The sequence below is a fragment of the Corvus moneduloides genome, chromosome 2 (assembly GCF_009650955.1).
Source record: "Corvus moneduloides isolate bCorMon1 chromosome 2, bCorMon1.pri, whole genome shotgun sequence".
Classification (NCBI taxonomy): domain Eukaryota; kingdom Metazoa; phylum Chordata; class Aves; order Passeriformes; family Corvidae; genus Corvus; species Corvus moneduloides.
Window position 1 is genome coordinate 59,175,882 of NC_045477.1, and position 72,089 is coordinate 59,247,970.

Below are 72,089 nucleotides of genomic sequence, written 5' to 3' on the forward strand. Positions count from 1 at the left end.
TAAGACCAGTCAGTTCATTAAAAATAAAAAAGAAAATAAATAAATAAATAAATAAATAAAATTACCCATTCTGTCTCTGCAATATATCACAAAGGGGAGAAGAGATTATAAAGAGGAAAAATAAAGTGGTTACTTTGATTCATTATAAGCTGTACTTCAAGTCATTCTAAAACAATAAAAGCCACAAATTTCTCATTCACGTAGGTATATTCTGAATATTTCAGTTTTATCTTTTTAGGAAATGTATGGCTTTGCTGTTTAACTTTTTCATTTCCTTGACAATTGCAGAGGATTGAACTGGTAGGGGCGGAGTACTGAAAATAATTAAAGTAGTGATCCTTACTCTGTCACAAATGTCCTTGTGATACCCCTATAGGATACCACCAGTTTCTAAGAGGGAATTTTCATCACTGCTTAATTATGATTTTTTTTTTTTGGTCTTGCCTCTCACCCTACTGTCCCCGCAAACTACTCGCTGTTGTTTGTGCTGCTGCCACTGCAGGCAGGTAGCCGTGAGCTGCGTGTGGCAGGAGTGCAGAGCAAGTGCAGCCTCTGTACCCAAGACCTTTCAGCCAGATGAGGAACACAAGGATAAAATTCCACTTTGCTATTAGCAGCAGGGTTGGCTCGTGTACCTTAATCACTATCAACTCTTTTGTGCCAGGAAAAGGAGAATTTTGAAGAAGGGCTTCCAGTAGTTCACAGTTTTGGTATTTCTTTGTTCCTGTGTAATCTGCAGAACACCTGTATCCTGGGAATGTTGTGCAAAAATGCTCAGTGAGATTAAGTGGTCTTCTACATAGGAAAGATATCTTAACTCAAAGGATGCAAAGCTGCAATAAAGAGGAAAGGAATAATCCAGTGTCCATGTCCAAGACTGCACTTTGCTGGCAACACAGGGTATTTCCACAATAGGAAGGACTCTGTCTTTAAGGGACGAGAAACAATGGAATTGAGTGTCTAGAGCAGATTTGGAGCCCCCAGCTTGGGAATTGCAGAAACCCCAACAAAATATGAAAAATACCTGTGGGAAAAAAGCGATACAGTATAGCAATTGGATCAGAGTGGAAAGATGATCTGTCAGGTTCACTTCAAGTCTATCTTTCATAATTCTGGGATGGCCATTTTATGAGCTTGTGGGGGGCAGAGGGAAGTCAGTTCTTCCAGCTGAATTACAGCTGCTCATCACTGACTGAGCCTCCTGCTGGCTCCTGGATCCATTTGAAAGAATTATGCACTGCAGATGTGTAGTTGCTTCCCAGTGTGGTTTCCTGTTTATACCCCAAGTTTGTACAAGTTTAGGTGTATTAGAGGTTTTCCAAACTGGATACACTCATGGCATGTAACTCTTGTGCCTTTCTTGTGCTCTGCATGTTGTCCTTCTAGCCCTAGGAGACAGTCCCTAGGTTGCCTTTGCTGGTGCAGGCACACTGGTGTGATTGATCTGACAGCCAGAGTGACCTGGGGAGGCCAGACTTTTAGTTCCAGAGAGCCTCAGGAATAACCCATGGCTAAGCATGTGAAACACGTCGAGTTCAATAATCACTGAGCTGCTGCTGAGCTCTGTGAAAACACTGCCTCACGCTGAAAGGCAGATTGCATTTGACTGGCACAGGCTCATGAAAGAGCAGAGCCGTTGCTCCCTCCAGGGACATCCAAATTTCATGTCTCTAAATGGGGCTTTCCCAATACAAAGGGATAAAGGATGTTGAAAAAGGCCACCATGGGGTTATTTGCATTCCTGCTGCAGCCCATTTTCTTAATCTGCTCCTTGCCCCCAAATCTGATAACATAATAGCATTGCCATTTCCTGGACTGTTTCAATGAAGCCAGTGGCTGGAACAGCTAGCCAGGTCTCCTTATCTGTACGGACCTTTAGCAGCAACTTTAGTAATTTGGAATTATATGAATGTCCTGGGACATATGTTAAATATTTTCCTTTGGGATCCTTCAGATCTGTATTATGCCTGTAAATTTTGCTAGGGACAGGGTAGAATAGCTTGTCTTTTGTGTGATACTGCAGTCTGCATGTTGGATATCCATATGGTGTAAATACTGTTGCTCCATTGACTTCACAATCATTTCCTACTGAGACAGCTGCAATTCCTGGCTGTGTACAGCAGAAATTAAGACTTGAATGAGAAATATATGAGGGAAATTCAGCTTCTGTAGGAAACAGTATTAGTGGGCCAGGGAAAAGAACCTGCAAGAAGATAATATGAGGGGATATTTATCCTCCCAAACCAGTTACTTTTGACAGCAAAATTACTACAGTAGACAAGCTCAGTGCTTTGTTGGATCTCAGCCTCTTATTTCTGGAATCAGCCTATTGGGCTGCAAATACTCTGTCAGGAAAGACTAGGGGCTGGGACTTTATTTCCCCCACTTATCTTTGGCTCTGAAGCTGCCATCTATTCCCCATACATGTACTATTCTTCTCTTGTCCCTTCTTCCAGGTAGAGTCTTAGGTGATCTGAGGTGGTCCAAAGCGACCTTATTTTAGGGCTAATAATGAGACTGGTTAGGAAGATGAGCTTTTCCTAATTAAGATTAAGTAGTGAGTACTCCAAACTGTGTAGCATCTTTAAGTTTAGTTGTAGAAGAAGTTCATGGTGCTAGTGTTTCTCCATGACACCTTTAACTATTTAGACTACAAGGATCCTACAGGTCACCTTCTCTACATTTCTTTAGCTTGGCAGTTTGAGAATAAGTTACTTGCTCAAGTTTATAATTCTCACAGCTGTTTTCCTGGGATTGAATCACAAAATGTATGGAAAAATATCCTTTGCTTCTTAGAAGCACTCCTTGTTTCTTTCTAGTGGCCTTGCAGAATCTTGTTGACCTTCAAAACAGAGATGTATCACTGATTTTTTTTGGTTCAGCATTCAAACAACAACAAAAAAAGGCATTTTGGGTCAACCTGAAAAGAAAATTTGTTTGGTTGCTTCTCTCCCAGCTCCTGAGAATCAAAACTAAAAATCATTTTAGATTGAAGGGAATATCTTGGTTGACCCCAGAAAATTTTGGATAATTTTTTTGCCACTACAGTAATGCAGAGGAAATTTTGGAGCAAGTATTGAATTGACAAGGGAAATTAGTTCACAACAGTGAATTTATCATGCTATATTCTTCTGTTTGCCATCTTTTTCTTGTCTCTTCAATCCTAAAGTTTGCAGCAGCTTTTGGGAAGTGCAAGCTGCAGGTTCAACTCCCCCCTCTCTGTGATTTTAAATATAGATTTTCTATCTCTCTAGCACGCCTATTGGTGCATTTCAGTCTTGCTTGCTGAAGCTGCTCCACTTTTTGTAAATAATTGAGTATTCATTTTGACAGACAGGGAAATAAATGTGAAAGCCTGGTTCTTTAGTTTGCGGGTTATGACATTTTAGCTTGGAGGTATGGAAGTCAGTTGAAGTTCTTGCTTCAGCAATGGTTGAACCACTTCTGCTGGCTACAGGGCTTTGGCAAGAGAGCTCATTCCTAGAAATATTGGATTGCCTGATTGTAAGAGTACTTTTTTGGTAATAAGGGAGGCTCATCAGGCTCTGATGCACACAGGGCTGAGGAGAAGTAGAAAAAAACTTCCTGCCTTCCAGCTGCAAGTGCTTCCATGAGGGGCAGTGCCAGTCTGCACTGCGTGGTTCTCATGGGGCTGCTGTAGTGTTTTGGTGAAATTTATGAAATGTTATGCTACTTTGTCCAATCAACAGTGATTGTCTAAGCTGAGCTGAAACCATGGCTGGTTTCAGATGTTCCCAAATCTGTCTTTTGATGTAAAGAGACATCAAAGCAATGTCTAGTGTTAATTCAAAGCTCTTAGTTTTAACTTGATATGATTTTTTAAGGTACTAGTGGAGTGAAGAAGAGGCTATATAAGGAAATTTTAAGCTTGAAGATGTTGTTTTCTGTATGAGTGAAAAACCATGTGTGAACTAAAAAAAATCCAATTTCAGTCTTGTAAGTCCTTGAGACAGTCATATTTCATAAATAGAAATAATAAATGTGATCACAAAATGCTTATAAGAACTTTGAAGATGTAAAGTGCTAAAAACCAAAGAAAAAACAGAAAGAAGTTCTAAGTTCATGTCAAAGGAAAAGTCTCCAAAATTTTCACAGTTTGACAGTCATTTTCCATTCTGGGTGTGATGCCATGAAGATTTTGCCTTTTCTTTTATACCCCTGTTATACCTTTTTACAACTTCTGTATTCCTAGTGCTTTTTGCCTGCATTCTTGGACTTGTTTGTCAAGCTAGGAGACTAAACATTTTAGAAGCTTCATAGTTAGGGATCAGTGTGCCCCAGACCCCAAGGTCCTCTCCAGAGCATATTCTGTAAACCAAGATAGAACCATCCAGGGGAAGGTTCCTTGGGGAGGGGGGGCTCACTTGAGCCTCTCATTGGGGAATCTTTGATAGATATGCTAATTAGTAAAGCCTATAATGTTATACCCAATGTTGGGGGCGGGGGGGACACAGAGACTCAGAGACACAGAGACTCGGCGGGGTGCATCTCGATGCATATGACCTGGACGTGTACACCTAAGGATCCTTAAAATAAATACCAAGGTAAAATCCCTTTTCCCCTTCTAACCGTGTATGACTCTTGATTTTAGGACCAGGAAAAGGCATCAGGTGCTCCTGTAAATGGTATTCCAGACTTCCTTTTAAAGGCAGACCAAGCAAATGCTGAGTATGTATACCAGTGAATTTATTTAAAATAAGAAAAGGTCTTTAAAGTTGACAGATAAGCTTCTGAAAAATTATTTTGCAATGAATAACTCAGTGCAAAATATTTTTAGGAGAGCACATGTTCAACACCCTGAAGACTGAAAAAGACTATATGGGTGACTGAGTCCACTCACTATCAGTCATATCAAATAATGAAATTATACTGTTGAAGCCTGGTCCAGAGAACACGTGCTCACACATCTTTATACCTGTCATCCAAAAATGCCTTCCAACAACCCCATGTTAATTAAAGACCCAGATTATAGGTATAACATTCCACAGTCCTTTTTCAGTGTTTTGCTCTTTAGGGACATCAGGATAGCTACATCTTGGCATTACTGCCCATGCTTCAGAATAAGGGAGAAACAGCAGTGGTTCCTAGAAATTTAACCTGAGAAAAAAGCCCATGGTCAGTTTATGCCTGAGAATATGACTAGAGATCTAGAAAGCACAACACTTACCTACCTGGACCTTGTTTTATGACACCTTATTTTAGAAATCTACTATACAAAATCCTACATTTGAGCGAGTCATAGAGACTACCTTAAAAGTAAATGTACAAAAATGAACATTTCTGGAAGACTTTTGGTGGTTTGATATCTAACTTATGTTGGCATGGGTTGTGCATTGGAAGTGACTCTGAAGGAAACATTTGCTCTTGGCTCAAATGTAGGCATCAGTAGCACAGGTGTACTCCAAACATTTTAATTAAACTTATTTTATGCCAGAATGCCCACCTAAGTTTTCTGCCTGACACAACTGAGACATCATTCTTAAAACTTCTTTGAATTATAAGTGTCCTATCTTCATCAGCTTTATTGTTGCCTGTTCAGAGCACAGAAGGTTACAAGGCAATGGAAGGGTTTGCTTTACGGAGCATTGATTCCGAGAAACTCTAGGGTAATGGAAAAACAAAAAAACTGAGGATAAAGAGAAGAAAATAGAATGGGAAATAAATGTTCAGCTGTGTAAAATGTCCTATTATGTGACTTAAGATTATTGAGAAATAATAATAATAATCTTGAAGCACAAAATGTACCATTTTGCTTTATTGCTCAGGAGCTGCAAATTTATCTGCTTGAGAGTTTAAAAAGTCAATTCTTTAATGAGCAAGAAACCCTGCTGGTGTTATATTCACTCCCTTGTTTCTGTACCGTTATATGCCAAGTTATTTTATTAAACTGAGAATGTAATACAACACTATTTAAAATTTTGGAATCTTATTTTATTAAAGCTAATATTCAGAGGTTATTGGGAGAATGAGAAGGCAATTGTTTCAATTGCATTAAAGCAATGGTAATGTTAATTTCAACTTCTTTTTTAATTCTTGCATTACCAGAACCCTATGCCAATCAAGAAAAACTCATTAATCCAGTTAACAAGCATAACAACAGTTTTTCTTGTGGAATCAAGTAGGCAGAACTCTGCTACACATTGCCCATTAGACCAATATCCTCTGCCTTTTCCTGTGAAGAGCTTATAACTCTGCTTGTTAAAATATTTTCTTGAATTAATGTAATAAAATCCTTTCCTGTTATGCAACAGTGAAGAAAATTTCCTTTGGACAATTTCACATAGTGTCTCTGAATTCTGTGGGCACAGACAATATTTCTGTAATGTGTCTTTCAAGAAAAGAAAAAACAATAAAACACATAAAAGGAGAAAAGATGCAGCGAGGGGAGGAGAAGAAATGTCTCCTCATCTATCAGCCACCCAGCTATTCTGGGCAGCAGGGTGTGGCTGAGGATGGTGCATATGTTGGAAGGGTGATATTTTTCATACCTACAGGTACACAGGAGATGGACCTCCACTACTGTACAGGCAAGGTTCATCAGGTTCATTGTTCAGGTAAGGAGTGTCACCTTAAAACCATAACTGAAAAATAAGGATATTCGAAAGTACCTACAGGGCTTCAAGCCCATTGGCTTTCAGTCAGGAATAGATTGCTTTAAGTAGAATTCACCTCTTAATATTTTTCCTATGTGGTCACTTCGGGTGAAATTTTATTCAGTTTCTCCTATTTAGGCAATAAGTCTTTAGAGATGTACTAGTCATAATTTGCACAATTTCTTTAATTATGACAACCAAGGACTTCTCTGACACACAAAGTGTTCCCTAATATCCACCACAACATGGAAACACTTTACATTTTAACTGGAGGTCAGAAAATATGGCTGCAGAATTTGATACTACTGATTTTCAGTTTCAATAACAGGATAGTTGCTTAAAACTGAGTACAAAATATAAGGAAATTGTTGGAAATGCTGGCTCAGCATTTGATAGATTCACATATTCACATTTCCTTTAGTTAGTCTTTCCCCCAAAGACATTTTAATAATTGAGTTCTACTGGAAGGAAAACAATACTTAAATTCACATACAGATGTACTCATGACCAGAGTGTAATACTCACCAAACTGAGAAAATTAAATAAAGTCACATGCTTCACCAAACCAATTATGATGTACCAATGCAGATCAGGCACCAAGCACTGTGTATCAAAAGCTCAAAGGGAAATGTTCAGGCTCAATCCATGAAAAAAAATATTTACCAAAATGATCAGATGATTTTGATTAACAAATAAACTGGAAAGTAGGTTTGCTACCAGTTATTCAGCAAGCAGAAAATGAGCTCACATTCAGCAGATGAATTATTCATTGTGAATTATTTGCTCAGTTCTAATAATTACAGCAGGGAAAAATTAATTAATACTACAACAAATACTTTAATTTTTATAATAAAAAGATTGATCATTGAAATGAGTTTCATAAAGAGATTTCTAAATGAAAGAAAGAATGAGACATGATCAAGAATAATATGAAGCTTCAACCTGAATAAAATTTACACCTGTGAATAATTTTACACAGCTGTAATCCCATACACACATAGTTCCAGTAGAGAACTTGGACATTTAAATAGTTTCTTACTTTCCTTTGCATGATGTTTATGAGAAACATCTTTTTCTTAACTGTGGCTTATAGACGTATTCAGAAGACGGTATTCTAGTTGTATTAAGTACAGGTTTAGTTTTAATTATTTACTGGTAATTTTATAGTAATGTATTTGTTTCTTGTAGTCACAGTCCTAGAAGCTTTACTGAATAGAGGTATTCCCAGAAATGAAGCAACCACAAAATCAGTGTTAAAGTCACTGAACTGACAGTATGGACGCTATCAAGAGACTGGCGACAGGAAACTTTTGCACTGGCATGGAAGGAACATGCTCATTCAATCTTAAAGGGAAATAATGGAAAACAATGACAGTGAAGGCTGCTTTATCTCACCCACCCTCTTTACTGGTAAATCTTTTAAAACAATATGCAGATTGTACTAGAGGAAGGATCGTCCATGTATGAACAGTTTATAATAGGATTTTATTTATTTTAATTGTTATATCAACAACTTTACAGAAGGGTTATTCAGATATAGAGATTAATTTATCAGCAAACATCTGTTTTGAGGCATTCACAATATTCATTGAACTAAAAGCTGCTTTTCTATCAAAGTGAAAATTTTCACAGAAAAATGTGGCAATGAAATTTTTCATGTTTTCATGAAAATAAAAGTGGCTTGTTTTTGTAAAATTTGGCATCAGAAGTTGTTAAACAACATATGTTTTAGAGAAAGAACTGTAATAATATTAAATCAGTTTAGTTTGGCTTTGATAACTTTTTATCAAGTGCCAAAGCTTTCCCTGACCAAGTCTAATAGAATCTCCTGATAATTTCTGTAGGTTGTTTAAAACTTGAATATAAACTGCTTTCTGCTGCTGTAGGGCTGATTGAGAAGGATACATTTAATTCCTCTCCTGTGTTGTTTAACTAACAGAAGTTCTATGCCATTATATGTTATTAAACTCATAATTTAAACCTGTGCTCCAAAAACACTTTGTGAAAACATGGGTTCCCATCAGCATCCAGCTGCTTTAGAGCTGAGTAACTCTTTTATGGTTATGACTCAACAGGGTGGAAGACAAAAGCAGCACCTGTCAACACGTGTATGCCGAAAGCTGTCCCAAAAATACAAAAATAGAGATAGCAGTGGAATTACAGATCCACTGTGCTGGGGAGCCTAGCAACACATAGCAAAGGTGTCTCTGCTCCAAAGACTTTTCCACTATGATATAATCCAAAACCACAGCATCATCATGAAATGAAGAGGCTCTGCAATGGAAGGCGGAGATAATAAGACCTTACAGGGCTTATTGCACAAAATATTTACACACCTGGTTTCATAGGCTTATGTTTAAGAAGTGAGAAGTACATAAGGAACAAGGGACACTAAATATGTCAGGATCCCTACTGGCTACCTGCCTAAATGCTAGTCAAAGTGCTTGTTAATGCAGCCTGAATTCAAAGAGAGGCAAAAAGCTTCTTGAAATCAGAGTTCAAACAAATGCAAGGCAAAAGGATTTTCTACAGACTCCCTTTCCTTCTTCCTGGGAAAACTCTGGCCCTTGGGTCTGTCCAAATTTAGAATATGAAAAAGCAATAATTTTTTTTTATTTTTTTGGTAATGTGTGTGTATTTTCTAGCTTCTGTCCCTCATGGAGCAATTAGCCTCATCTGTGTGCCCTGATACAGTTTCCCATGGCAGATCTCCACAGCAATCTCTGCAGTAGGTCAGACATCTGCTGAAGTCACTTGCTTCTATGGTTTCATTTAACCCTTTTCTTTGCTACATGAGACACACATACAGCAGAGCACCAAGAGGAATCAGAAGCACTGGCGTTAATTCCATCCAGTGCAATTCTTTGTAGAGCCTTAGATGTGATGTTTTAATCCTCTGATCCTCATTTATTAGATATGCCACATGGTAATTCCTGTTTTCAGTTTGAATGTAGCATTTGGGATCAGCAGCTCTTTTAGCTCTCTGCCTTCCCCCCCTCTGTTAGCCTCCTCTGTCAGCAGCATGATCCCTGCTGGATCCCCTCTATGCTCTTCTGAATCAAGTTGAAAGTATCTCTGACTGTGTGCTACCTTTCTCCTTTTCACATATTTTCTCTCTTTTTTGTTTTTTAATAAATTTTGCCTAGCCAGTGGCAGCTATTGGATCTCTAATTGGCAGTGGAATACCTCTCAAATAACAAGACTGCACCACATATAAAATATCAATGTTTCCATAATATTGTGGCTTGGCAACCAATATATTAGCTTCAGAGGTTTTGTGACATCAGGTGCTACAAATCATCCCTTTAATTTTCCTTAAAAATACAACTCAAGAAAGGAGATTTTTCAATCAAAAACCTAAAAATTTCATTAGTATTCTCATTACAGTTAATACTACTTATTTATGGAGTGCTCAGAAGTGTGATAGATGCTTTATGGCTCTGCAGACCTTAGGAGCAAGCTTTACATACGACAAGGCAAGCGAGACCTGAACAATAGGTGAATCAGTCAATTTCTTTTTGTATTAATTGGATGTGCAAAGAAAACTGAAGAAGGGAAAAAAATCCCTCTGCTATTCAAGTACCTCTAAAACTTCCACCGACTTTAATGGCATTAGAATTGAGGCTTTAAAGACAGCCTCATTCTCTTTGAGAAGCAATGACAATAATTTCTCACTAAGACTCTGTAAAACCTCCTGCTTATTTTTCCTTTCTCCACCTTTTCCCGTAAGATTTCTGTGTCAGCTTCCCAAGCGTGCCTAGTGGGGAAAGCCTGATTTTCACTTCCAGTGGTTTGCTGATGCCTAACTAACAATAATAAAAGCAGTTTGTGTCCCTGAACCCTCTCAGGAGCGTTGCAGCCTGAATTGGGTGTTATGCATTGCAGCTCGGCCTTTTGAAAGCGTCCCCGGAAACAGAGCACAGTGCCTTGTCAGCCGCTGTTCAGTTCTTCAATTAAAATGTGAGCTGTCTCTTTTATGGTTCTGTGCTTTGTCTCCATTCCTTATTGCAGCACTTCTACCTGGCGCAGGATGTTTTAACACTTGCTTTCTGGCAGTCAGTTATATATTGAAGATTTTTTGTCCTCTAGGAATGAGCTCTGTTGTTTTGATTGATTTTTCACTCTTTTTATTACCTGCAAAATACTAGATTCTGAAAGTAATAGCAACCACTGTTAAATAGTATAGGAAATAAAAGATACTTCAGTTGTCTTAAGGCTGTTTCAATCTCCTTTTCCCTTTCTACAGGGGGACATAAGTTTGTCTATGGCTTAGCAAAAAAAAAAAAAAAAAAAAAAAAAAGCAAGCCTTTTTCAATGTAGAGGTTTTTAGGTTTTTTTGTCCTTTAAAGGCAAGCTTGAAAGGCTATATATTGTCTGAAAAGAATAAGAAAAAAAGTTAGGCTCCTAGAGTCTACTTTATTCTGCCCACTACATTTATTCCTGCTGTTAGCAGGATTAAAATTTACTACTAGGGAGAGGCATAAATAAAGACGTGTTGTTGGAAAATATATGCAAATGTGAGCACACCTTTCAAAACCTCATTTGGCAGTTCAAATGCCTAAGTGCCTGAGCTAGAAGCTACTGTAAAATTGACTGCAAGGTGGAGAAAATGCATACAAAGTAAGCCAGAGGCAGAACAAGGCTGCAGTCCAGGTCCACAGAATATCAGTCCAGGACAGCATCCTCTAGGGTACACTGCCATATATTTGCCTTGGTTATGTTTGTGAGAGGGCATTTGTCTTTTTGGGATGGTTAAAATTTGCTGCGTGGGGAGCTGAATCTGGATTTTAGGACATAGTCCCCCTCTTAGGAATTTTTCCCAGTTGTCCTTCCAACATTGGTAAATAACCTTGCAGGATGAGCTATGGAAAAGTCAGATTGCTGCTGGGAGAGGAGGGAGACAAAGGGCTAAACCTGCTTCTGGAAATGGTGGGCAGCAGGTTGACAGCATCATTTTCCATGTCTGATCCCAGGGGAGGAGGCTAACTGAAGGCGGGCTGTAGAATTTGTGTTTGGAGTCCTCCAAAATCAATAACCCAAGTCTGTATTCACCACCAGGATTTTCAAGGCAGGTAATTTAATATGGCTCTGAAATCTTCCTGTATAAGTACCCCAGCTGTGGATGTTTGAAAATTGCTCTGTCAGTCCTTGACACACAGCATAGTTGGGAGCAGATTCTCTGGGGATTACTTTAAATTGTACCCAGATAATTAGCCCCCAGAGGGCCAGGCACACCTTTATCACACAGAGTTGGTCTTGGCATTCCACACCACTCCTGGATCCTGCTGCTGGCCACTGGTAAGCAGAGATATGAGAGAGGAAATGGTGTAGTGGCTGATATGCTCTGTTAAACAGGTGCTTGATCTCTTTTCTGGGCACCTTGTGATGTTAAAGGCCAGGGTAATTTAGAACAGCCTGTGGAGCGCTCAGACACAGGCCAAGGGAATGCCTTTCACAGAGCAACAGACCTTTCTGCACAACAGCCTCAACCTGTGCAATTTGATTGCACCTTAGGAACAAACCCTTTGAATGACAAGGCCAATGACCTGAACCTGGATTAAAATAGACTGAAAGCTGGTTTTGATTCTCCCATTATTTTCTCTCAGAATGATTTCTACAGAGGGGCCAACCTGTGAAAAGTGTAGCTAGTTAGCATATATTTCATTCTTCCTTATGTGTTTATTTGCATTATTTTCCAGGCATGTGAATGAAAGATGTGAATAATGTGGTTTGAATGCTTCAGTGACTGGGTCTTTTAAATAAAACCAAGAGGGGATTGATCAGTGTCACAAAAGAGCCAAAGAATCCCTTAAACAGCAGCTCACATAACTGTGGATTGCATAATTCAAAGCTATCCTGGGGCATCTTTAAATGATGCATAGATTTTGTTTTCTTACTTTACATTTTCGAGAGGAAAAAGTTAGATGGAAGTTTCTCATTGGCCACAGTGGCACTGAGAGATGCAAAATGTTTCCTTGAAAGAGAAGATGCCACCCATGCCTGCTTGCTGTCTTAAAGCAGGGAGGGTGGGGGAATCGGCTCAGCTCCGTTCAATAGGAGACGCTGCCTGAGCGACGCTTTCTCCCGGGTCAATTAAGATACGCGTTGGAAAGGTAATAGAGGGAGACAAGCTGACTTTCAAAGCCTCTATCAGATATTGTTAGTGAGGATGGTGTGAGCATCCCTGGTTTACAAACCCAGTTGCTGTCTGGTGCCGGAGGGCTGCTGGAGCCTCCCAGAACCCTCCAAATGCTGCTCCATGCAGCCAAACCCAGACTGCCAGGCATCAGATGATGCCAGGCAGCAGGTACGGTGAAGAAACCCGAGATAATGATTTTATTTGTTCAGGACATTTAAGTTTTTTAAATTGGCAAATTAAGACAACATAATTAGTTAACAACACACTGCGTTTGCTCAGCCCGTGCGTCTGAAGAGCTGGCATCATTAAAATAACACCTGTGGATTATGTCTAATTACCGAATTTTTGAGACAGAGGTATACATTTTAATTTTCTGCCTTTTAAAACTGAAGTCAGAGTTTAACAAGTTGATATTTATGAGAGAGGAGATTTTAATTTGTAACGCGAGCAGCGGGTTGGTTTTTTTCCCCTAACAGCCACGAGGTGGCAGAGCCCGCCCGCAGATCGCCCCGAGCCGCGCCGGGGCCGGCGGTGGGGCTGGGGATCGGGATGGGGAGTGGAATGGAGACGGGCGTGGGCCGAGACCGGGGCTTGGCTCGGGGTCGCTGCAGCCGGGGCGGAGAGTGGTGTAAAAACAAGCAGGAGAAATGGCCAGCGTGAAAAATGGTGATGGAGGCAAGAAGACCCCTTCAGGTACGGTGCTGGGCGGCGTTCATGGCTCCCACTCACAAACCTAGGAGGAAATTGCTCGATGTAGAGAAATAAAAGGTTCTTGTAAGTGGTGGTGTTAGGAGAAGGGATGAAGGGAGAAGGTGTCTGTATGATCTCTCACCACTGTCCCAGCGTATTACATCTGGCGTGTGTGTGACCGGGAATGCAGTGTTCAGTCACTGCCTGCCTCTCTGCCTGCAGCCCCCTTTGCAGCTTCGTTAGAGATACTGTAGGGTTGATAAGTTTCTGGGTGAGAAATGTGGAGCACAACACCCCCCCCCCCCCCCCACCCCCAATCAGTAGTGCACAGCATACACCTTCTTTGGCATACTGCAGATTGCAGCAAAGTAGTACCAGTCATACAGGGATTGATTCTGGAATGCCCTTTCTGTAACAAATTTGGGGCAGAGATTGGCTTTGTTTGTGTTCAAGGCAGTGGCAAGTGTGCTGGCAGTGCTTAATCAACACGTGGCATTTCATAGTGGAGCCTAATTTTAAGTACACTTCACTGATACGCTGCCAATAGATTAGCTTGGGGTATCCCACCAAATTATACCCTGTAGCTTGTGATAAAATACATTTTCCGAAGCAACAAGCATTTGAAGAGAGGAGGGGATGGCAAATACACTTGTTCGATTACCCATTTAAACAAAAAATATCCTTTCAAAGCATAGAAAGGAACTTGGCAAGTGAACTGATGGGAAAGACCAGATTCCCTGATGTGTAAGGGGACTGCTGCCTGTGAGTGCCAGGTCCTCTGTGAAATGTCCCTTGCAAGGGATGCAAGGAATCTCCTTTCTCCTCAAATACAGGGATTTTCTAGACACCACTGCATCTCTGTGCTGCCTTATCACAATACAGTGGGTAGTTTGGAAGAAAGGAGTGATCAAGGCAAAGCTCTGGTCTCCTGTAGCAATTACAGTGTTCCTGGTTGGAGCTTGCACAGAACCACCATGAAGGAGCTGTCAGACAGCAGCTCTGAGAGAGCTTCTGCATGGCAAATTGGAATAGTGATTGAGGCACTGATAAACTGGTTGTCTTCCCTGGGGGCCTGGGGCTTAGCGCCAGATTGAACAGCCAGTGTGTGTATAGCTGTCTTTCCCAAAAGAAGAAATAGGGTATAACACTCCCACTGCTTCTTGTTCCATCAGTACAGCATTTCATCCTGCATTTTCTGATCCTGTATTGCAGGTGGGTTTGGTCATTCAGGTACAGGTAGCACGACAGAAACCTGAAATCAAGCTCTTTCTTCTTCTTCTTCCTCAGAGACTTGGGAGAAAAGATGAGCTCAGAGCTTGTGTGCATCTACAGTGCAGCTGCTGACACCATTCCAACATCCCCACAGGCATCAAATATGCAGATGATTGCAGCCCAAGGACTGTGACTGGCACATGTGCACCTAGACCCTAAATAAACCTCCCATTTCCAGGGTGTGAGACACCCTGAAGTGAGTTCAATCCACTGCTGATGCTGTGTTACTGGGCTGCTAAAGGTGACAAGATCCAATGGGACAGCAACACAATTAATTTAGTATGGCCCAAGGTTTAACATACATTCTTTAGGGGTTTGGTGACCTTTTTTTTTTTTTAGTCACTGTTTCATATTGAGTATTTATTCAATTTTTCATACTCTATCATGGACATTTGTGACAACACAGCAAGTGTTCAACAGGCATTCCCTGGCAGGAATAGCACAGCAATGTTCAGATGGAGCATGAATGACATCAGAAGCTGAAAACCACACCAAAACTTGCATCAGTGTGGAAGCAAGACTATTGGCCAGAGCTGCTGGCAGAGAAAAGACCCCCTTCATAAAATACCATTTGTAACCTGTTGTGCTTGGTTTGCACTCCCTCCCAAATGCTGAAATGGTAATCAAAATACATGCAGTCATAACCTGAATTTTGAACAACTTTTGGAACTTGCACAGGAAAATCAGTCACATAAAGGTTTTTTAACAGGAAGATTGGGGGTTAAAAAATTACTGAGACTAAGCAGAAATAAAACCAAACATCAGACTATATCACAATCAATCATTTCAATGTATTTGAACTCAGAAAATATACATTTCATTCTCTCACTTGGACACTGGAGTTTTGCTTGTAAGAATACCACTAAAAAGTAGTTTTATTTTACTGTGAATAGCTCCATGATTTCACTGCACAGCTTAGAGCTTTGTAATTAAGGCACCTTTTCTTTTCTTTTCTTTTTCATTTTATTTAGCAGCCACACTAGTATTTTGTTCCTATAACTATAGGATTTCAGCCTGTATTTCTTGATCCTGAAGATAAACCATCCTGGGCAGTGCAAAGAGGTTAGACATAGATCAGTCAGGAATTAACAGGCTAGTTAATTTCAAGTGATTGAGCTTTGAACAGCATTTGGATTATCCTATGCTAAAGCATCTCAAGTTGTAAATCACAGTGGTAAAACACAGCAAATCTTGAGGGTATATCATTTGCAAACCTTCCCTAATGATTTTAAAACCTCCCAAATGAATTGGTATATTGACACAACTCTGTCCACAGTGGGGAATATTTGTAGTTCAACAGCTATAAATCCCAGAATAGTTGAGTAATCTTATACTAAAACCAACTCTGTAAATGTTATACATGCTATTGTGCATTTTTCCAGCTGTATTAGCTTATTTAATAGCTCTAACAGAGAATTGCCATCTATTATTGCTTTGTCCACTGGCAGGCTCACAGCAAGGGAAGCTGCGACTGTCCCACTTTGTTCATGGACCAGGTACTAAATTTTTGTGTAGGGACCCAGCTGTGCACACTGGAGGAAGGAACTGGGACGTTTCTGTTCCAGCTCTGATGGGGAGTATAGGCATCAGTTTTTTATAAACATATTGTTGGTTTTCTGCCTCCTGAGAATTCAACTTTTCTGCCTTATTGCAATCTTTTCTTTTTAACACCGAGTCCTTGCTCTAAGCATAATCTTGGAGGAAAATAAAATACTTCCACCATATATTGACAGCTGGTAATTTATACTATCTACAACTTGAGCACAGATAGGTACATCAGGAATGTTGCCAGTATGAAAGAGACCAGGCGCTGACGGAAAAAGTGCAGATTTATGCTGGAGTTTAAGGTTCTCACAGTGCAGAATTCAGCTATGGTAGTGATATATGTTGATAGATTTAAAAGTGGCATTTTTTGTTGTGTGAATAAATGTAGCATACTGCATATAGCTGCAAAAGAATGTTTCTTCCAATGAAATTACATACATAATTGATGCTATGGACCTCATTATATATGAACCAGTGGAACAGTTCTGAACTACTCGAGACATCTGTCTAAACAAATCAATGAGAAATCTTGGTGATCTTTACCAAAGAAACTTCTTATGATCCAAATATAAGTCTTTCCTGTTAAAAACGATGATCCTGTTGCTGCTTTTAACTTTAACATATATAGAGATTGAATTAATATAGTAATGGCATCATCAAACTTCCCTGTATTGTAATTACAAAGATCTGGTAGGGGTATATCCTTTTTCTAAACATTGTCACATCATTTTATGCTGATCCCTGATCCCACTTTCAATATATCTAGGATTATCGTACTGAACAGTACATAAAGCAAACATTACCTGCAATCAATACTATAAAGGCCTGTCTGAGTCAGCTGCAAGTGCACTTTAGAAACTGCCTCTTCTTAAATCATGGCATGGCAATGGAGATCAAACAAAGCACTAAAGATGTTAGTCCCTGAATTTACATCTCAGGGTTTCACAAAAGGGCATTTACAGTGGAAGACCCGGCCAAAAACTCACATACCCTGCACTTTAGGAGAAATATCAAAGTCTGTTTATTCATCCTTGTGCTCAAATGGCCTGATCACCAAATCTCACTGAAGTTAATGAAGTGACTCAGGTTATAATGGGTTTGGATTAGAAATTTATTAAAATAAGTGTAAATATTTCTATTTCACTAACATAAAATTTCTCTCTAAGCAATTACACCTCTCAAGTCCTTAAGATGTTTAATTTTAAGGGTATAATTGAAGTTTATGAATTGGTTTATGTACTGAGAATGTAGTGTTATTTTTTGTTTTTGCAATCTGTGGTTTTTTACCACCTATCTGTGTAAATAAAAGCCGTGTATAAAGACACTTAGGTATTCTCTACTATTTGCACATTACTGTTAATAAGTACAGAAAATATTGCTCTTTCCTCTTCTTCTCCAGAACCATTCTTGAGCATTTTTCTTTACTATGCAGGTAATAGCAAGAAATAAAATAAAATCTGATGATAGTATTTTTGAGTTAAAAGATACAAATATCAAAAATATTTCTAATCAGAAAGGAAAAACTGGGTAAACTTCTAAAACTACGCGTAAAATCTCAAATGAATTGTAGATACGTTCACTGAGGACGTATGTCCGAATTTGGGAGAAGGTTGCTTACACTGAAACACTGAGGTGTACATAAAGTTCTCATGTTCTTTAGCCCTGGTCAAAACAGGGAAACTTTTTAATTTCAAACTGTGCCTTGCAAGTTGAAAGGGCAACATTATTTTTAGTGATGGAACTACCAGAAAGCATTTGTTAGAGTGCTATAAGCTAGTCTCCCTGGAGTTCCCCCTGAGAAGGGCTAATCTGCATGACTAATAGTCAGAATGTAATTCCCTCCCCTGGGCAAGACTTCCCAATGCACTGACAGGCCTTTCTCTGGCTGTTGCTTTGAGTGGTGTCTTCTCCACTCCCTCTGCTCCTGAGAGAATAAAGCTTAGTGGAGGACAATAAAAGAAACAGGACATCAACACACTAAAAATCTCATGAGGGATAGCAGAAGCCCAGACATATGCAGGTTTGTCTGCATCACTCAGAGAGAAATAGCTCATTTAGGGGTGTTAAGGTGGAATATTTTAGACTTTGTTCTCAAGAAAACATATCTTTTGTGACTGTGCTTATTATCTGTCTACTCATTCCTTTTTTTTTTTTTTTTTTGGCAATGTTGATCTTAACATGGCAAAAAATAAATAGTAAAAATTAAATCCCTTCATATTTCATGAACATAGACAGCTATGTAGAGAAAGGGGGCCCAAGTAACAGAGAGAGAAATGCCTGCAAGTCAGTTATCTGGTCTATTTTACTATGAGGATGCCCATCACCAAACCCATCAGTCAAAACACACCATAAATAGGAGCAGAGCTCTGCAGACAGTTAAAGGTACTGTAAGGAGAAAGTGCTCTGAGTGACATCCTTTAAAGTTCAGAGGAGAAAGATCTCCATTTTGCATAGCAAAGGACTAGTCGTAATCGATTGCTGTCAGCAGAAACAGGTAGGCAGACAGGACAAATGTGGAAAATAGCTGAATAATAGGAACAACATCCAGAATTCCAGGAGAGAAAAAATATCTCATAAAAATTGATGTAAGATATATGAGGAGATGCACCCACCAAGCTCAGACATGAATCTGCACAGACACTGCTTCTGTGTACCTCTTTTACAAGAGCTGCAGCACATTATTGGTTTTGACCTACACCTGAAGAAGAAGAAGCATACCCCATAAATGATAGTTCCACATGAGAAAAACGTAAGTTACCTTGGCATTTCTTTCTACATTTGTTGTTGGACCAGCTCAATTTGTTACCAGTTACAGATCCAGACAGTCTGGATTTTTGTATCAGTCCAGGCACTGCAAAAGCACTGGTCCCTCCCTGAAGCAGCCTTGCAGAAATCCTTTTTCAAGAGTGAATGTGTTTATATAAGACACTACAAAAGCAAAACAGAAGAAGAGCATCATACTAAACTGCAACTTTCTTATGAATCTCTGCTTATGAGTTTTCTTTAAAAGAGAGCACAGAGAGCAAAAGAGCTGTTTGTTTGTAATGTAATGCATACTAATACATAAATTTTCATTAATACCAAGAAAATCTCCAATGACATGCTTGTTTTTCTCTACCTTTTCTTTTTAGCTGAAAGTGACTGAACATTAAGAAAAGTGGGAAATGCAGTAATTGCCGCAACAGTGAAGGTTTTCGTTTTCTTTAAAAGAGAAATTATTTCTGACAGATTTCAAATATTACTGTATTAGGAAAAAAGAAGAAAATGTCCTTTGGATTCCTTGTATTCCTTAAGCAATTACAGTAATTCTATTAATGTGTTATGAGCTGCTTTTCTGATTTGATTCAACATAATTGCACCAATTTACTAGCATTTTCAGATTGCAGTCTCTAGTTCCCGCTTAAATGGCTAAGATTTCAGTGTCTAGCTTTTCATCCTCTTTGGTTTTCTTATGTGGGAGTCACCTCTTGGCTATCCACAGAGAAATATTCCCATGTTCTGTGAGCATAGATTGTGTGGCTAGCATATGCTTTTGTGCATCAGATAAAACAAACCTCCCCATGAGGCTAACTGAAGATGCTAGCCACATTTTCCTTGTCTATCATAATTAATACTATCACCAAAGCCTTTTATTATCACCAAATGCTGGGGAAAGTCTTAATAAATAGTGGACTCTCAATTACTTGCTCTGAATTTATCACTGTGCACAGTTTTCATTCCTGTTTGCAGGATTTAATGCAGGCATAAGCTGTACTCAGTCCAAGAGGACATGGAGAAAAACAGTTCCCACATACCCTTTAGTAGTATTTCCTGACTCCTTAGCCCTGGTTAGCCTTCCTGCTGCTCCCTGCTGTATCACCTCAGAGAGAAGACACTGTACTCCTCGCAGTCTTTACAGTCTTTTCTGTGGAGGACTTCAGCTTTATGCAGATGTTTGATCTACCCTGCCCTCTGACCTTAAACTGCCAGCCAATCTAGACAGGTTAGGGCTGCAGAACCAGAAACATTCTGAAGGTTTACAGCTTTGTGTGGATTTAGAAATTAGGACAGCAGAAGATGCAGAGACTTTGCCATGTCTCACATTCAGAACATATCAACAATTTCCAGCATTACTATGATCTCACTGGTGGTATACAGCTGGAAGACCAGAGTCCAGATCTCCTATCAATCAACAGTCACTTCTGTTGATAATACAGTCCCAGTGCACAAATATCCTGAGTCCAAATATGTGCTGTTCAAGCTGATGCAATTTGGATGAGTCACCATCCCTGGAGGGTGATGTGATGTGTAGATGTGGCACTTAGAGACATGGTTTAATGGTGCACTGGATGGTGTTAGGTTAAAGGTTGGACGTGATGATCTTAAAGGTCTCTTCTAACCTTAATGATTCTCCGATTCTCTGTGAGGTAGCTACCTGCTCTAAATATATATCAGTATTGTAACAACATTCAAGATACCACACTTATTCCCTGTTTTTCTCTGTTCTCTGATTATTACACCAGCTTTGCTGTGTGCCATGTGTTTATCCCCTTCTTCCAGTACCTTTCATAATCACTCTGGAGAGAAAGATAGATTAGTGTTGGACACAGCTCTTCACCCACTTCCTGATTCACAAAATTTATGCCTTGCCAGGGAAATGCTGGAGCAGACCCACTGTGTATTTTAGGTCAGTTGGTCCCCGGAGGAGAACCTGTGGGGAAGAGACTCTGGGCAAAGGAAACAGAAAAACATGGACTGGGAAGTAGTCCTTGTGCTATAACTTCCACCTGGCATACATTTCTCTCAGAACAGGTCTTGACAGCCTGATAATACAGAGTTACTGAGATGCAGTAGACCCTCCTCCCACTCAAAGCCTTATTATACCCTACAGACCCCTTTGCCTAAAGGTTTACTCTTATGCCTGATATTGTGAAGAGTTTTTTTGGGTAATGTTGTCTGGAAAGACTTTAGTAATTAAGTAATTCTTTCATAGTTGTTAGATTGCACATTTAGTATTTCCTTGGCTCCCTGACTACTAATGCTTACTATGCCAAATAGCTCCTTTCTGAAACGTTTGTTGTGGCATTCAGCTGTACTCTCTCTTGTGGTCTGAAAGAATCTGGACCATGTTACTTTTCATCAGAAATGCATCCAGGATTTTCTAGGATTTGGGAGAGTTCGAATTTGAGACTCAGGTTTTGCCTGTTAAGAGTGATCCCTAGGTGCCAAAGGGAAAGTCTGAGTTTAGAGCTGCTGCTGTTCAAAGTTTGACAGTATTTAAAGTGGGTGTTTCAGGCCTAACTCTGCTTGTTATATTTCCCAAAGCTTTCCAGCCATTGTGCATCCTGTGCTATAATAACCAATGCTCTAGCACTCGCCTGCACTACTTATAATGCTCCCAGTGCTACTTGACTCTGCTACTAAAAATGCACCTGATGATAATGCCACTTGCCCACTACTTCCTAATGCACCACCGGTTGGCTCATTACTGGATGCCTGGAGGCAAAGCAAACTGTTCCAGTCTTTCTCTCCACCTTGGCAAAGATAAGGGTAGCATAATAAATACCATTCAGCCATTTGATTTCCCAGTTCCACTGAGTTCACGCATTTAGAATAGGTTGTAAATTCTCTTGAACACAATCACCCCTAGATTATCACTGATGCACAGAACACTGAACTTTGTGCCCTTTATTTCAAAACAAGAACTGTCTTCAGCACAGCAGCTCAGCTCAGCTGCTTTCCCATCTTCATGTGCAATAGATTGTATCTTTAACAAATTATTAATGTTCCTATTACAAACTGATTTGATTTATATTTTTGCTGCTAGCAATGGTCTAATTATTTTTGTATTACTGTGTGGTCATCATGATAATTGTCCTCAATTTACACACTGACTAAGCATTTACTTTCCCAGATTTGGAGATTGTGAGATTACTGATGAGAAAAAGCATAGAATGTAGAAGTTTAATATAATTAGTTGTAAGGGAAGTCTCTAATAAGGAACCATAAAAACTCAATTTTCATTGAAAGGATCATTTTACACTGTATGGCTTCTGTGTTGGTTTGTGGGGTTTTTTGTTTCTTTTTATTTTTTTCCCCTAGGAGCAGAACAAGCTGATCTTACTGTCACAGTAATTTTATTTGATCAGTCTATTTGTATGTGCTTTGTAGACTTTTGGCTTGAGCAATAATTTGTGGAAGCCAGTGAACCATTTTCAGGACTGAGACCTAACTGTTCTGTACATCTTATGATATTTGAGGGAGAATAAGAGATCCTGGCCCTGCCTTTTTCCACAGAGCCAGGATTTGCTTTTGGATTGACAAGATACACACAGGTGTGTAAAACATCCACCAGGGAGAAAAGGGTGGATAAGATAACCACAAAATAAACAAATTATCACAGAAGAAGTCTGAGCTTGCTAACAGCTTGTCCATTGTCTGTAAGCTCTGTAGGTTTCACCAGGGAGTCATGTTGTAAATAGTGATTTGACAGTAATTATGTGGATTTGTGAAGGAATGTTTGCCATGCATATTGAAGGTGGCAAGTTAAAACCTGAGCTCATCACCCAAAGGTCTTTTTATAGTTAATAGAAAGACACAAACATCTGTAAAGAGGAATTCATCTGGTCTTTGCTAGATTTCTGTCTGAGGCTGAGTACTTCCTGGGAGGTGTTTACTGCTCTCCGTAAACTCCAAGGAAAGCAAGAGTTAGACTGTACTTAGACAATAGGAGTTTAGATGCCTAATTTGCAAGAGATAAATCCCACCCATAGATAGTTTATATTACCCACCTTCACTAATAAAATAGGGTAAAATACAATGAAAGGGAGTGGGGTTTTTTAATAGTTTCCAAGCAAAACACAGCTGTACTACTGGAACGCTGAAAGATTCAGCTCACTGTTCTGTCTCCATGAGAAGATGCTTCTTCTCCATAAGAATCACAAAATTTATTAAAAAAAGGCTTTTAGAGAAATCATTATTAATTCCATATAAGAAGAGTGTTATTTCTCCTACATTATGCCAACTAAATAATCTGAAATCGCTCATCTATAAACATTCTGCACAATGATATTCAAAATATTTGTGTATTAGCCCCCTTTTTAACAGATTTTGTATATTTTTAATATATTTGCTTAAGTTAACCTATAAATTCACAATGGTAGATTTTCAAAACTGCAGATTTTCATCATGTGACATCAGAACAACACTATTTAGGAAAACAGTGCAGTCTGTGAAGGAGCAAGTAGTTGTAACACAACTCCATTAATTAGAAACATAGTTTGACAAGTTATAACCCTTCTTCCTAATTTTAATTCTACCTGGTAGATCTGTAGGAATGAGTTATTAATGCTGATACTCTGAAATGCCACTTAGGTCTTGTGTAATCAAAGAACTGTATTCTCTCAGAACACAAAGGAACCCCTAGTGTGAATTTGTAATTAACACGCTGAAGGGAATGTTTCCACCCATGTACTGAACACAGTTGTTGGGGCTAATAAACAAGCACAATGGATTCATCCTTTCAACATGATCAAAGAATACATAAAGATACAGGCACATGTAATTTGGGGAAGCGTGGAGACATTGCTTAGCATAAGCTTATATCACAAGAAGGATATTATATCCGTGTTTTTGGATATGAGCAATTTCCAGAAAAGATACAAAACCATCTTGCCTAGGCTGGCAGAAAGATGCACTGTGTATTAGACAAAAGATAAGGCAGCACGTTTGGTACAAATGAAACCTAGTACCACTTTCTAGCTATTGGAAAGATTGGGAAGACTCATGAACTACCTGGAATCTTTCTAGCTAATGCAAAGGTGTTAGGAAGAGAAAATGTCTTTTATCAGATGAAAAAAACAGGCAGCTTTCCAGGCGCAATAGTCTTCCTAGATCATTTCAGGCTCATGAGCCTATCTCTTGCTTGGGGGTTTGGATTTTTTTAAAAGTGTATCAGTTAATAATAAAATATTTTGGTCCATACAAAAATTGCTTTGTTTGTGTCCTTAGGACACTGTGATTACTATGTATGCTGCCCCAATGGCTGCCTTAAGCAGACTGACCAAAGGCATAGATTGTCCTATCTTAGTTATGTCTCAGTAAAATACAAGTCAAGCACAAAAATCACTGATGTTTTTATCAAAAGGTGAACCATGGCCAGGGGGTGGCCTCATTTAGCTATCTCACATGAGAACAGTGTAAAAATGCAAGAGACTCGTCTTGCGTGATAGATTTGAGAGTAGGGTGGCTACCCTTGTTAGCAGATATCCTGCTGACAGAAATACCCATCATTTTTGAACAAAGATACAGTCCAAAAATGCTGACGTGCAGCAGGACCTATTCATAACAGCCTGTTGCCTGATTTTTGTAGTCTCAACAAGAAGAGGTCTTGTTTTTATAGGATAATTACTATAGATTAGTTATTACTGCTTAATAACCAGTGTTTAAGATCCAGTCTAGAAACAAAATCAAATTTAGATGTATTTAGAGATGTATGAGAAATCATACCATTGAGGTCTCTGGTTATTTTTAATATTTTTCCCATGTACACTTGGTTATTGCCAACATTTGCAGAAAAAAGAATTTCCAGACTTAAAAAAGTCCAGTTTCTTCCCTTGAATAATTTCAAGCCAAAATTATTCCAGAAGTCATATTCAGTTCTCTTAACTCTTGGCTGTTGTACCAGGATCTAGGGATATGACCTGTCTTTAAAATATCTACAAGTTATCAAAATAAGAAATCCATAACATAACATAACACATACTGGAAATAGGGAAAGCTGATAAGTTCTACTTGTAGCTGAGTGGTCAGCAAAGGACTCAAAAGTAAAAATGTATTTGAAACCCTCAATAAACCCATATCTATCTATCTAGCAGAAAGTTAGCTAGACAGTTTCTTAGGTTTTGTTTTGTCGTTTTTTTTTTTTCCAGTGTAGAGCATATAATCACGGAATCTAAACACCTAACACTCTAAACAACATGCAAACTGAAGAAGCTGACAAAATGCTTGCCTGGAACATTGCAAATCTTGCTATTTTGTGCTATGTTTGCAAGCTCATGCATGAATGCTCTTCCCATATTACTGAGCTTTTGTTTGTTAAGATAGTGAGGATAAACGAGGAAATATATAGTTTGTGACTTGAACTGAAAGTGCAGAAATATTTCCAGTGTTGCACAGTGCTATTTATTTTTTATTTTTTAACATAAAGTTTTATGGTAATGAGAGGAGTTCATGGACATTTCTTTCTCTGTTTTCCAAACTTGATTTTATTTATTAATAGTTTTAAAATGTCATGAAGCCTCAGTTTGCTGTATATGACATTACTTCTTCTGAAAAGGAGAGCATGTAGATTGTTAAATTATCAATGCAATTGGTTTATTGTTGAAACTAAAGAGACCTGAAAGCAAAGAGGAGCCTTGGGGAATTTATAGTAAATCTAATCAGGTATAGAAGCATTTGTAAATCTCAGTGCATCTTCATGTTATTCTTCTTTGTGGTAACCATATTTTCAAGAAAAAAAGTTGTGGTACTCTGTTGCAAAACTAAAAACAGTCATTCCTTTTTCTCCAACAAGGTATACTACATATGCATATGTACTCCCTCTCTATCTCTCCTTCCTTCCTGTTCACACTTTCTGAACAATATTGATTGCTTATTTTGTAGGATCCCATAATGGCCTTTCTTAAGCAGAACTCACTCTCAAAGTGGCATTCAGCTCCTGAAATTAAATGCAGAAGATGGACCACCTTGCTATAAAAGCCACTACTCCAACTTTGAACACCTCCAAATTCTGTATATTTTCAGTTTGGGAGCCTACACCTGCTGCATAAACTCTGGCTGGTGGGTTTGCTGTGGGCCACCAGAAGGGCTCAGGCTGCATGGCAAAAATGCACACTACCTCTTTTTTTTTTTTTTTTTTTTTTTTACCTGCTCTCTGGCCCTCTCTCAGGCTTCAGCAGTTATGTACCTCAGAGTCAACTTCACACCAGTGGAGAAGAATCTTCTTCAAACAGTTTTGCCATCTGTGAGATCCATTTATAAGTCATTTACCTCTGCTGTTCTAAATCCATCAGCAGCTATGCACATGGATAATATTATGGACTGGGCTATATCCTTGAATGGGTAGAGACACTGACAGTTAAGCTACATAAATGCCAAGCTGTTTGCAGCAAGAAGGCTTTAGCCTTTAAGACTTTCTGGCAGGGATGATGTATAATGGATGCTTTTTTATGGTTCTCTGCACATGCCCTCCATTTTATTTAACATCCTACTTGCCCCAGTTTATAAATGTTCACCTGGCACAGTGATGGATACACCTCACTCAGGAGCCAAGTGAATGTGGTACCAGAAGTCTTTGGATTACGGACCACCTAATGAGCCCAGGTGCAATTAGAACAAATTCAGAAACTATTGGTGGACAAGGAAAATGAAAGAGTTGGAAAATTCTTGTTTGGCCCTGTTGTTATTATTCATGAGCAGAGAGAAAAGATATGTTTGTTACAATTGCATTGGTGCTTATCAGCAAGGCAAACGTTTTTAAAACAAAGATTAAAAAACGACATTTCCAGTTCATAAAATCACATCAATTCTATCTAGTTTTTATGGTATATGTAAATTATGTTTTGGATTTCATGTAATCTACAAAAATATGATTTAAATGGTTTTTTTCTGTTTTATTTCATTCTATCATCCACGATAAGATGACATCCCTGAACTGAAAAACCATATTCATTAATAAATAGTCACATATTTTCAGTAACTGCTTTGAAAAAGATGGTTTTTATCCAAACAATGAAGTAAAAGCTTCATAGAATTTCCTTTCTGTGCAAATAGGATAGAAGTTTTCAGAGTTTGCAGTCTCCACTCAGTGCACACAATTTCCACAAAGCCGTGTTACCTCCGACAGAGCTTTGCTCTCAGGACATGCCTGAATCAGTTGTTCTCCACTCTGCATGTATCCTTTCTGTCTGTACTGGCAAGAGAGCTAGATCATCCCCTCCAGAGGCAAGCCCGACATCTATAGGATGAATGTCTAGCTGGGGTCACCCTGCACAGTGCTCCCAGCATCTCTTCTGGTGGGGTGGTCCATGCAAGGGTCTATATTTTTTTGTCTGCCTGTTTGTGCCTATTTGTAGGACTGGAGATCCACAGGATTCAGAGGAAAGATAATACAGCTTCAGTTTGCTGTTTCCTAGGAGATTCGGTCTAGAGTAATAAGGGCTGCTGAACCTCTTTGGAAATCCTGGTCCCTGGTTGAACCAGCAAGACCTGCTCATGCACAGCTCCCAGTTAGCAAGCCTGGCACTGCTGGGGCTGCCTTAAGGGGATGCCTTGGTCCTCAGTGTATCCTGCTGAGACAACTGAACTCCTCAGGCATGGACCAGGGACTACTGAGGAGAGAGAACGGCACACAAATTCCAGAAGAAGCTAGAAGCAGTGACTCTAGCTTATGGTACAGATACAGATAGAGAGAAGCCATACTTGGTCTGTCTGAGAAAGGTATTAGAAATGGCCCAATAAAACCTGCTAATCTTACACTAGTTTTATATGAAGCTTAAGCACACCTTTTGTATTATATTTAAATATATGGAGATGAATGAAAAAGAGGATAGAATGGCCTGTGAATTAGCAAGTGGATTGCATCTAACTGAACTTTGATAACTGTGCTTGTCTAAAAAGATCGTTTTAGCACTTAATGTATTTGGATTCAGTGCTGTAGTGGTTTGGTTCAAAATATCCATTACTTACTTATTTTCCTTCTGTGAGATAAGAATTAGGAGAAAGCAAAGCAGGCACAAAACTTAAAAGAATATAAAGAAGTTTATTAACTGACCTAAAAGAAAGAAAAGAAGTCAGACTAAACCTTCAGAACACTTCTACTCACCTTTCTCCCTTCTCCCACTGGCAACGTAAATAGACAACCCGTGAGATTTTCAGTCAGTTTACCACCTCTATAATAATTTCTTTTTCAGTTCACTTAGGGAGAGGAGTCTCTCTTGCTCATGCTGTGGAGACATCTCCACAAGAAACAGTTCCCTCATGGCTTCAACGTCACAGCAAGACAGCCGCCCGGGTTGGTTCTCTGCTCAAATGTGAAAGTCCCTTCCCTTGTCTTACAGCTTTCCCCACAACTGCTTTCTAGGGTCCAGTCTTAAGCTACGGGGGTACCATTTTAAGGTTGAGCTGTTCAGAAACAAAGGTTCTCTTCACCTATCTCTGGGAGCATCTTCATCTCTAGGAACAGAGGTCTTCTTCTTCCCTGGGAGCAAGGGTCTTCATCACTTTCACTTTCATCTCTCTCTCTTCAAGCTTCTCATCAAATCACAACTACTTCAACATTTGCTTATTCCAGCACAGGTACTTTTGCTCACAATTGCAGTTTGAACGCTCCACCCCCCCATGCTTTCATGAAATTACAATGGGTACTCTGATGTATCATAGTCCATCACCATAGCTTTACAACAGAATTTCAGCTTCTAGGTTTGAGGCATCTCCTCTTTCTCCTCTCTCGGGGTTTCAGCTCTTCCTTCTTCACTGACCTTGGTGTCTTTATGGTATTTTCTTCATGTGCCTTCACCTTTCCTCTTCCTCTGACTCGGGAGAGGATTGATGTCTGCAGGCTTCATCTGTGCTGGAGAATCTTACGGCACTAAAAGTGTTAATCTCACCCAGGCCTTGCAGCTGGAATTCGCTTATCGCTGTTGGTCACACGATCTTTGCTGGGCAGTGGCCTCAGATGAATTTTGGCCGCACTGGGTGAGGGCCGGCCTGGCCTGGCCGCGCTGCGGGGCCGCCTGCAGGAGCGGTTCTGTCTCCCGGCCAGCCCGGGCCGCACTGAGGGGGCTGTGCCGGGTGTCCAGCGAGCAGAAGAGGCTGAGATCTTCAGCCAAGCCACGCCACGGCTGACCCGGCCGGGCTGCGCAGAGCAGGGCCTGGCCCCGCTGGGCCATGCCATGGTCCCCCAGTTACCTGTCCGAAAGCTGGAAGCAAGAGAGCTTTTCCCGGGGTTTGTTCGTTCTTAAATGTGGATCACAGAGGCGTGTCAAGCTTCTTAAGTGGCTTAAAAAACTTGCCAATATTCAAACTAGCCAGTTGATTGGTTCTATTGGGTCTGGAGGAAGCTGTAAGCACCTCTTTGTGAAGAATCACTTCTGTGACTGATGGAGCCCTCTTTAACTAAAAACCCAAACTATGCTAAACCATGACAAGTGCGCATGGAAAATCATTGCATACTGGCAATAAAAGGTAGATTAGCACAAGATCATAGTGTGTGAACTACAAAAATTTATGCTAAAGTAAAAATAAATAGTTGGCTGTAATTCCTCAAGAATCAGAATCAGACACAATGCTATGAAAAATATCAGCAATGCCTTGTATACAAGATATAGGAAAGTGTTAATATTTTTTTCAAGAAATACAAATGTAGGAGACATTAACAATATGGAAGATGATCAGAATATCACATGGGAAGAAATGGATAGGCTTTAGAACTGGGACAAGGTATGTCATTTAATTAGTTTGAAATGCGAGCTAATGAACATAGGGAGCAATGAGAATTTCTTCAATCAGAAGGCCCCCTGGTTGAAACAGGAAGACTTAGGGGTATTAGTTAGTCAAAGAATTATTATGCACCACCTAGGTGCATGTAGCAGTAAAAAATGGAAATACAATTCTCAGATGTATCCAGCGAGGCTTTTGCAAAACGAAAGCGTTAAGTATTAATTATAAGTTGCACTGTTGAGACATTATCTGGTATGGAGTTTAGAATTCCAGTCATAAAATCTCAACAAGTTAAACTCCTAATGGAGCAGGTGGAGAGAGGAAAAGAGTTAATAGCACTGCTGTAGGAGCAGGAAGCCTATTTTGTGACCAAAGCTTATGAAAAATTTTTAACGTAACAAGAACAAGAGTACTTTTGGTCTATTTGCATAAAGATATGATAAAAGCAGATAAAAGTAAAAGAAGGCCCATTAAAGCCAAGGGACAACTTTGACCTAAATAGGACATAATAAATATGGTATCAAAATTAGAAAAAAAAGATGTTCTACAAAAATCTTATAATAGAAGTAGTGGTGGCAAAAAAAACCTGAATTAGTTTAAATGCTTAATGTTATCAGTAATGTTAACAGTGAGAAGGATTTGATAATGAGATTGATTATGGTGAAGGAAAGCTGGAGGTGGAGAAGTATCCCAGAGCAAGAGAATTCATGTCGAAGTTGGAAAAATGAAGCCAAAAAAGATCTGGTTTTAATAAGACCTGCCTTGTCCTTATGCATATAGACTGGTCTGTCGAAATCAAAGAAATGTTTAACTGGACAAAGCAGCAAATAATGAGTAATGAGACAAACTTTTCTGGCATGGCTGAGGCAGCACTGCTCTGTGACCATGCCAGGCAGGACACTGTCCTCTGACTGCCCTGCCACCACCCAACCTCCTGGAATCCCTTCACCTGCAAGTGGCCCTGACATTAGCAACCCTGACAGACTTTCATAATCTAGTATTACTTCTTTCACGGGAAAGATATTTTCCTGTCTGGGGACCATCAAAGATTTTTCTGTTGTTCCTTTTTAATCTGTAAATCCAGTTTTGCTCAGTGTTGAGGGGCATCAAAAGGGTAGGTGAGCAAGGAGTCTGGATGTGGGTAGGATGTGCAGAGAAGCCTGGGAGCTGGGAAGCGCTCTGGAACTCTCTTTGGCAGCTGCCTGTCAGGTCAATACTTGATGTCGTCTGTCAATAGCAACCCAGAAAATATCTAAGCACGTGAAATCCAGATGGTTTCTTCTGAGCATGCAACCTGAACCAGTTAGGATCACTGAAGACACAAGCACTTCACAATACAATATGCTAAAGCTCTCCCTGGTACGCAGAAGAGCTGAAAACAATCCGAGTGCTGATAAAGTGCTGGTGGATATATCAGGGTTAGCAGAGAGCACTGCAATTCCTCTACAGTCCCAGGAGCTGTGATGGCATGTGTCCTGTGTGTTTTAAATTTTGCTTTGAATATTCCACATAGCTCTATTTGGTACAGGCTCCCCTGCAGTAGCACTCTTATTTCAGCAAAAGCAGTACAGAAATGATTCACATTCCTGGGTAATTTCCTTCTGTGCTGTTGCACAAAAGAGGGAAGGGGAATTCATTTTCCTTTGCAGCTACCAATGCCTGAGACCAATGAACTTAAAACAAAGATATTTTTTGCTTCTTCTCTTTCTCTCTTTTCCCTCCTGTAGTGTAATAAAAGAAATCGTATTTGTGCAAATAAACAGCATATTGCTATAACATTTTCCCAGTTCAAAGCTTTTTCTCAGAGTGCTTTTTTTTCCCCCTGTGAAGATCTACAGGATTATTCGGGTGTATTAGAGACCCCCTCAGAATTCCTGTATGTGGACTACAGTAATGGGTTCAACATAAACCAAAGAAAATTCTAAGTATGCAGGAAATATTTTAGTGAATTCTCCAAAAACAAAGTCTCTTCTAAATAGAAAGTTACTAAGGTCTCAACAAAATAACTTTTACAAATCAATATATTCATTTTTTCTGAATTCACACTTGTTTAACATCTGAGTGTATTTTTCTGTTTTTACTTGAATGCACAGATCATATGTTAATATTTGATTTATGTTAATAAAGATGGTATTTGGATGATAGTGAAAAAGGAAAAGAGGAACCAACATAAAAAGAAAAACGCTGCAGGGGAAACAAAAGATCAAGAGGGTTGGATCAATTTCTTGTTAAGTTCTTCAGGAGCATTTCCACTGATTTCACTGAGTTTAGCTCTTGTCCTTAGTGGAAAAAAAGATAGTGAGGTTCATTAGCAGCTTTTATTAAATAAGACTTGTTACCATAAAAAGTACAGTCCCACCTTCCAAAGAGCTATGTGGAAAGAGAAGACAGGTATTACTTAAAGGTTGTTGGGGGGTTTTTGTTGTTTGGGATTTTGTTTGTTGGGTGGGTTTTTTGTTTTTGGTTTTTTTGTTTGTTTGTTTTGTTTATTTGTTTCTTTGATTGGTTATTTGCATGTTTGTTTTGTTTTGATTTGTTTTAATGCAAATACTTTGAAACCAAAGCTCTTTTTTGTCAGAATTGCAGGAATGCCTCTGGTGTGGAAGGTTTATTTACCTGGGTCAGAAAAAGAGGCTATGAAGTTCCCATGAGCTGAAGGAAAGGCACAAAATCCTGTTTCAATCTCCTGGACCTGGTTTCATAGTTAATATGTTCCCTGACACATTCCTTCATGATGAACATGGGTGTGGGTATGATCTGGAGCGGCCCTGAGTGCAGAGGACAGATGAGCCGTTCCATTCGCAGGAAGAGAGCTTAGCTGCAGGGATGCCGACTTTGAGTTGTCACTTCCCCTCATGGCCAGAGGAAAGACAGCTTGACTCATTTCATACACTAGTATAGACATGCCCTGTGAGTTCTGAAAACTAAATGTTTTACCACTTAGTTGGCTTTTCTGCATTCTTGCTGCCAAAACTCCTGCCTGTTTTTAAATTGGCATAACATTAATCATTTCAACACAGCAAATGCTTCGCCAGGACTGAAGGTAGTGTCCCCTGACACAGCACTGATTATTTATTTTAAACCTTTTTCAGCATCTCTTCTTCTGTCTTCTGTTATGTCAGCCCTTTACAGTGTCATTTTTCTAATAAATTAATTTATTATTTTGAATTCACAGAAGTAAAATATGAATAAGGTAGAATGAAGCAGACAAACAAACAACCAAGAAAGGATGAAAATTGAAAATTGTTTGGGAATACATTTTGAAGTAAATGGATTTTAAAATACCCTCTTGCTTGTAGTGTTGCTTGGAAAGGAGTGACAACCACAATATCTCAAAAAATACAGAACAATTCATGCTGCAAAATAATAGTGGAGTTTTTACATCTTCTAGATTCATGGGTGAAAGGGGGATCTGCATGATGGGAAGTTTCAGGGTGTGGAGAGAGGGACTCTGACCTGATATTATGACCCAGATTACATGGTGAGATGTCAAAATGTAGAGAGTGTAACTACTTGGCTTTTGGCTTGAGGTTTACAACATGAAGACCTCAGAGACAAGGATTTCTTCTGGCTTTAGAGTAATTTTCCCTTTGTCTTTGGCTACAGCATCCACATATTCCTTTGATTAAGTGAGAAGTGAACATCAAATGCTGGGGAGAAAGAAGCATTGCCATGCAGCTTTTGGAGTTGAGCTGAGATTCCCCATACAAAAACCTCTGCAAGGCTGAACTCCAGCAACTGTCCTGCTTTGAGAGTGTGGGTCCGATGTTGGCTGTTACCTGTAATTTAGACTGCAGATGTCAAGATAATGTGTTTCTAGGTGGAGTAAGAAAAAGAGGCGTGGGTGGGTTACCAGATAGGTGATACCTGATTTAGTTATTAAATTTGGAAATAATTAATATTATTTCTTTTATTTTAAGGTTGTTGAAAAAGAAGTTTAGATTTTTTAGGGTCTCCCAGAGGTAATGAGACTAATTCCAGTGTGTGTTGTACACTCTGTATTTTAGAATTAAGCTATAAGGAATGGGTACCTTAATATCATAGCCAACTAATCAGTAAATTTTATAGGAATTCTGAATGGTGCTCACTAAGTCCACATTTCAGCAGCCTGCTCCCATTCAAAAACATTCTGAGGGTGAAAGGTGCCAAGCACCTACTTTTGTCTTCTTGACTTAACCCTATTCCTCAAAACCTTGGCTTTAGGTAGATAAATACACGCTGCAGTTTTGTAAGGCATTGATCCAGTGCACTGCTGGATGACCTTGGCTCCCATGGGAGTCAGGGGTCCTGTACATACAGCACGGCACTAATGCCCATGAGTAGTCTGATTACAGAGAAATACAAAGACGATGGCATCAGCCCCATAGAGCCCCTTGACTCCACAGGGATAGAGAGCATTGGGTCCCTTGGAGGAATCAGCCCTGAAGACCTGGAATTGTTCATATTGCCACTGACATACTCTGGCTATACTGAGGAAAGGAAGGGAGAAAGGAAGGGAGGAAGGAAGGGAGGGAGGAAGGGAGGGAGGGAGGGAGGAAGGAAGGAAGGAAGGAAAGAAGGAAGGAAGGGAGGGAGGGAGGGAGGGAAGGAAGGAAGGAGAAAGGAAGGGAGGGAAGGAATTCGGAAGGAATTCGGAAGGAATTCGAAAGGAATTCGGAAGGAAGGAAGGAATTCGGAAGGAATTCGGAAGGAATTCGGAAGGAAGGAAGGAAGGAAGGAAGGAAGGAAGGAAGGAAGGCAGGCTCAGGGCTTCAGAACATCCTGGTGATAGAAGAAAGGACTGTCTATTGCCTATTCCCCCCAAAGGGAATAAGGCTGCAGAAAGGTTGTAAAGCTGCCATCCTCTTGCAGCAGCTAAAGCAACAGCTGTGCAATCCAGCTCAGACAAGCGTTCTCAGGTCCCATTTCAAGGGAAACAGACAATGATAAATTGAATGAAGCAGGTGAATTGGTGAGAGAGAGTGATCGTAGAAACAACATGCAGTGGGGCAGAATAGTCCTGCAGCTGTCTCTGCTTTGTCTCCTTTTTCCAGCAGCTGCACTTGAGGAAGGATGGGACTTAGGTCTCAGTAGAGATGGTAAAGGCTGAGCATTATTTTTCATTAATGTTTTTAAACTCCTTTCTCTCTTTTTTTTTATTTTTTTAGTTGACCTGAGCCTCAAATTCTCAATGATCTTTTTAATATCTGAGGAAAATAAGCAAAGCACTTATATCAGTATAAATGAAAGCCATTTCTTTGGATTTTTGTTTCTTTTTTGTAAGTATTATTTTATAATTTAATTTCTCTTTTAATCCTGCTTTGTTTCACTTGGCAGCTGCAGCAATAGTTTCTAGCTTCTGGCAAGGAAAACAGATGAGCAAATATTCTCTGTCTTGAAGTTAAATGCATTGCTGCAGCAACAGGCCTCTCCAGCTTTCCAGCTACCATGAATCCTGAGCCTACTCTTAAACTGGTAAGTCAGCAGCCATGCCAGCACAACACATTGCCAGAATTGTTCAGTCAGGCCAGTCTATATTGATTTATTTTAAAATGTATTCAGCATTAGTTCCTCTGTTTTCTGTCAGTTAGCGATACTGTCACTGCTTTGATTCACCGCCCCTTCTACTGCAAATCGTATGAACACATTATCAAGCGGCCAGTGCACCTTGGATTTGAAGCTGACAATACAGGATCAATGTCCCCGGGGTTCAACCCTGAATTTCAATAATTCAATTAAATTCCCTGAATACTGGATTCAGCTCAGATCGATTCCACATTGCTTGCATGTTCACGTACAAGGCATCCTCCACAGAGAACCTGCATATAGTCCCCTTGTTGGTGTATAACAAAGGGAAAAGGGAAGATATTGAACTGGAGGAAAGATAATCAAGCATTGAACCTGCTAAGCCTAACAGTAAAAAACTGTTCTCCAGAATTCTGCAGCAGCAGAAGCCACTGGAGGATAAAGTATGTAAAATTGGGGTCCTATTAAAAATGTATAAACATATCCAGGATTAGGTTTTAAAGCTATTGCTACAGGTATGAAATGAGCTTAACTTAGAACTCCTGGGTTCCCTCTAGGCTCATTTACAGCTAACCAAGGGAAAAAATAAACTATTTTATTGCTTGAATAATTCTATGCTACCTATAACAGTAGTTAATAGTTAATAAGGATTTATGCCTCTCATAACTGAAAGGTGTATCTAGTTTCTACAAGTGGGTATATGCAGATGCTAGAAATTCATCACCCATACTTTGTTCACAAACAATATAGAAAGAAGGAAGAAGAAAGAAAGAGTCTTTGCAAGCCACATATTTGTGACTAGATAGAAGGACTCTTTAAAGAATGCCCAATCTTCTAGGCCCAGCTCGAGACATCTCTGGAGCTGTTCCTTTGGATACAAAACCCTACAATACAGTACCCTCCATCATGCATGGTGCCCTGTGTGAATAGTTATTCAGGGCAGGTGTAGGTGTAACAACCTCCCTCCCACCTAGCAGCAGCTGCAAAGCTATAACTTCAGGATGTGCTGACTAGTGATAAATGCTCCTCCTTAATCTGCCTCTGGAAGTTTCTTGGGACCCTCATTAGTTCTTGGTGGATGTTTGTACAACACCCAGAATGAGAAATTATGGTTTTATTTTAAGCTGCTGCCCTTGTGTAATGGAAGAAGGTAAAATAGCAGTAATTGATAGCAATAACACCGTGAAATCAACTTTTCAAACAACAGGGTGTCTGCCATGACTAGATGTTCTATATATTTAGGAGAGGACATTTGTCCTTGTGGTCTAATTCACAGGCAATTTTTCATTGACCACTAAGGGACAAGTCAGTCCTCTTTAAAAAATTTTACTGGGAACTCAATTAAGAACAAATTCCAATTGTTTCTTATTGAGCATTATTATTATTGAACATTTAAGCAAAACATCAAATAAGGTTCTGTGATAAATGGTCCATATAGAACATTACATAAAAATAATACCCTGGAAAGTACTCATTTGTATATGTGTTTCAGTATCAATAGCCAGCCCTAGAATAGCCAGCAACAGAAACAAAAGATCACTTTAATTTTAAAGGAGAAATTCCTTTTTCTGTATAAACTACAGCTGTTTCAATTTCATAGGTTAGGTTCCTTCATGACAATTCTATTTCTTATTAATTTATTTGTTACAGTAGCAGTCAGAGACCCATTCTGAGCTATTTCCAAAACACTCAGAAACCCCCCAAAATTATTTTTGTGAAACATGAATGAGGATCAATGAAAGCTGTAAAGGATAGAGGTTGGAGTGCATACCATTCCGAGATGGGTAAAACCATCTACATTAAAAAAAAATTAACAATGTTGGGTAAAAATTAATTGTATAATAATTTCAGCTTAAAATTTTATTAACATGATAAAGGGGAGTAGGATAAAAAGATGGCTTTTTTTTCCTTTTCAAAATAGTAAATACTTATTTTTCAAAAATACAGTCTGATTTCTACCTTGGGAAAGTAGTCACAATTTTTTATAAAGCCTTATTCCTTTTGTTGACATCTTCTCAAACCAGAGTGAAATTTTCATTGACAATATCTCTAGGGACACCATTTTAATATCTTTTGACAGTGAGGACCTTCCCTCTGACTAGCTGGCTTATGTAGGATAAGCATCCCTTCTATACCCTCATTCACCCTACAGGTTTTTTTTTCATTTCAATCACTCGTTCACTCGTGCAGGGACTTTTTAAAATTTGTGTCTCTTCTTATTTGCATCCCACAAACTGAATTGTAATATTAATGCTAGTAATAGTACTTGTTTGAATACAATTTCAGGATCAGTCCCCTACTATACCCGTGCAGTGATGGTTCATTATACAAATATGCTTGTGACACAGAGTGTTGTCCTTTGTGGCTGAAGCAGAGCTAATCCAATTAATTTGTTCATGAAAGACAAGCTGGTTTTAAAACAGGGTCTAGCACAAAGAGGAAAGGACAGTTTTTTATTAACTTTCTCCCTTCTCTCAAGACATATTTATTGCTTTCTGCTCAAGCAGAAATAATAAAAGCCTAAGAGTACAACCACTTGCAAGAAAAATCTTTCAGCTCTTGTGCATGCAAATAGATTGGACTTTTGATTGAAAATAGTCTATGCATTTCTTAAGGCTTAAACTTTAAAATGCCTAATTTGGAAAGATACCAGTATGTGCAAAAGAGTGATTTTCATAATACATGGCAGCAACATTATTAATTAAAGCAGAGGACACTGCAAGGATATGTCAAAGCAAAATAACCTTCAGCTAGCAGAAACAGACTGAACTATAGGTCACTTTTATTGTGTTATAGAGGCAGACACTGTTTTTCACATTGTGTTACCAGAGATACCAGTGAGATACTCAAGGCAGGTTTTTGCTAAAAAGAGAGACCACCTAGAAATCCTCAGTAGTCATATATAGAAATTATGTGATGAATCAAGGATATTTTCTCTTACTCCTTTATAAAAACTCTTACCAGTGATGGCCTTTATGTGTCTCTGAAATAAAAGTTGAACACAGCAAAATGGAGTGAAAGGGTGAGCGTGCATTTACACAGCACAAAGAGAAAACATGTATTAGATATTTTTCTGCTGGGAGATCTGTGAAGTTGAGTTGCAGGCTCACAGTCATGGAAGATACTCCCTTTCTGGGTGCTGAGCATGTACTCTGACTGTGCTGAAAACCTCCAGGAGGGTGCTGTTAATGAAAGCTCTTTTTCTTGGTCCTAAAAATAAAGACATATTTATATGAGTATCTAAAAGAAAGTTCTTTCTCTCTGTGTTATGACACTAATAGTCATTAGCAGGTTTGAAAAGCTTTACACACGCTAGTAAGGTAGCATGTACCAGCTGCCTCAGTATATACTAAGTCAGGAGTTGGAACAGTGCTCTCAAAAGTATTATTGCATTGAGAGATGGGGTCATGCTCAGAGAGTTTTATTGTCTGTCTAAAATACCTGCTTTGAGAAGTATTTGTCCAGTTATGAGCAAACTGGTTTCTCTAAGACTTTTCCTCCTTGACCTTTATATATTGCAGCTATAAACAGGACAGAGCTTCACCTGGCTTTATTTGCCATGGGTACACTGATGCTCAAATACTTAGAAAACTTTCATCAGGCAGAATATGCACTTCTATTGAGAACACATTTCTGTCACACAAACAGGCTGTCCTGAGTTGTTCTGTGGTACTGACTCATAATGCAGTCCAGTCTGGAATGGTGCTAATTAGCAGCTGCTGAAAACATTGTTTGGCTGATACATGCTTTCAGGGAAAGTGCTTGCAAATCCATGGTGCAGCCTGCAGTGTGCAGGGTTCTGCTGTCTGGAGTATGATTTGGAGTCAGGTTGTTTTGTTATTATGAGCTTTTGACCCATATTAGGTACGTTAGTAAATATCATCAAAGATAATCCAATTGAAATATTCTTGTAGACTATTATGCGGATAGTCCAAATCTTCTTGATTTGGAGATAATAACAGAAAAATAAAACTTTAGAGATCATTAGATTGCCTATATCTGGGCATGATACTCTGATTTAGGAAATAAAAGGAAACAAGATAACATTCCCACAATAAAATGATGATTTAATCTCTCTGTGGAATATGAAAGTATTTACATTTTTTCACAAGTTGTAACCAGAAACAGTGCAACAACATGGAAGCTGAGAGATGCATCAGATACACAAGCCTCTGACTTGTCTCTTTGTGATGGTGCCACTTTTACTTGGTGACTGCCTGTTGATTGAGAAGACCCAATCATCAGAAGCTGCTCACCTATTACAGGTGGGCATTGCTACACATCTTGTAGGGGGCCACCTCTTATGGGGATCCCTTCAATACCTATGCATATTTTCTCTCGCTTGGCTGAGCTCAATGTGTTTTGGATGAAGTGCTTGGAAGTGACAATGCTGCACTTCCTGTGCAAAATGTTTATCCAACCCTATATCAACCCTGTGTAGACTCAGTCCTGCACGTGATTCTTTCCCCTTGTGCTCTGACCTGTGTCACTTGCTTTTCACTTGCACTGCTGGCTGAAGGTCCTTGACCACAGGTTGGACATTAATTTTCTCAGTGCCTCAACAACAGCAAAGCTTGTCCAAAACTGTACAGCAATCCATTTTCCAACACATGTGTCCCCTTCCCTCCTTCTGTGGCCAGGTTGTGCTTAAAACTATTTCCTCTGCTACTAGCCTTGTTTAGAACTGCAAAGATGAACACTGAGGTGCAAAAAGTCGAGAAATGTTTAAATGGTTATCCTAGGGTGCATCATCAGCATCAGTGAGATAATCTTATTTTATATTTCAAGGGAAGTACTTTCCTCTTGGTTCATTGCATGCATCTTTCCTCCCTCTTTTTTTATTTTTTTCATCTATAACAGCATCTTCGATCACTGAGGTACAGACTTGTGTGAGCATCTCTTCTGTAAATACTTTTTCCTGCATCTACGAGTTTGGGTGGAGAGAAGAATATATTTTACGAAAGGTACGGCCTTCAAGTAACAGAGGTTCCAACATGCTGCAAAATAAATTACCAATTGATAGCTTTATCTGTTAAAAATCATTTATTACTACTCTAAATTTGTCTAGATAAATTTCTCACCAGTGGAAGATGTTTTATCATTGTTTGCTAGCCAGAAGTTTTTCCCTGACATACACAGTGATCAAACCAACTCATAATGTTTCCCATGTACATTAACAGGACTCAGCACTAGGCTCCTAGAAAAAGTGAGATTTTCCAGGTCTTAGGTAACTCTTTTATATTTTCACTGAACATTTCCAATTTATAAACATCCTCTTTTGCAGACAAGAAAGTTTTTATAAATTTTTTTTGCTATTCTATTATAATTATTATTGTTGTTGGTTATATACAGTGGAATAAATAGTTTGTACCTCCTCTCAGTATTACTTTTTATTTCTGAATATAACTACATCTTGACTTTTTATGTATTCTGTCATACCAGGAGGTCATGCTGGAAACACTGCCTATCTATCACTACGAAAGCAGCACTTTTTCAAAAAAACATTCCTTCCTTCAACTCTGACCTAAATTCCATTTCCAAAGATGCTTGTCCTTAAATGTAATTGTTTTAGAAAGCATGATGCTCAGATGGTCTCATCTTGCTAAGTGAACTTGATTGTTCTGTCGAATTGACCTGTCCTTATCCTAATATACCACTTTACTGGTTTTGTGTAATCTATAGACCTTAACATTAATGATATTTTCTTCCAGATCATTGATAACAATATTGACTGGTGTGGAGGCAAGAAGAGATCATGGTGAAATCTCACTAAAATCATTCCTACTAGGTGATGATTATCAGACAATTTTAATTCATTGAATATATACCACAAAGAATTTTTTTTTAATATACCAAATTTATTATTCAAAATGTGATGAACTTCTGGGTCAGATGATGTACTCATAGATGGCTTTGGCAGCCATATTTGTGATCTCAACACGACACAGCTCCTATCGGTGAGATCTGTTTCCAATTAAGGCCTACTGATTAGCATTGAAGATACTATGATTTCTTTTCCATCCTGCGTGTACAGTATATTCACCCATCTATTAATGTGCCCCAGTATGTCTTTTTGGGGTTATGCCTCAGCTCCAAGAAGCTGATTCTAGGTTGATATCACTTCCCCTTAAGTAAGTTTTCGGGGATCAAGCTGTAACATGGAACAAAATTTCAGGGGAGAAATAGAGTGTGAGGGGAAGTAAGAACTGGGTAGAAGGGTTACATGACAGTGTATCCAGCACTCTGCTTTATTTTAGTTTCACTCCTTGGTGAGTTGTTTTGTTTGTTTGCTTTGTTATGGATTTCTTTGGTTGGTGGGAATTTTTTCCCTTGTTAAATGCTTTGTGGCTCTGGTGCACTAAAACTGGGACATCTGTGGCATTTCAGGATTTTTTTCAATAATTTTTCTAATTTTCAGTATCCCACAAGTGTAGGTACATTAGTATATGTGAATAGTAACCAGCATATAAGGGAGTAATTTTTTTGAGGTACTACTGTGAGCTATATCATAGAGGTTTCGTAGCTTAGTGAAAGCATTTAATGTTTCTGCATAATTTTTACACCTCCCCACCCCCAATTAGCACTAAATATTACAGGCTCCTGTAGGTTTTTTGTAGTAAAGAATCTACAAGAAGACTGAATTAGAGTAATATTTTAGAAATTTATTATAGATGCTTTACTGTTGGCTCAGTACAAACACTCAGTTTTAAAGACTTTTTCTTCCCTTCCCCCTCCCCCCCATCCTCCCAACTCTTGATAATCTGGCCCCAGACAGCACCTCAAAATAATGTTTTTGGCTTAGGAAAGCCAAGAGTCACATATTGCTGGAGTCTGAGAAAGCATCATTGTATGCTTGACCTGTTTTACTCCTTTCTATTGGCATCTGTTGCTGGCCATTGTTGGAGATGGACTGTTGGGTACTTGGCTTAACCCAGTTTATTGTTCTTGTGGTCTCCATTGCTCCAATAATTAATATATATTCTTTACAGATACTAGCATATTAACTTCAAATTTGCTGTATAAGATTTTAAACCTTGACCATTCATGCTAAACACAGCACTACATCACTAAGGTAAATGGCTTCATGTTGCATGTTTTCCCTTTTTCTGTTGCTACAGATGCAGTGTTCATTAAATACAGAAACACCCTGTTTTTATATTGTATGTTTCAGAAATCCATCTAACCTCAAATACACTCAAATTCTCTTCATGTTTCTGGCATGCAGAATGGCTGTCATTTGTTCCATATGTATATTTTCAGAGAACAACAAAGTTGTTTTGGGAAAAAAAGAACAACATAAAAGGTAGAAGGAAATTATAGAAGGTATTAATTTATATTAATGGAATGTATCATTAGCTGTTAAGTTTGTTAGAATGCAACCTGAATAAAACATATGCTATGGAGTTAAAAGCGGTAGTACTTATTATACTGCTTTTACCATCCTTCAAAGTCTATGGTTTTGTTCAGTTTAAGTTACTTGCTGGTGGATGTATATATGAGTGCACTGATACCCTTAGGCCCAAGGCTTGAGAGCACTTCCGTGTGCCACCTAGTGAGACAATTTTCATGAAATTCAAGTCACCAAATAACAGACTTTGATAAGAGTCAGATGAAGAAAGTCTTCAACTTGGCTGGTTGTTTTTTGTTTTTTTCCCAGTAGCAGTAGGCCCATCTGATAGAGGTCACTGTTCTTGTGCTATAGTCATCTGAAAACTGAAGCAAATTTAGTATAATTTAAATAGATTTAAAATGGAATAAAACAAATAATCTATCTTCTGTTTCCTACGTCACTTGGTTGGTGATATCCAAGACATCAAGATACAAACACACTTAGCAGGAAAAAACACCAAATCAATAGAGCACACTTTAAAGGAAATGTAGCACAGTCACTATCTCATGAGTCCTTTGCAGTCCATACTATTGGCTTGCAATAACACCTTTAGTACTCAGACATACTGATGTAAGAGTGTAACATCGCCATGGATCTGTAGCTACCCAGATGTGAGCCCTGACACAAAGAGAAGTCTTAACACAGCAGTAGAAGCCACAGTCATGCAGTGAAATTGCTTTGTCAGTAATTTTGACTGTTCCCTTTAGAGAAAGGAATATGTTATATTCATTCTTTCCACATTTTCTCAAAATATTTTTCAGTATGCTGCTTAGGAGTCAAAACATTTCCAGTTTCTAGACTTTGCCTTCAAAAGCCAGAGTGGAAAATGCAGCTGGACATTCAAACCTGCCTCTCATGCACACCAAAAGTGGCAGCAGAATGATTTCTTCACAATATAAGGATATGATTTATGCCTTTACTCTCCTACTTTGCACCCGCATGCATGCTGTGCTGTCCTTTGCTTTCATGCAAACTGTAATCTATACAAAATTCTCTGTTTTCATATTGCTACCTGATGTACCTGTTTACTTCAAGCTTACATGGAAGTAAAATAAACAACAGAAGTCCATGAATCTGAAAGATTGCACACAGGTTTGTTTTCCTTCCTAGAAGCATCCTACAGAGTTAAAAGTGTGGCAGCCTGGCAGGAGGACAAGAATTTTTAGCTGTGCTTAATGTAATTATAGCAGGTCAGACATAAACATGAGGTGGCTGTCCTGCAGATTATTATGCACATCGATAATTACAGAATTGTATATGAATATATGTCTGTGGTTGTATCGAACATACAAGCTGCTTCACTGAAGCCAGTGTGGATCTATTTGTGTGACTGAGGTTCAGCTCTGCAGGTCCAGGAAGGAAGAATTGTGCTGTATCTTTTATTGATGGGAACTATGAGATGTCTTTGTAATTTTAAAATAGGCTTTGGAAGAAAAGCAGAATCTATCAATAGCAAACACCAAATTTCTTTTCTACTTTCTTTTCTTCTTTTCTTTAAATCTTTCCCTTGTTTCCAAAGCAGCAGGAGAAATCTTAATTTGGTGCACCACAAAAAAGAATATTTAGAATCTGGACATAGAGGTCATTTCCTGCTTCTGTACCCACTGCAGAATGGATCAGGTTGGAAGGGACCACAGGAGGTCATCTGGTCCAACCTCCCTGCTCAAGCAGGACCATCCCAGAGCACATGGCATGGGATTGCATCCAGATGGTTCCTGAATATCTCCAGTGAGGGAGACTCCTCAACCTTTCTGGGAAATTTTTTCATTGCATGGTCACCTGCACAGTGAAGAAGTTCTTCCTCATATTCAGACGGAACTTCCTCTGCTTCAGTTTCTGCCTGTTGCCTCTTGTCCTATTGCTTGGCACCACCAAGAAAAGCCTGCCTTCATCCTCTGGACATCTTCCCTTCAGATACTGATAGATATTGACGAGATCCCCCTCTCAGTCATCTCTTCTCAAGGCTGAACAGGCCCAGCTCCCTCATCCTTTTCTCAAAAGAGAGATGCTCCAGTCCCTCAGTCATCTTTGTAGCCCTCCACTGGACTTGCTCCAGAAGCTCCATATCTTTCTTGTACGAAGGAGCCCAGAACTGGACCTAGCACTCCAGATAGTCTTCACCAGGGCTGAGCAGAGGGGCAGGATCACCTCCCTTATCTGCTGGAAATACCCTTCCTAAAAAAAGAAATTCTTATTCATTGCTAGGAAAAGAAAGAAATACTTTGTCAAAAATTTTACTTCAAAGTCCAATATAAAAAAAGAAAGTCAAGAGATTTTGGTTATACTGCAAAAGGGAACTTGACTCCCTTTTACTGGTAGGGCAGTGTCAGTTGGTCTCAAAAGCATGGCTTCTTTTACACTAAGCAATAATTCTGTAGTCAAAAAACTACAATAAATCAAAAATTTAAGAATTAGCCCTCCTCCAGCTTAAACACTCTAAGATTTGAGTCAGAGTCTTTCTTCACATCTTTTGTTTTTTGCCTTTAGAGCACTGCTTCCTTGCTTGCAGAGTAGCTCAACTTTGTCCACAAAAGAGCTAGAAACTAGTTATATATGTAGAAGTACCCTACATATCATGCAGAGTTTCAACACTTTTTAATAAAAAAGCTTAAATAAACCTGTCTCACTTTTAAGACAAGTCTTGCAGTGAAAAATGCTGCTCTCCTATGTAAGTGCCTGGGCAGTTATACATTCTTTTTGGTTCTCAATATTTGCTTCCTTCTCAAAAATATTGTGATCCTAAATTTGCTTTGTGATCAGCTATAAAAGAATGTTATTATTGAATAGAAAGAACAATTCTGGAAATGAAAATTTTAAACTTTAAGTGATAATATTTTCTTTGAGTTGCAGTAATTCACTTGTGGGGAAAAAAAAGTCTGAGCTCTACGTCAAATTCTGACATTCACATTTAATAAACTAATCATAAACCACTTAAGAGCCATGAGTTAATAATTATAATTTTTGAAGTAATCCAAAGACTGTTTTACTGTTTGCATAATGCGTATCTAGTTACTTAGGGACCTGGTCCCTAACCATGCAATGCTAAAGTGTTATATTTAGTAATTAGAATTATAATGAAATCCAACAATTTATCTTGTGTTTCAAATAAGAACTCAAGTTGCTTAGTGATCAAATGCAAAGTTTTAAATTTTGTCTTTTCAACAGCCTCTTGCTGAAAGAGTTAAACTCATATATGACTACAATAAAGGCTAGACAGATAGTGCTCGTAGGCAAAAGAGAAGAACAGGCAAAAGAAAAAGAAAACAGCAGAAGAAAACAGAGCACCTGTATTGCAAATGCTTAAATGAGAAATCCAAATAAACCTACAAAACATCTGGGCTTAGATCGTTTTCAGAGACAAGTCTAGGACTTCAGTGGTTTTATGGGTTCTCTTTGTTATGCTCTTACTCTTGAAGAGTGGTATCACTAGTGAGCGGGGCCACTTTTTGCATAAAAGAATTCTTGAGGAATCAAGTTTTGTCTTTTCACCAGTACGGATTTGAAAAAAAATAATGATACTAAAATTTACAGTGTTTCTGTAGAGCTTCAGTCACCACTAAGCTTAACTGAAAACAAGGAGACAAAGCACCTCTGAAAACATAGTCTTACAATCCAGAATTGGAAGGAAATCCTAAAGTACCAAATTTCTTGGACATTTCTGACAGGTTCAGCCCATTATTTAAACACTAATAATGCAATATAAAAGGTAGAGGGGGGTTTTGTTGTTGGTTTTGTGGTTTTGCCTTTTTAATTTTTTTTTCTATTAATCTCCATTTATCTGCTATTCTCAAAGTTTTAAAGCAACGGAGCAAACAAGTAGTGCCTGAAGACAGATTCCAAAGTAGTTTCCATTAGCTTAAATGGGATTTGGTGAAATTTAGAACTTAAAGTCAGACTATTTCATTAGTATGATACCATGGTTCTATGAACCTAAATTTAAACTTGCACTTATGAAAGTCTTGTCCCAGATATTGAGTTTGCATTTTAAGATATTTCTGTAAATTGAGAAAACACAAGATTAAGATAATTAGCCAGCATATGTCTTTCTCACCAAGCAGCTAGTTTAAGCAATCTTTCAAGGTTTTGCCTACAGGAGAAATGTTTTGGGTTTTTTTCCTTTAAAAAATTGTCAAACATTAGAATTTGGTTAACTGGAGAGTTACCAACAATTTTAGACCTTTTTGTCTTTACATCTTCTTAGTGTAAAACATTTTACTTAACCTGAAAGGAGAATTAGGAGGCAGTGATATTGCAAGATTGAGATGCAGTCTAATTTCCACCATATGGTGTTTTTGTTTTTATCACCATCTTTGGAACAAAGGGTAGAACTTCTTGTTTGGTTTTTTTTGAGAAGATTTAAATGGCTGACTTAAATCCCATAAGTTTTTTTTATTTTTTCCCTTTACCTTTTTTTTTTTTTAAAGTAGCTTCCACATATTCAACACTGCATAAAAGACCCATTTGTAATTATGTGCAACCTTTGTAAAGCCTCTGGGTAAAACCTACTCATTAATTTTTAACCTGACTAGCCTTGGGGTTGGTGGAATTGGTGCAGCCATGTATTAGAGGCTCAGAGACCACAGACTAGAGGTACAAAAGGGATAATTAGGAGGTAGTATGAAAGGAAAGGGAACAATACTAAAGGGATAGGATGATATTACAGCACATGCCAGGCAGTAATAAGGACAAGTGAAAGCCAATTCCTAGAGACAAAAATAAAAAAAATAAAGGCAGTGCCTTTTTAAAAACAAAACCAATTTAATGTTTTCATTTCTTGGGCAAGATAGCCTTCACTAAATTGGGTCTCGAACATTGTAGTAATCATACAACACAGACACAGGGTTAGTTTTTAAGTGTGCCCCTATTTATCTTTTGTTTGTTTGTTTGTTTTAACAAACAAGCTGCTTCACAGTAACTGTAAAAGGCACAAGTTAGAATATCTTAGTACGTCTCAGCAGAAAACAACACCTGGACAAGTGTCAACCTGTAACTAAGGGAAAAATCCTGCCCCTGGCCACCATGCTGTGAAGAACACCTGGCTGCTGGGCAGCTGCTCTGCGCTGATCCCAGCCCTCTGTGGGGCTCACAGTGTAGGTGATCATCACGGGTCTGAGATGTGAGGCATTTTTAGGAAAGGAGACAGGGCCAGGATTCAAACCACTAGCTCTGATGAGGCTTTACGGCTTTTCCAACACCTTGGTAGGGAATTCTTTGAAATCATGAAAGCTATTCTCTTTGCTGTTCCTAAAGGACAAGGTCCTGCCATCTTTTTGACTGCTTGTTGAGATGGGTGTCTAATTTTAAATTCATTAATTATTTGAGTACAGGTTTCATTGAGTACATTTGATTAGACACTTATATTGTCACCTTTCTCAGTCTGGTCTCCTCTGACCAGTCTCTAAAGTGGTGGTATTAAGTGGTGATTTTCCCCCAGTTCCCTGCAAAAATCTTCATAATTCTGTTGGGATATTTAGACTTGGCTTCAGGGACTGGGTTTCCTTTAAAGAAAATTTCATTTTATGCTTCTGTAATCCTTCAGTGTGTTACTGAATAAAGTAAGATTGTCATGCATTCATAAGCTGATAACATTATAACCAGTAAGTCCTGCACTGGGGAAGGATGGGATATGATAAAAAACCCAAACATTATCAATTTCTGGGTTTTCATATCCACTTTCACAAGTGATGATTACTTTCCAGATAGGTAAAACTGTTTTTATCAAGAGGTTACATGAGAACCTCATTTTTCATCAAAAATAAAAATTAATTTTTAAAAGAGTTATCTCTGCCCTTTCTGTTTTCGTAAAAGTGAGGCAGCAATTCAGAAGATGCTGCACAGTCTTCTGTACCTCTGCCCCTGTCCATGAAAGGAAAAGTCACTATGATGGGCATGTAGTGATAAGACAAGGGGGAATGGCTTTAAACAGATGGAAGGTAGGTTCAGATTGGATGCCAGGAGGAAATTCTTTAATGTGAGGGTGGTGAGGAACTGGAACAGGTTGCCCAAAGAAGTTGTGGATGCCCCATCCCTGGAAGTGTTTAAGGGCGGGCTGGATGGGGCTCTGAACAACCTGGTCTAGTGGAAGTGTCCCTGCCCATTGCAGGGGCATTGGAACTGGATGATCTTTAGGATCCCTTCCAACCCAAACCATTCTATGGTTCTATGATTCCATGATCTGGAGTTGTAGTTTTGACAGTCCTTGCTTTAGGGAGGTCATAAGTTCAGTGAGGTAGAGGCCTGTTAGGAACTAATCCTATATCTGAATATGCATCCAGGTGAATTAAACCTTTCAAAGTTAATGTATTGTAGGAATTTTATTTTAAATTCACAATGAAGATAAAATACTTGCACTCTAAAGAGGAAAAATTGTTAAAGGGAATGTGTTCCTTCTGTACCTCTCTATGTGTTTATGTAGCTAATCATGTCAGTATGGGAAAGCAGAAAAAGGTTTGGAAAAAATTAAAAAAGGAAATAATCATAATGTTGAAAAGAATGCCTTCTAATTTGCCTTTCTCAAGGGCAAATACTGTAATTGCAAATATAATTAAAACTTTTAAAAAATGCAACAGAAACGTGAATGAGCTGGTAGAAGAAGACTTCACCAGTTTGGGAAGGGTGGTGTGACACACAGTGTGGAAATAGTCAACTTTGCACAAAGAGTACATAGAAAATCTAATAAATCAGACACTCCAGTTTGACAATGGTAACAAAAAATAAAGGCTTAACATTTTGAATTAATTTCTTTCTGCTTTACTTCTTGCAAGAGTCCTAGCTAACTATAATAAGCAGACTGGTGACAGAATACTACTTTTTTTGTTAATGGTTGAAATAGTCCCTTTGTTTCTCAAATAAATGTATAAGATTTTTAAAGCCAGCTTCTAATATTTTGAAGATCCAGACCTGAAATGCACATTAGTGAGGCACTCTTATTCTGACAAAATGATGTGAAAAAGAAGAGTTATAGGGAAAAAGTAAGATTTTGTGCAGTAATTTAAAAAATTTTGTTAAGGATGCAAACCTCATATACTGAGAAGTATCCAATTCCCTTGGGTTTGAATGAACTCCAAAGTTTGTTGAAAGTAGTTACCTTGGTTACCTAGCTAAACCAGAATGAAACCAATTTAACAATATAGAGAATCATGCCTTGGCTTTTGAAAAGATCAGTGTAAATATGAATAACCCTTCTTCTTTCTTCTCTTAACCCAGCACTTTTCATTCCTTAATGAGGTAGTGTACATGTATAGGTCCTACTTGTAGGATTTGCTTATCTTTCTCAGTCCTTCAGGGCTCCCAAGAGGAACTAAATAAAAGCTAATCAAACAAATTCTTACTAAATTTAACAAATATCTAGGAAGCCAGAATAATGGATGCAACCAATACGTGAACTTCAGACATAACTGTAAGACAATTATGGGAAAGAAAAGTAGGTCAGAAAAAATAAGGCAGAAAATGCTGTGTTTTTAATGCTGTATTTATTAGCTGTCTGGGTCAGCTACTTTATCTCTTTCTAATCATCTGTGTAAGTAAGACTAGCAATGTCATATTCTTTCATTCCTGTGCTACACTGACAATTTTCATTGCTTAATGAGATCGAATGTTTCTGGGTTCTACATACGTATACTCATTCTCCTCAACCCTTCGGGGCATCTTCTTTCCCATGATGAAAAAAATCGTCAAAGAATAATAAACAGTTTGTAGTGAATTCAGCAAATAAGTAGGATATGCATGCAGTGCTTTAAATTTTCAGTTGTAATAGAATTACACTTGAAACATGCAGCATAAATCTCTGCTTGAGGTACAGAGTGTTACAAATCAGTGCACTGGTTATTTACCCTGGATTCTACAGTGTTACCTATTGTTGGGTACAGAATATTGGATTTAATAAGTGTTTTTTTATTAACACAGTGATTAAATACTGTGTTACCTTAAACAGGAATAGTTTTTTTTATCAATATATACAATTGTTTATATTGATAAATGGTTATATTAATAAATCATTATATTGATAAAAGCTTACAGTGAAGACTTTTTAAATGGACAATATGAAGCAAAATGCGACAGTACTCACCTCTGGGCTTTTCCAACTTCCATGCAAAGCAGTTTACACATAACTTTCTTACAACTTATTTTCTTGCCTTCCTCAAAGTTGTTATCCCACAGATAGAGCAGTTCCTTTGATTCCCAATACAAAGAACCAAAAGAACCATAAAATATCATCCTAAACCAAGAATCTTTTCAAGACTCTGGGGTAACATTCCCAGAACAAGTCAAGGCCAAGACAACGCTTTATTTCCTTGGGGTGGAAGGGAAAGAGAAGGGGAAATATTAAGACTCAGATGCAGACTGAAATGTCACAGAAACCAGTCAAAAATCCAGGAGCAGCATGACTGGGACCACTCTGAGTTGAGTATTTCCACATGGATAGGCATAATCCTTAGGACAAAGAAGGTTTGAGGAAATTTACAAAGAACTCACTGTCCACAAGACATGAATATCAGCATTATGGGGATGCTGATATTATCATGGGAATGTTGATGCTAAGGGTAAAGAGAGGAGCTCTTAATCTAGCAGAGTAAACCTTACAAATCACAGAAAATGTGAAAAATAGATTCATCTTTTCATTTCTAAATATTAATTCCTGGAAAATATCTGTAACTCTCTTAAATACATTTGGGGCACTTTTGCCAGGAACAAATACTTCCTACCTTTGTGTTAACCATTGTAACCTTCATACCGTAACATTTTTAAGTTTCTTGAACACTATCATCAAAGGCTGGCTGGTGAATTTGACATCTGTCTGGAACATGAATGTCTTTTTTCTGTCCTTAGTCTACATTTTAAATTCTTTTCCAGTCATTTTTTATTCACTTGGATTAGTTAAATACATAAAAAGAGAATGATTTGTCTCTGATGATCCTAATTAAGTTAATACATATTTCATTATCACATTTTATATGTACCTTTTAAACTGGTTTTACCCACTCACATGCTTAATGACTGTGACTCCTTGATCTTGACCTAAGTTCTACTCTTGGTTTGCCTCCCTCTGCTTGGTTTAGCAAGGTGATGCAGAATTCTGACATCTTCTTGTTAGATTGTTGCCAATTTCATCTTTACAAGTCCATGTGTGATCTACTGTCCTGCTCTGTGACTGCTTTCACCCCTCCTCTTTTTCTTCTGTCACTGTCACCTTCATCATCACACTCTTGATCACTAAGCTCCATAAATAACCCATTTATTCTCTTTAAGACTTCTTTCTCTGTGGATATGTACAGGTGCACTACTTCCAAAGGTCTCTGTTTTCCTCACTCACAGCATTTTCAGAATATGGATTCTATTATTTCTTCCTGTAGGAATTGAAGAATTGCACATCTAAGGCAGTATCCTAGTCACCCTAAGGACTTTTTATAATCATTGAGACAAAAGGCATATGCAGAAATTGACTCACTTCTATCTTAAATGTCTATTTTAGGTTTAGATTAATTAACCACAAGTCACAAGTAGCATGTATTCCTCTCCATATGCTTTCAGGGAGTATTAGGTGATCTGTTCAGACTTGGAAATCTCAGATTTCTAGATTTATAGCATTCCTACTCCTGTTGGAATTTTGCTCAGTAAATTGCTGGCCGACATTATCCACTGATATACTGCTACACTGCTACAAGTTATGGTAAATATATTTGTTCCGGGTTAGCAATATTGTTGCTGTCCCACCTCAGCACAACAATCCCTTTTCTGTAACCATGGGATGATCTTTTTTGCTGTTAGATTTCTTTCTACAGTGCATCCTCTGATTTTGACTCCTTGACCATAGATGTGCCAGAATTATGTGTTGCCATGGATAGGGTGATGACATGAGTTCAGATAGGTGAAAGACATAACCAGTCAATAATATCTTTCATCCCCTGGGCTTACCCTGGGCCTTTGATATCTGGGCAGCTATGATTTGTCAGAGCAGACTCTGTGTGGTTGACAACAGGCAAATTGTTTTGCTATTTTGCAGTGATAAATTAAAGCAAGATATAATGCATACTAATATTAACATAACCTATTAAAATTATAGGCTGTTCTGAGCAGTTGGGTGGCCAGGGATGTGGAGAGAAAACTGGCTGAACTACCTGGTTCAAAGATCCCTGACACAAAGTCCAGCTGGAGGCCACTCACCAGCATTGTATCCCAGGGCTCAGGACCAATTCTGATACTGTTCAACACCTTCATTAATGACCTGGATGATGGGATCAAGAATCCTGCCGGCAATTTTGCAGAGGACACAAAGCTGGGAGGAGTGGCTGATAGACAATTTGCTTGTACTGTTATTCAGAAGGACTTCTATTACAGCTGGTGAAGGGGGGTCAGCAGCTCTGACCCAGGAAGAGATAACCAGTCTGGGGAGATGGTCCCAAAAGGAATCGCCTTCCTGAGGCCCCGTGTCTTCCCTCAGCTGCTGGCAGGAGGGCCCTTGCAGAGGCTGTCAGCTCTTTAGTGATATCAGCTCGTGATTCCAGCTCAGCTCTGCAGGGCAGCCTCCAGGCCAAGCCAGACCAGAGAGAGAGACAAGAAGGCTCGTGTGGCTGGTTCTGCACGAAGGTAGCTTTGTTGTGGGTCCCCTCCGGCAAAGGTGAGAGCCAGGGACGGGAGGTCTCTCTGAGCCACAGGGGCCCATTGATCTTGCTTTTATAGGGATACAGGGGATCAGTAAGGGACCAATGGATTATAGAGGATCTGGGACAGACCAGTGGGTTACAGAATGATCTGCATAGTGTCTCCCAAAGGATTGTGGGTCTGTCTTTTCTCGCCGTGACCAAGAAGTGGTTGCCTTTCCAGGGAGTCCTGCTGGGAGATTGCTTGATCTCCATATCTCAGCAGACGTCCCTCCAGGGCAGTGGCTGGGCATACCCCACAGACTTCCACATGCTGAAGGAATGGGCAGATGGGAATCTTACGCAGTTCAGCAGTCCTGTGGGGGGGGAGGAAAATCTCCATGCATCAATACATGCTGTGGGACCACAGCCTAGAGAGCAGTTTTGCAGAATAGGGCCTGGGGGTCCTGGTGGGCAACAGGCTGCCCATGAGCCAACAGTCAAAGGCAAACAGATGCATTAGGAGTGCTGCCAGCAGACCAAAGGTGTTGAGTCTTCCCCTCCACTCAGCACAGGTGAGACACATGTGGAGTGACTGGTCCAGTTTGGTGCTACCCTGTACAAGAACGATAAGGACATATTGAGGTGACAGGGACTGAAGCCTCTGTCATATGAGGAGAGGCTGAGAGAGCTAAGACTGAGCAGCCTAGAGATAAGAAGGCTCAGGGGATCTTATCAAAATGTATAAACACATAATGTGAGGGGAAGAAGAAGACAGCCAGACTTTAGTCAGGGGTACACAGTGACAGGGCAAGAAGCAATAATCACAAGTCAAAACACATGAAATTCCTTCTGAACACAAGAAAACACTTGTTTTTACTGTGACAATGCTCAAGTCTAGAGAGCTTGTATAGTTTCCATCTTTAAGGATGTTGAAAACCTTTTTAGTTGTGGTCCTGTGCAACCTGGTCTTTGAATATGTTGGGGATTGGATTAGATGATCTGCAGTGAGCTGTGTGAACCTCAACCATTCTGTCATTCTGCAAAATTGGAATAGGATTTATTAAATGTAATACTTGTAATACTTCAGTTGCCATGAAGACCATAAATTATCATACATTAGTGGTATTTGGACATTTAACTTTTGTTTCAGTTCAGATTATTACAAAGTTCCTGAAGTTGTGGTGTCAGAGCAAACATCACAAATGATTTGTGCAGGGTGGTTTGTGCAACACCACTTAGAATACTTGTGTTATTTTAATTTTCTGATACTTGAGATATTATTGAATAACTATTGATGCACATAGTGCTTTGAATTGGGGCTCATGTCTTCTGCTAGAAGAGCAGACATATGATGGACATGATTTACAGCTGTTATTAATGATGTGGAAATAGATCTTTTGAGTTGTGCATGTCTTATTCAGAACATGTTACATATGTCGAGGCGTAAGTGGTAGTCTGGACAAAATTCTGTCAAATTTGTTTCTAGTGAAGCAGAATTGCATATTTTACTGAGTTTACTTTTTATATATAAGATTGGAACACAAAAGTTGGCATTGTGGCATGTACAAATGCATGGCTGCTACTATTAACAAACACAGCCTAGAAAAGAGAAGACAGAGAGGAGACTTACAGATTCCTTACAAGGATGGATGCTTCCTCACAAGGATTGAAGTGAGGAAGGAAGAAGAGGCTCTGATCTCTTCTCTCTGGTGGCCAGTGACAGACCAGAGGGAATGGCCAAGGGAACGGTCTGAAACTGTGTCAGGGGAGGTTTAGGTAGGATATTAGGAAAAGGCTCTTCTCACAGAGGGTGGTTGGGCACTGGAACAGGCTCTCCAGGGAATTGGTGTCAGAGACTGAAAATAGTTCATGCCTCAAACATTGATATAAAGTTTTGCTCATTAAAAAGAAGCTACAACCGAAGAAGCTTCCCTGAAGACTGGGACTTTGAACTGAAAGTCAAACTATTGATTAGATAAAGGGAAACCCATTGTTCAATCATCTCAGGCTGAGGAAAAGGTATGGATCCACAAAAGCCAAAGCCACCAGCTGCAACTATCCCCAGCTGAGTTTGGGGTGGGGGGAGAGCACAGCTCACAGAAGCCAGGTTCGCACAGACTCCCCCCAGCTGAGGGGGGAGGAGGAGGTTTGGGGTGCATGGTGTAACCTCTGGTGAGAGGCAATAAACACCCATCCTCTAATTACACAAACTGGCCCAGCTGTGGAACCCCCAGCCCCACAGGGGACATTCCCATGAGAGGCTTGGCCCCACGGAGCTGCACGTGGTGCAACAGACTGAGAGTCTGCTGCGAGAGACTGCCCCGGACATGCCCACCTAGCCTGAGCATATAAACCCATCGGCCTCTGTGCCTTCTGGGGGGACCTTCACCACCAAGAAGACCAGCTAGGGAGGATCAGTGAACATCGCTGGGATCCATGGAGTGGTGATACTTTCCTTATTCTGTCCCTGTCACTCTTTCTGTCCCCCCCACCTATTTTCTACTTCTTTCTTTCTTTCCCTCTCTCTCTCTCATATTTACCATCAAATAAAACCCTTACTATTGTCACTGGCATATGGTCTTATTTGCACCTTAATTCAGGAAGAGGCGTTTCTAAGAACCTTAAAACTGGATCATAACAAGTGGTCACATTGCCAAGCCTGACAGAGTTCAAGAAACACTTGAACAACACTCTCAGGCACATGGTGTCATTTCTGGGGTTCTTCTGTGCAGGGCCAGGAGCTGGACTAAATGGTCCTTTTGGGTCCCTTCTAACTCGGGACACTCTGTGATTCTATGATTGTCAGCTGTGGCACAGGAGTTTTTTACTGCAACACTGGTTGGTATGTAAATGCCCAAGATCATACCTAAGGACTGGATTTTGCTATAATCTTGAATTTATTATCTCCCACCCCATTTTACTTGTAGCACAGATATAGATACAATAATGACAAAAGTCCCTTCTGGACTAATCCACACAGTCTGATGCAAAATCATTCACATCTCTCATCACAGGCTTGATGTTTATAATTAATCATGACCAAGAGAAAATATATGCTTAAGTGCAAGGTCTCATTGAAATTGGATCTATACATACTACTTGCCTGTGATTTAATGTCTCTGGCCCTACGACCCTCACCTTCCCTCTGTATGATCTCTGACTACTTGCATTGTTTCACAAATTAGATCCTGACTCCTTGACTGACTTTTTTCCTGTCCTTGGACAATGTCAGTGTTTGGTGCTACTGAGTACCATTATTCTGCAAATGGATAGACATGAGACTATCAGATGGATATAGACTATGGTGTGCAGCTGAACAGTTCAGATTCTGTCTGGGAGAAGGTTCATGAGCTTTCTCTTTCTTTATGCTCTTTCGGCCTAATCTATAAATCTTTATTCATGTCCACAGTGGCTTTACCTGTGCAAGAATTTTGTTGGAGCACACAAAGTTATAAGTGATTTAAGAGGATCTGTTGCTAGCCAACAGTTTTATGTTATTTGGATGTGAAATGCAATTAAATAAAGATGTATTTTGAATCTTAATACTTAAATCTGAACTTTGAATCTTCAGTTCTCATTTTTTCTGATGGTGGGTGGTGAGACCAAGTAGGATTTTGCCTTCTCATCCGTCAAATTGACCTGCTTTCTAATTTTGAGAGTGTGAGAACCTACAGAACTTGTGACTCATGGGGATATTTCATTTATTGGTGTATATAAAAGCATTCACAGCACTAAAGCATCATTCCAGATGAACTTAGGTGAATGTTTGGCAGAAAAATTCCTCCTAAATAAGCAGACCAGAACAGTACCATTAAATAACATCCCCTCTTCAACTCTTTTCTACGGCCTCATACCTCATTACATTTTAAAGACTTTGTGTTGCTGGACTTGATTGAGCACAGTACAGAGGCCACATTCATCCTGTGTACTTCACATACATAACCAAGACAAGTAAGTCAGAAGAGTGTTGTCTTTTGCTCTGTCTGTGGGCAACAGAGACAGGCACTTCTAGAAGACAATCCAGACCTTAGCTGTACTAAATCACACTCTGGCATAGCCTGTCCTTTTTATAGAATAGAAATTAAGGTTAGGGTGATGGTGAAATGCCTGCTTCAGCTTTACGTGGCTGCCACAAGAGCTGCATATTTAATAAATTGGTGGAGCTCATCCTTGGATCCTTTTAAAACCCCACATGTTGTGTAGTTGCAGGTGTTGGGAACAGATGTATGTTGTCCATCAGTTACAGATGTTGGGAACAGATGTACATTGTCCATCAGTCAATAATGTTGACTGCCAGGTGGAGCATGCCACACTGCCCTAATGGAGATAATGCATCGTAATGTGACAGTAGCTAGTCATGAATGAACAGCTCCTACAGCTGTTTATACCTTCATACGGTATAATTTTTTTCCAATTCCTAGTGTAAAAGTGCTTCATCTCATGAAGTCAATATATACAAACCCCCCCAAATATGTGGTTCAAATTCTCATTTGCAGCACTTTATCATGATCTTTGGTGGCTTTAGCTCTCAGGTCTTTCCTCTTGTTGATTTGCCTCTCCATATCTTCTACAGCTAGCTCTATCCTACATTAGCTATATTCAACATCTACTTAGAATCTGTGACCTACACAGGCAGAATTCTGGCTATCACAGGGGCTTCCTCCCTGACTAGTCACTGGGTCCTGTTCAGAAAGGTGTGGGGTCTTTTGGTTTTGTTTTGTTTTGTCTTGCTCGTTTGTTTTAAATATCGAGTCAAATATGGAAGTTATATTGGTTGGGATATATTTATTTATTTATTATCTGAGAACAGCCTGTACTCCAGAATGCAAGAGGTCTGAATCTGTATCGAGAAATGCCTTCTTACCTTCATCCTTCAATTCTGCTTTTTTTTCTGCTTTTAAAAATGAGTACAGGGTTTGAGATATGCTTTTAAAAACCATCATCCTGATGGGAGAAAATACTGATGATCTAGTAGGTAGGAGCAGAGAGAGTTACATACTTTTTGCTGCTGCTTACTGCAAAAGTCATCAGAGGTCAACATTCATCATACATGTAGGAACATATTTTGTCATTTAGCATATGTTTACACTCCTGGGTTCAGGTAAGTGCAGGAACCTTTGTTCATGCTCCGAGTTGCAAGTAAAAAAACCTTTGAACTCTGGTCTTCTGGCTGAATCAGTAAATCTTGCCTCTCCAAAGGACTCATTGTAACAAGGTTATATGGCTTCCAAAGTGAGGCTGAGGTTAGAAGAGTGACATGCAGTCATAAGCATCTCTGTGAACAGAGTCCTTAGGTACCACTAGTTACTGTCATATGCTGAATTTTTGACACTACATACAGTAGTCTTGTGTTCTTGATATGATAGCACAATTTATCTAATAGCTATAATGGAAAGAAAGAAAGAAAACGAAAGAAAGAAAGAAAAAGAAAGAAAGGAAAGAAAGGAAAAAAGGAAGGGAGAAAGGAAGAAAGGGAGAAAGGAAGATAGAAAGAGGAATATATAGAGGAATATTAATATAGATTATTAAACAGTTATGCACATGAGGGGCATACATACCCCACATTTCAATCCTATAAAACACTGATATTTTTGTGATATAGAAACAACTCCATGAAATCTGTCCCATAATCTACACAAAACCTTTTGGCACTCACCTCTGAAGCAACTGCTTCTAGAGGCTGGAAAAGATCGACTGGTTTAAATAAAGTGTCATTCTCATGTTTCACAGAAGCTTTTAAGAGCAACTATTTTATTTCAGCTGTTGTAACAAAAGTGACAAATAATAAAACAAGACAGTTGTTCTCAAAAAACCTTTTAACGTTGCTAGCTTTCTCCTCGACAGTCAAACCTAAGTGGGAAAAACCCCCATGAGGTGGCAGGTGCTCACAGAAGGATGTGGGTGCACAAAGCAGTGTGTGGTGCTGATACTCCTTTCAGTTAATTGGAGGGAATGCAACCTGTTAAACTTTCCATAAAATGGTGCTTTGAATTGGCATTTTTCCCTTCTTTCAATCATGATAAATGATCTTTAGTTAGGTGGGGCCCACAGACATGATGAATCTGTCACCACATAATTTCCAAAGTACAGCATATATAATATTTTTTTATTGGAGTTAGACACGAATAATTTATTTCTTGTGCATGGTTAAATGGCAGTTTGTGTTTTAATTTTGGCTATATGCAGTTAGTTGTCTGGCCAGTATATTTGTCAGAAAAATCAAAAGAAGGTTTAGCTTAACCATTTCTATAATTACAGTGTGGACTTCCCTAAAGAAAGAGAAGTAAGTGTTTCAAGGAAGAAAGAGAAATGTTTAAAATGATGGATAACAGCAAATGCTTCCATAAGAAAGTACTGCCAGAGTAGGGCTGGGCATCAAAGGTTTCTTGTCTCATACCTCTTTCTCTGTGGCTCAGTACTATAATCTTCCCTTCAAACTTTTCTACTCTTATTACCTTTAAAGGAATGCAGCAAGTGGATTTAAAAGGTAGCTCATGCTGCCATAGACCTTGACCCACTAAATTTTGAAAACTTAGGGTGTACTTCAGGAGTGGCCCAATGAAGGTCATAGAATCCTAAAATTTTTTCACTTCTGATGCCCTGGCCATAGTGGTGGTTAAATGCATTGTTCAAACTGACTTCAGGTTATACCACCTAGAGGTCATGTACACTGGTTTTAGACTAATAAAGCAGTCCTAAATATGATGCTCAGAATTAATAGTTATTTATAAGTGATTTAGAAGAAGTACCTAATTGAGACCAGTTTTCTTCATTGCATGTAACCAAAGAATAACTGAGGTCTTTGATAGCTGAAAGTCTCCATTCACTCTGCCAGCAACCTGCACACTTATACTAGTTTAAAAGTCTGTTCCAGGGGTCTAAAACTGAGTGATTTGAATGTCCTCCGTTGTCCCTGGAAATATATTTTCATTAAAATTTGCATCCAAATTAGAAATACAGAAAATCTAGGTTGATTCTAACTATCTACATGCTTTATTTTCAGTGCATTCTTAATTGTTGGGACAAAACATTAGTAAAGATTATAACTAAATGCTGTAAATTGAAACTTGGTGGAAAGATAGAGAACTCTAAAAAGACAGGTGAAAACTCATTGCAGTATTTCCTTAAAAATTCTGTATTGCTTGTTAATAAAAGGAATAATTAATCTTTATAATGATTTAAATAATAAAATTCTCCCTCTTAAGTTCATCTAAGTCACTAAGCTGGAAGGTGCTGTTAGAGACTTAATTGCATAACTTATAAAAGCTTACACTAAAAGAAAATGAAAATCACATGTAATTATTCCTAAATATTCCTATTAATTACAGTACACCTGCAAGTTATGTGTTCAGAGTTGTAAGATTATTGTTGTTTTGCATTACTCACAAAGCATTTGAATTTTGGTTTGAATTTTCATCTCAACAAGCTCTTAAAAATAAGGAAGGAATCACTGGAATTCCATCGTGCACAAGATTGAATATGTAAGGCGGTCAAGTACAAGCATCTGCCTCAGAGAACAACCTCCAACAATATTTCGGGGGACTTCTAGTCACATTGTATGCTCCCATTTGGCATGAACAACTGAAAACTAGTGGCAGGTCATGGTTAAATATCTTGTGGACATGCTTGTCAAATACGGTTCGTTTCAGAAAATTAGTGATATAAGATTGATGCTGAGAGAGGAAGTCATTAGATCATGTACTCTCAACTGGGACTTCAGTTTTCAACTGTTGGTGTGTTTTCACTAAGGACATAAATTTTTTGAAACATCCTTGGTGCTGGATGATAAAATAAGTATACAAGGAAGTACCAGCCAAGATTTTTATGTTAGTCCTTAGCCCATATATTTTTCATATCAAAGCAGGTGATTTCGAGATAGCTGTTAATCCACCAACTTGCAACTAATTATCATGTCAAGAAACTCAACAGAAAAATACACTAAGGAAGGCACATTATGAAGAAAGAGTGAAAAATAAGAGAGTGGGTACCATTGGCCAGACACTTTTTACGAGAGGATGCAATATCTATCTGCAAGCAATTGAATTGGGTAAACACCTCGGATGCACAGGCTTTTCTTAGAGAGGTCCAAGGGAACATGACTAGAAACAACTGAATGAAAATGAATCAAGAAAAATGCAGACTTCACATCACTAAAACTTCCTGTGAGGTCTATTTGTCCATGGCAATGTCCCAGAGGAAGTATTGGGAGCCCACCACGTGAATAATTTAATAATGTACTGGATAAAGCACTCGAGAATACACTGTAGGAAACAATCATGTACTGACTTATTACTGCTTCTAGATGGATGAACTACATGCCTACATTGCACAGTTCTCACCGATTTGAGGGCCAGGCTGCTCAGTATGTAACAGGACTATGGTCTAGAAGGCTACATCAACTTTTCACCCTGCAACAAAAGTCTCCCTGGATCTCAACATGCACTCACCTGCTGTTTTCCCCTTCAGCATAGTTCCCAGAAGGAGAAATGTTATCCTCAAAGTTATTGCTTTTTATTTTTTTCTCTTGACGCCTACAATGTTAGATTGGTGAAATGTATTGTAGTGTCAGGTTATTCATATTGTTCATATTTTAAAAATTCTGCATCAACTCGAACAACTGATCCTCCAAAGTTCAGTAAAATTCAGGAAAAAGAGTATTTAAAGGACTTTTTAAAAACTTTGGTTAAATTCCAAGTTATGCCCTGGATTTGCCAAGGCAAAATTACTCCTATTTTTAATATTGCCAGCTCTATGGTTCTATTGTGAAAATTTCCATTTTGCATGTTTCTATCCCATGGGATTTGTCTTTATCATTGTACTAAAAAGATGTAGAATGTGTGGTTTCCACCCATTGTTTTCTATAGGCATTACATATCTATAAAGTTATTTTAATTGCTAATGTCTATTAGCAAAGATATGTTTGGACATGGTCTAATTTAAACTATAAGCACACTTCTAAAATTCAGTCCTAGTCAGTCTTTTAGTAGAACTAAAAGTGCAGTGTATCCCACTTTCAAATAAAGAGTTTCAGTAAAGCGATTTTGCAGTGTTAGGGAGTAGCAAGATTTTTTGACCTGCCAAAGGGTTCTGCGTTTTCTAGATGAACATGACCACTGGGGACCACATCAAGGATGCATTCAGCGTCCTCTGCTCCAGCAGTCCCAGGCTGAAAAGACATGATTTTATGTAGTCTCAGGGAACGGTGACTGCTATGACCAGGAGGTCAGGCCTTCCAAACAAAACAAGCAAACTGAAGCACCACAAAAACATATTTGCAATTCTAGTTTTGGAATACTTTTGGGAAGGAGTTTAATCACAATAAGAAGTATGTCTTCCACCTTGTAAAAGAAATAGCTAAAAATATTGATTGCAGAGGGTACATCCAAAACCCCCAATGCAATTTAGTTCTTTGGTATAGTATTATCTGTGAGGAGATTGACCTACATCCTTTTCAGCTATTAAAGAAAATTCTATCATTTTTGTATGGGCTGTATTCTCTGGGTGTACATTCCAAACAGAAGTAACAGAGATTACAGAAAAATGGACAATGGGTTGCTTTCTAGGACATGGCAAGAGATCTTCTGTTCACTACAGAATTATAGACTTGCTCAGTGGTATTCAATAGGTCTTCTTGCTCTGTTTGCTCTATTTTCCCCATCTCTTAAGTGAAGCTGCTAATTCAGAGAGCCCTGTTGTCATTTAACCTTGGTGCGTAGCTTACCCCACAGGGTCACTTGCTCACTCCCCAAAAATGGGATGGGGGAGAGAATCAGAACAGCAAAATCATGAAAATCTGTGAATTGAGATAAAAGTGGTTTAATAGGTAAAGCAAAGATGTGTGCAGAAACAAAGCAAAGTAAGGAATTCATTCACCACTTCCCATGGGCAGATAGGTGTTTGTCCATCTCTAGGATAGCTGGGCTCCATCGTTCACCTGTTACAAACTGGGAAGAGAAATGCTATCGCTCCAAATTTCTCCCCCTTTCGCCTTCTTTCCTGCAGTTTTTCTTGCTGAGCATGATGTCATATGATTTGGAATGTCCTTTTGGTTAGCTGGGGTCAGCTGTCCTGACTGGGTCCCCTCCCAGCTTCTTGTGCACTCCTGGCCTCCCCACTGTCAGGGAAGGTGGAGAAACCACAAAGACCTTGGTGCTGTATAAGCAATGCTCAATGATAGGGATGTTTTAACTATGTTAACAACACTCTTTTCAACACAAATCCAAAACAGCGTGATATAAGCTTCCATGAAGAAAATGAACTCTATCCAAGTCAAAATAGTACATCACTGTGTTCCGTACTGTAACAGTTGTGAAGTACAGTGGTGTTGCAGTAAGGATAGCTATAGCAAGAGACGAAGTCTTTCTCATACTCTATGAAAATTACAGGAGTTATTCCTTCCAGAAAATACTCTATAAAGATCATGCTTCATTTTTTTAATCTTCTTCTTGTCCTACAAACTGGTAGTAATTTTGCTTGGATTTTATTATTATCTTCAGGTGAATTTGTAGCATATTCAGAATATTCAGTAAAACATCAAAAATTTTCTTCATGAAGGGTGATTTCTTTGTTTTTATCAGAGCTTGGCAAAACTAGTAAATTTCAGTGCATTCTATCAAATTTGGAAGTTCAATGATATTTTCACTCATTTTTAATTTTGTATTTTACAGAAAAATAGAGCACAAAGTTGAATGATATGAACAAAATTAAAACTGCTTATGTTTTAAAAAACTTTCACTTTTTTACTGAAGCATTTCTTGGATTTATTTTCTTGGTAGATTAAAAAAGTTTTAGAAACTGAGATAGGCATTTCTTTGCCCTAGTTTTTAAACTGTCCTCTAATGGTTACAGATTTACTTGTAAAATTCCTTCCTGATATGGGAAGAAAAGTCTATTTCTATGAGCAAGAGTTTGCAGGGTCAAGGCTTATAGTTATAGTGGAATACTCAGGCAGAACTAAATAACAAAAAATAAAGTGAAAAACACCAGTAAATTAAAATAAAGCTGGAATACACTCAATTAGCTAAATTACTATTGATATCTGTCATTATAAAGTACCCAGGGCTGTATAATTTTCTTCTAATCCCCTAAATGTGCAACTAAGCAAGTGAGAGAACATATATTCTTACAACCCTGTCTTGGGGTGACCTTATGATGTGTATCCCATATCGCTGCCTATGCCCAGAAATTAATTATTGGCCTTTCTATGCCTCTGAACTGAGCCTGAGAGGGGGAAGAAAAAACTGAGCAAAACTTTCTCAAAGCAGTTTGAAACTTGTTCAAGGTCACATAAAGATAGCAGGTTTTTTTTTTCCAGCTGGGGCAGGGGGGGAGCGAGGAAGCACCCGGCTGGCAGTTTTTTTTCCAGTCAGCTTTTGGCCAGTTTTGTTCCAGTTCCTTGTTCTCTGGAGAGAGGCTGAGAGCTGAACTTTTCCTTCTCTGGAATTTCGGATTTTCTCCCTTTTCTACTGGACTGCCTGATTGCTGTAACATCAGAGCACATCGGGAGGACTTTCCACCGGGCACAGAGGGCCTGGCCCTGGGCCAAGCCCCAGCTCCGAGGAGACCAAAGGGAGGACTCGAACACTTTCCCAGGTTTTTCCTCTACAGCAAAAGATTTTACCATTTAACATTATTTTCCTTTCCCGTGTGCTTGTTAAATAAATAGTTTTATCTTCTTCACTTTCCTTCGAGGAAAATTTATTTTTTTTTCCCGAACCTGGTGGGGGGGGAGGGGTGGTTGTGCCTTCTCTCAGAGTATATATACATTTCTAAATTTGGCCAAACCGGAACAAATTTAGTGGCGCCCAACTGTGTGGCTCGAAGGAAAGTGAAAAACTTGTGCTAATTACATTTTGGGTTGAATTTACTTATTCTGTGTTGGAGTAAAGTAGTCACCATGCTGGTTGAGTTCATAATGTCTCTCTGGCTCGATGTACTCATGTCTTTCTGGTCCTTAGGCTTCATTGAGGTACTGGTGCTTTTTTGGTCCCTAGGGTTGTTTGCCTATCCACAACTTGCTCCAATCTTGTCCTTGATATGTAAATTTTACAGAGAAGGGAGACGAATCAGGATTTCTATTTTGCTGTGCTCAGTGATAATGATTTATAAGAAGTTGATAGAGGTACAGGCAGCTGTTCGACGTGTGTATGATAAGTGGTTTCTCCGTCCTAACCCCAGTCCTAGCTTCAGTAGCCTGTTTTGGGAATTTATTAGTAATTGCACCCAGATTGTTAGAGGAGGAGGAGATGGGGTTTCCCTTCCCTTTAAATTTGATAGGTTATCTTTTGAGAATGTTCAGTATTCCCTGGATGTTAAAGAGACCACCCTCCTGGTATTTAATCTGGTAATCTTCCTCTATATGATTCACAGCTTCTCTAGAATAAGAGCTCAGATTTCCAGGGTGACTGCTGAGACACCTGACCCAGAGGTGGAAAATCCTGAGTGGTGTGGGGAATGGGAGGACATCGGCCAAACCCTAAAGAAATTCTCTGACCCGATAGTTTGGGATTTCCCATCTGAACAAATTCAGAAACCAGCTGAGGTGGGAAAATATCTGAAAGAGAGATACAATGACAATTCTAATGAGAACAAGCTCCTTGCAATATGTTGGGCTTTGGCATATGCCTATCGCACACTGCAGCAGCAAGTAAAGGTAGAGAGGCAGGAAGATCAATCAGCAAAGCCTGCAGACACCCCAGTCACTCAGGCTGCAGATAAACCAGACAGCCAGCCCAAAACAGATGGAGAGTCTAAGCCACTGACAGTGGCTCCTGTCACGAGGAAAAAGCACACAACCAAAACTGATCGCCCAGTGAAAGATGATGATGATGCAGGGGAAGGAACCTCAAAAGATGCAGGGGAAGGAACCTCAAAACCACCAGCGGACTCAGGCACAGAAACCATTACTGAGTCCATGTCCATAAAGGACCTTCACAGCCTAAGAAAGGATTACACCCGACGGTCCGATGAATCCATAATAAGTTGGATGGTCCGTATTTGGGATGCGGCAGGTGATGATGTGATGCTGGACGGTGCTGAAGCGAGGCATTTGGGATCCCTGTCACAAGATCCAGTGATCGACCAAGAGATGAAAAGGGAGGCTAACTCTACCAGTCTCTGGAGACGAGTTTTGACAGGCGTGATGGAAAGATATATGTGTGGAGATGATCTCTACATGCAGCAAACCCCGTGGAAGACCATAGAACAAGGGATCCAACGCCTGAGAGAACTAGGGGTGGTGGAGGTTGTCTTCACACATGACCCAGGATTGAGGAGTCCAGACCGGGCCAGAGTTATTCCATACATGTGGCGAAAACTCATACAGCTTGGGCCACCAGAATACGCTTCTGCTTTAGCAATAATGAAACCAGACTACGGTGCAAATGAGACTGTGAAAGATATGGCAGTGAAGCTCCGAGCATATGCAGACTCTGTGCATGGCCCAACACATGCAAGAATTGCAGCTGTGGAAACACGTATGCAGAAAATGGAAGATAAGATAGAAAAGAATTTCCAGGAGATTAAAGAGTGCCTTCTCCGCGGACGTTCCCCAGAGAGAAGGTACATCCCACGAAGTGAGCTGTGGAATTTCCTGTGTGACAGTGGGGAAAACATGAGGAAGTGGGGTGGACAACCCACTTCTGCTCTGGCAGCACGAGTGAGTGAATTGAAGGAGCGCAAGTCTCAGAAAGGAGGATCTACCAAAAAGGAAGTAGCTCCAGTTGCCTGTAGCCAAATTGCCGGAAATGATGGAAAAGACGACGGCATGTCCAATTCCCATGAAGGAACCTCTAAGATACAGGCCCAGGGAAAGAAGGATAACCAGGCATAGAGGGGCCCTGCCTCTAGCCAGGTAGAGGTCAGGGAAAACCGTGTTTTTTGGACTGTGTGGATTCGTTGGCCTGGTACATCAGAACCACAAAAATATGATGCCTTGGTTGACACTGGTGCGCAGTGTACAATAATTCCATCGCAGCATGTGGGGGTAGAATCTGTTTCTATCTCTGGTGTAACAGGTGGATCACAAAATTTGACCTTGGTGGAAGCTGAGGTGAGCCTGACTGGAAATGAGTGGAAGAGACATCTCATTGTGACTGGCCCAGAGGCCCCATGCATTTTGGGCATAGACTTTCTCCGGAACGGGTATTTTAGAGACCCAAAGGGACTCAGGTGGGCTTTTGGAATAGCTGCTGTGGAGGCAGAGGGCATTAAGCAATTGAACACTTTGCCTGGGCTATCAGAGAACCCGTCTGCAGTCGGCCTTCTGAAGGTGGAAGAACAAAGAGTACCAATTGCTACCTCGACAGTGCATCGCCGACAGTACCGGACAACTCGAGATGCTGTGATTCCCATCCACAAGATGATCCGTGAGCTGGAGACCCAAGGGGTGGTCAGCAAGACCCACTCACCCTTCAACAGCCCCATCTGGCCTGTGCGCAAATCGGAAGGAGAATGGAGATTGACTGTGGACTATCGTGCCCTGAATGAAGTGACTCCACCGCTGAGCGCTGCTGTGCCGGACATGTTGGAGCTCCAGTATGAGCTGGAGTCCAAAGCAGCGAAGTGGTACGCCACTATTGACATTGCCAATGCATTTTTCTCCATTCCTCTGGCAGCAGAGTGCAGGCCTCAGTTTGCCTTCACCTGGAGGGGCGTGCAGTACACCTGGAACCGACTGCCCCAGGGGTGGAAGCACAGTCCCACCATCTGTCATGGACTGATCCAGACTGCACTAGAAAAGGGTGAGGCTCCAGAACATTTGCAGTACATTGATGACATCATTGTGTGGGGGAACACTGCAACAGAAGTGTTTGAGAAAGGAGAGAAAGTTATCCGGATTCTCCTGGAAGCTGGTTTCGCCATTAAGAAGAGCAAAGTCAAGGGACCTGCCCGAGAGATCCAGTTCCTGGGAGTGAAATGGCAAGATGGACGGCGTCAGATTCCCACTGAGGTCATCAATAAGATCACAGTAATGTCTCCACCAACCAACAAGAAGGAAACACAAGCTTTCCTAGGCGCTGTAGGTTTCTGGAGGATGCACATTCCCGAGTACAGCCAGATTGTGAGTCCTCTTTACCTGGTTACCCGCAAGAAGAACGATTTCCATTGGGGCCCTGAACAGCAACAAGCTTTTGCCCAAATCAAGCAGGAAATCGCTCATGCGGTAGCCCTTGGCCCAGTCAGGACAGGACCAGAAGTGAAGAACGTGCTCTATTCTGCAGCCGGAAGCCATGGCCTGTCCTGGAGCCTCTGGCAGAAGGTGCCTGGTGAGACTCGAGGTCGACCACTGGGATTCTGGAGCCGAAGCTACAGAGGGTCTGAGGCCAACTACACCCCAACAGAAAAGGAGATCTTGGCAGCCTATGAAGGAATCCAAGCCGTCTCAGAGGTAATTGGCACTGAGGCACAACTCCTCCTGGCACCACGACTACCGGTGCTGGGGTGGATGTTCAAAGCAGAGGTTCCCTCTACCCACCATGCCACCAATGCCACATGGAGCAAATGGATTGCTCTCATCACACAGCGCGCCCGAATCGGAAAACTGAATCGCCCTGGGATTTTGGAAATAATTACCAACTGGCCTGAAGGTGAAAACTTTGGTCTTGCTGATGAAGAACAAGTGACACGCGCTGAAGAAGCTCCACCGTACAACCAACTGCCATCAGAAGACACACGCTACGCTCTTTTCACCGATGGTTCTTGTCGCATCGTAGGGATGAAACGAAAGTGGAAAGCAGCCGTATGGAGCCCCACACGACGGGTTGCAGAAGCTACTGAAGGAGAAGGGGGATCAAGCCAACTCGCTGAACTCAAAGCTGTTCAACTAGCCCTGGACATTGCTGAAAGGGAGAAGTGGCCAAAGCTCTACCTCTACACTGATTCATGGATGGTAGCCAATGCTCTGTGGGGATGGTTAGAAAAGTGGGAAAAAGCTAATTGGCAGCGTAGGGGAAAACCAATCTGGGCTGCTGCAGAGTGGAAAAACATCGCTGCCCGAGTAAGAAAGCTGGTTGTGAGAGTCCGCCATGTAGATGCTCACGTCCCCAAGAGTAGGGCTAATGAGGAGCACCAAAACAACAAGCAGGTAGATCAGGCTGCAAAGATAGAAGTGTCACAGGTAGACTTGGACTGGAAACACAAGGGAGAGTTGTTCCTAGCTCGATGGGCCCATGATGCCTCAGGTCATCAGGGCAGAGATGCCACCTATAAGTGGGCACGAGACCGAGGGGTGGATCTAACCATGGACAGTATCTCCCAGGTGATCCATGATTGTGAGACATGCGCTGCGATCAAGCAGGCCAAGCGGGTGAAGCCTCTGTGGTATGGTGGGCGATGGTCCAAATACAAGTATGGGGAGGCCTGGCAGATTGATTACATCACACTGCCTCAAACCCGCCAAGGCAAGCGCTATGTGCTCACAATGGTAGAAGCCACCACTGGATGGCTGGAGACCTACCCTGTGCCTCACGCTACTGCCCGGAACACCATCCTGGGCCTTGAAAAGCAAGTCCTTTGGAGGCATGGCACCCCTGAGAGAATCGAGTCTGACAATGGGACTCATTTTAAGAATAGCCTTATTAATACCTGGGCTAGAGAACATGGCATAGAGTGGGTGTACCACATCCCTTACCATGCACCAGCTGCAGGCAAAGTGGAACGGTGCAATGGATTGTTGAAAACCACTTTGAAGGCACTGGGTGGGGGAACTTTCAAAAATTGGGAACAGAATCTAGCAAAGGCCACCTGGTTAGTTAACACCCGAGGTTCTACCAATAGAGCTGGTCCAGCCCAATCTGAATCCCTGCATACAACAGATGGAGATAAGGTCCCAGTAGTGCATGTCAGAGGTCTGTTAGGAAAGACTGTGTGGATAAATTCTGCCCCGAGTACAGACAAACCCATCCGTGGGGTTGTCTTTGCTCAGGGACCTGGTTGCACATGGTGGGTAATGCAGAAAGATGGCACAACACGTTGTGTACCACAGGGAGATCTGATTGTTATGTGAAAACCACCTGTAGTGTGAAATGCCAGTATACCCCTGCTTGCTGATTGTCACTGTCACTGTTTGTACATAGCTATATATATATATTTACATATGTATTAATGTGTGTGGAGAATTAGAATATCTTAGTTTGGGCATTGAGCCAACAATATGGGATAAGGGGTGGAATGTCTTGGGGTGACCTTATGATGTGTATCCCATATCGCTGCCTATGCCCAGAAATTAATTATTGGCCTTTCTATGCCTCTGAACTGAGCCTGAGAGGGGGAAGAAAAAACTGAGCAAAACTTTCTCAAAGCAGTTTGAAACTTGTTCAAGGTCACATAAAGATAGCAGGTTTTTTTTTCCAGCTGGGGCAGGGGGGGAGCGAGGAAGCACCCGGCTGGCAGTTTTTTTTCCAGTCAGCTTTTGGCCAGTTTTGTTCCAGTTCCTTGTTCTCTGGAGAGAGGCTGAGAGCTGAACTTTTCCTTCTCTGGAATTTCGGATTTTCTCCCTTTTCTACTGGACTGCCTGATTGCTGTAACATCAGAGCACATCGGGAGGACTTTCCACCGGGCACAGAGGGCCTGGCCCTGGGCCAAGCCCCAGCTCCGAGGAGACCAAAGGGAGGACTCGAACACTTTCCCAGGTTTTTCCTCTACAGCAAAAGATTTTACCATTTAACATTATTTTCCTTTCCCGTGTGCTTGTTAAATAAATAGTTTTATCTTCTTCACTTTCCTTCGAGGAAAATTTATTTTTTTTTTCCCGAACCTGGTGGGGGGGAGGGGTGGTTGTGCCTTCTCTCAGAGTATATATACATTTCTAAATTTGGCCAAACCGGAACAAACCCCCAGTGGAGACATTGAGATTATGCATGCTCTCACTAATTTAAAGAGGGACTTTCACACTGGGATACATTTTAAAAAGAGAACATTTAAATAAAAAGCAATTTAGTCTGCCTGTAATTGTGTTCCCCTTGCTGTTATTGCTAATTATTGAAGATATTTGTGCTTGAATGTGTGAACTTCTTTTTTTTAAATTTTGAACAACTCTGTTTCTACTTTCACTCAATCCTGCTGAAATCAGAGGGACAGTCTTTTTTTCATGTTTTGGTTTATCTGTGTCAGTGTAGTGGAGTGACCTTGTCTGGACATCAGTTACCCACCAAATCCACTCTATCATTCCCTCCTCAGCTGTATAGGGAAGAGATAATATAACAGAAAGGGTTATGGGTCAAGATAAGGACAGGGAGAAATCACTCACTAGTTACTGTCATGGTAAAAACAGACTTGGCTTGGAGAAAATAAATTTATTTTGTTATCAATCTAATCAGAGTAGGGTAATGAAAAATAACCCCAAATCTTAAAACACCTTATCCCACCCCTCCCTTCTTCCTGGGCTCAACTTCACTCATGAATTGTCTACCTCCTCCCCTCAGTGGTAAAGAGGGATGGGGAATGGCTGCTGTGATCAGTTCATGCTGTCTCTGCTGCCCCTTCCTCCTCAGTGACAGGGCTTCTCACACTCTTCCTCCACTCCAGTGTGGGAGATGGTCTTCTGCAAAATGTTTCAATGAGAGCCCTTCCCATGGGGTGTCATCCCTCCTGCCGGGATTCTGGACTGGAGTCACAAGTCCTGCCAACAAACTTGCTCCAGCATCAGCTTCTGTCTCCACAGGACGAAAACCCTCCCAGGATACTGCTCCAGCCCAGACTCCCATGGAGTCACAGCCTCTTTCAGGCTGCTCCAGTGTGGGGTCCTTCACAGACTGCAGATGCATATCTGCTCCACCTGGACCACCACAGTCTGCATGGGCACCTCCTGCCTCACCATGGTCTGCACCACAGGCTGCACAGGAATCTGAGCTGAGGCCCCTGGAGCACCTCCT

General features: G+C 39.9%; 1 long non-coding RNA gene across 1 annotated transcript; it reads left to right on the forward strand.

Annotated features, from left to right (window-relative positions):
• The first annotated feature begins 13,327 nt into the window (after positions 1 to 13,327).
• LOC116439824 lies at positions 13,328 to 41,937 on the forward strand. The gene is made up of 5 exons (XR_004238291.1): positions 13,328 to 13,446; positions 32,915 to 33,004; positions 35,056 to 35,193; positions 39,357 to 39,509; positions 40,105 to 41,937. It is a non-coding gene; the product is annotated as an uncharacterized LOC116439824 (long non-coding RNA).
• The last annotated feature ends 30,152 nt before the right edge of the window (positions 41,938 to 72,089 follow it).